Source organism: Pezoporus occidentalis, unplaced genomic scaffold (assembly GCF_034315485.1).
Source record: "Pezoporus occidentalis ecotype Australia unplaced genomic scaffold, CSIRO_AGI_Poc_V1 ctg35, whole genome shotgun sequence".
Classification (NCBI taxonomy): domain Eukaryota; kingdom Metazoa; phylum Chordata; class Aves; order Psittaciformes; family Psittacidae; genus Pezoporus; species Pezoporus occidentalis.
The window spans coordinates 5,224,396-5,295,443 of NW_026915483.1; the positions used below are offsets into that span (position 1 = coordinate 5,224,396).

General features: G+C 45.7%; 3 protein-coding genes and 1 long non-coding RNA gene across 4 annotated transcripts in view; 1 reads left to right on the plus strand and 3 right to left on the minus strand.

Moving 5' to 3' along the window:
• Positions 1–1,072, minus strand: part of LOC134169609 (uncharacterized) — a 13,557-nt gene extending 12,485 nt beyond the window's left edge. Inside the window, exon 1 of the long non-coding RNA XR_009966946.1 lies at positions 943–1,072. This is a non-coding gene — a long non-coding RNA (uncharacterized LOC134169609). The remainder of the gene's footprint in view (positions 1–942) is intronic.
• Positions 1,073–7,514: 6,442 nt separating this feature from the next.
• On the minus strand, positions 7,515–45,643 carry EIF4E3 (eukaryotic translation initiation factor 4E family member 3). Its single transcript, XM_062630192.1, has 7 exons — positions 45,588–45,643; positions 45,332–45,454; positions 31,118–31,373; positions 21,866–21,964; positions 19,867–19,926; positions 16,951–17,017; positions 7,515–8,971 (listed from the first exon to the last, which is right to left on the minus strand). Exons 1-7 carry the CDS (start codon positions 45,641–45,643, stop codon positions 8,916–8,918), a joined length of 717 nt encoding a protein of 238 aa, XP_062486176.1. The 3' UTR covers positions 7,515–8,915.
• On the plus strand, positions 45,449–47,776 carry GPR27 (G protein-coupled receptor 27). The gene has a single exon (XM_062630342.1). The coding sequence runs from the start codon at positions 45,759–45,761 to the stop codon at positions 46,899–46,901; it is 1,143 nt and encodes a 380-aa protein (XP_062486326.1). The 5' UTR covers positions 45,449–45,758; the 3' UTR covers positions 46,902–47,776.
• Positions 47,777–59,764: 11,988 nt separating this feature from the next.
• On the minus strand, positions 59,765–67,542 carry PROK2 (prokineticin 2). The gene is made up of 3 exons (XM_062630343.1): positions 67,289–67,542; positions 63,494–63,619; positions 59,765–60,702 (listed from the first exon to the last, which is right to left on the minus strand). The coding sequence occupies exons 1-3, from the start codon at positions 67,376–67,378 to the stop codon at positions 60,577–60,579; spliced, it is 342 nt and encodes a 113-aa protein (XP_062486327.1). The 5' UTR covers positions 67,379–67,542; the 3' UTR covers positions 59,765–60,576.
• Between the last annotated feature and the right edge of the window lie 3,506 nt (positions 67,543–71,048).

Sequence of the window (71,048 nt, forward strand, 5' to 3'; positions counted from 1 at the left end):
TTCATCACTTGAGTGATAGCATAACCTGACCACTAACATTGATTCGTATTGGCCATGCAAAAGCTAGCATCAGAAACTGGTTGAAGTGGCACTAAGATTTCTATTAGAGCCTACAGGAGCTGGAATCCACATCCTCCTGCACATCAGTGGGCACTGGACTCCTCAGTCTTGGGGGGTTTTGAAAGGTTTTAATCCTACACTTACTCCTTAAGGCAAAAAAAGGTTTTCCAGGTTATGAAAGTACCATGCTTCCAGCTGCTCTTATCTCATTATCATTAGATTTTAATTCCTAAAATACGTAACTTTATAGTTGTCATTCATTAGGTTATGCAGAATGCAAACCAGAGGACTGTACTTATAAAGATTCATCAATGGAACGTATTTACATTCTCTGGTTTATTTCCAGTAGAAGCTAAGTTTTTGGCAGCCATAACTAAATTCAAAACTCGAGTTCCTCCCTTGCACCAGAGGTTACAAACTTCAGCCACATCTCCCAGGAACCTCTAGGACCAGCAAACTGTTTCCATAAGAGGCACTAATAAGCAAAAGCTCCACCTGTGAATGTCAGGGAAGAAACAAATGTGGAAGGATAACAGAGCATCGGTATGGCCCTACTGAACAAAGCACACATTGAGCACACTCCATCCAGATACCTTCAGCAGCAACCCCACTTGCTTCACCATGCTGGAAGGACATTCACCACCACCACAGCGCTCCCACCCCACAGGGAAAGTCTTCTCCAGTAACATCACTGCCAGCACTTAGCCATTTTGGAAGCACCACCACAAAACCCACTGAGCTCCCCTGCCAACCCCTGCTGCCTCCCAGGGCACACCCATCACTCCTGGCTCTACCAAAACTGCCTCTCTCCCAGTTTTTCAGGGCAGCCCCTTCTCAGCAGCCAATAAGCCCCCCTGTGCAGAACCCAAGGAGAAGACCTACCTCCCCACAGTGGCACAAGAGCTTCCCTCTTGCCTTCTCTTCAGCCTAAGCAGCCTTCATGCATAACTGGCAGAAAGCTGAAACACACAAGACCCCTTTCTCAGGGGTTACATTCCCCTCTCCCTTTCCAAACCACCTCCTTGGAGTGGAGCGTAACTTCCACATGGGCTCTTAAAGCCTTGGGGAGCTGTGGGAACACAGCCTGTGCAGATGAAGCAGGTCAGGCCCATTCTCTCCTTATCTGCTCACAGGTGTAGGTGTTTTCCTTTCCTGAGCAGGAGCTGGAGGCTGCAGGAACACTGTGTGAACCATCTCCTTGCTCTGCTTCCTGGGGTGGGATGGCTGGCAGAAACACGGGGGCCTCAGCCCCAGGCTTTCTTGTCTGGAATGACACTTTCCATTTAAAGGAGTTGGACCCTTTAAGTTAAAGGGGTTTACATGAGACACACAGGGTGGAAAAAATAAGATTAAAGCAGGTCAAACACTGGGGTTTCAAAAAAATGTAGTAAAAATAACATTAGTTGCAAGTGCTTGGCAAGAATTAACATGAGCATCCTCACTGGAGCAAGATCTGCAAGCTGCAGCAGACAAATACGGGCATTTTTATCAGGCATCACTTTATATACACCCTGCAAAAGCAAATCATTGGGTGGGAAATGAAAATCAAGAAGGGAAAAATATATATGTTTCTGATTATTCTACCCTAATGTTGTGTTCTGTCATTATGGCAGATTGCTTAATTGTGCTGCTGATTACTTTTCCTGAATTCTTCCTCCAGCTGTAGTTTGTGCAGTGCCGTGGCAACACTAATTCGCAGGAGGAATGTTGCCTTCAATTTAGTTACAGCATATATATGTAAAAAATGGAAAACCTCTGCATTTACTTCCTTAGTCCCCCCTCTCTTGTTTATTTAACCCATCCCACTCCCCGTTCATCTGTCCCTCCTGTGCACCACGCCAGGGCAAAGGTGGAGAGGTCACAGGCAGACACGTCCCATTGCTGTCTAAAGGCAGCTGTAATCCCAGGCATCAGTTTACATCAGTCCTTTCCACCCCACAAAATTCACCTTGTAGAACAATCCAAACATGCATTCACTGCAGGGCAGGCTAGTCTTTGCATGCATTTGCCACTAGGAATTATCTGTATACTTTGCAATATGCAAAATAAGCTGCGGGTATAGGAACATCTGCACGATGCTGTAATCTCACCACACATTTAGACTCCACATTCTTAATGATCCATCACGGGGAATGATTTGATGTTGTTTAACTCTTGTCTGGCTAAGCTGTGGTGTGTGTTTGTCCTGCTTGTTCTGCACTGTATGACTGCAATGTATCCCCTCGCTAAGGAGAAATGCTTCTTATTTTGTGTAAATTAATGCTGTAACATTTCAAGCTTTTCCTCTTTCATCCTTAAGTACTAACTGCCGGTTCAGCCAGACTTCCTCTTCCTCCTTCTCTTCCTCCTCTCTCCACAAGATGTAACAGGAAGAATGCAGTTGCTCTTCACTCAGAAGCATGCATGAAGGAAGCCCTCACAGAAGTTCTTCAAAGGGGGATCAGAGGGGCTCCCAGTCTTACACTTCCATAAACCCACCAATATGGGACTGTTGGGATTACCCACAAAATCTGAGAGGAGGTAAGCAGCACATGGTTGCTGTTTTTAGGATTTACCTCTCTCTGAAGTGACCAATCCATTGACCCTATCTAGTATAGCACTTTTTCTGTTTCTCTTGCACATTAACCATGGTTTGAGCCAGCACCTCAGCTGTGACCTGGGCTGTGACCAGCCGTCTCTGCTTAACCAGCGTTTTAAGCCTCCAATACAGGTGGGTTTTGCTCTGGGTGCTTCAGGCAACAGCTATTCTGTCAGCCCAGTTTGGGTTTGACACCCCGGGAGCTCTTGCAGCCCACACACCCCAGAGCAGCCACCTCGCCTTCCAGGAAAGGAAACCTGGGTGGGATGAGAAACCTCCCCAGGCGCTCTCGCTGCTGCCTTGGGGCAGCCACTTATCACTGTGAAAGTCCTGTGCCCCAGCCGCGGTCCCCAGGCAGCCCTGCCTGAGCCTCGAGAGGCGAGCGAGTGATGGGTGTTTCGGTTCACCAGCAGCACTGAAGAGTCTAGGTGAAGCAAATCAAAAGCAGGTTGGGCTGAGCTGTTTAGCAGACCGAAACCCAAGGAGAGGAACACAGCTCGGCTCAGCTTAGCAACCGCAGCGGGTAAGAAGTGCCCAAAACTGACTGAAATGGACTTTAACCATCCGAAAGCTGGGAAGGGAGTCTGGGTACAGTCCAGGGCAGCTCATTAAATCCAATTTATAAGCAAGAAGGCATCCTTGGGGCTTAGAGCAAGGGCTCAAGGAGAAGACCCTATGCATGACACAGATTCTCTGAGGCAACACTTTATGTATGTGCACAAAATCTACTAGCTCCTTCCTGCATATGTTTTTCCACCAATATATTGCTCCTGAAACAGTACTAAAAGGACCTGAACACATAGTCCTACCCACCAGGATGAGAACTTCAGGATGCATCACTCTGATTGATGCTGGCTGTCCTGCTGGCACGGTGTGTAGGCAGAAACTGGCACCTCTTGGGCTTCCTGCATGCTCTTAAGAGGACCAGGCAGCATGTGCATGGCCAGCCCCATGATAATGGAGGCACTGGACTTGCTTTTGAGCCGGCAGTGGAAGAGCTCATGCATGCTTAGCGGGCGAGGTCAGTGTCTCTGGACATCTGGCAGCTCCCAACAGGCTGTCAGACATTGGGAAATCTGAGACAAACACACAAAAGCCTCCAAATCTGCCTGTACGTAACAGTCAGGTGGAGAATGCCTGAGGAATCCTGCATGTACGGTAACCCCTTGCTCCTCTGGAGAGAGCTCTCTTCTGGAGAGCATCCTTGAAGAATCTGCACAGCACATCCAGGATGAGCAGCACCTGAGACCTCCCTCTGCATCAGAGCTGTGGGAGATGAGGTGTCCCAAGGCTTAGGGTTTTGTGGAGTCAGTATTAGGACCTTTATCCCTGAACCTACTCCATGGTCAGGTTCACTAAGGTATTCAGGCACAAGAATCTCACTGAACAACTAAATCTCATTCATTTCACTGGACTTCTGTTCATAGGAAGCAGACCCTACCCAAAACAGCTTGCATTTGAGAAGCAGCAATGTCAGCTAGTACAGATTATTAAAATCCAACTGCACATATAGCAGATTGTTATAAAACAACAGCAGATACATGTCCTCTAGGAAAAAAGCCATTTTATCTGTGTGCTCCCAGTAAGTATGGAAAGATGTTCCATGGTCACTGTAAGTATTAGGATTGAATAATGTTTGGTTATATTAATCTGAAGTGCACAGCAGGGAATAAGGTAATTTTTCCATCCTTCTGATTATATGTAAGAATTTTATATGAGCTTTTTGTGGATTTGATTGCAGCAACTCGGGATGTTTCCCAATTTGCTCCTCTCCCAGGACAGTTTTTCTGGATCAGCTGCTAGCGAGCCCTGGTGGAATACATGGTATAAAATATTTGTTGCTTTAACATTTTAAACAACCTAGAGAGAGGAGGTCACACTCTCCTGGCATGTGGCCCATGTGCAGTGCCTTCGTTGTCTCAGAGGCCCTACTTTAATATCTGCTGCAGCCGAGCAGCAGGGAGTGAGCTGGTCCTACAGCACCGCGTTGGCTCACAGGGACGCACGTGCAAACACACATCTGTGCTTTCCTGCCCTGGCACTCTCCTGCTGATGACCTCTCAGTTGGGTTAAGGCAATGACATGTTGGCTGAGAACAGCCTCATCCACTCTAAACGGCAGCACATGTAAGTCTGTGTTTCTTTATTAGAGGAGATGCTGCAAAGTACTTGAAAATAATGTTGGCTGCTGTGAACTGTGATGCCCGATCAATGAGGGACATGACAGTCAGTTACCCTTCCACTTTCTGATTATCCCCAGCAATCAGCTCGGATCAATACCTTCAATCTCAATTGATAGCAGATTCAAATCCGAAATAATGTTTCATTGTTTTGGGAGTACTATCACATTGTGTACAGGCGGCCACCGCATTTATTTAACCATTCATTTCACTTCCATCTGGTCCAATCTGGCCGGGCGATGTGCTGTCCAAATGGCTCACAAGCATCCTTTCAGCATGAGCACGAACGTGCCGCCACCAGCTCATCCTGAGGGGTGGGGAGCAGAGAGACTGCAGCTCATCACCCCGGGGCATCTTTAGTGCAGAGAGAGCTACCTGAGAGATGTGGTGGTGGTGGAGGATAAGGAAAAGAAGATTATGCCACTGCAGCAGGGCCAAAGCATGGAAATCAGGAGGGAACTCAGTGAAGCAAGGATTGTGTTTCCTAAGGTGCTGCTTGGTGGGAGCGCTGTGAAAGCGGGGCAGGCAGGAGATGGGCTGCAGTGGGGCTGCTGCAGCCCTTGCTATTGTCCCAGGTAGGTGCCTTTGCCATCCCTTGCCACCCCTCGTGTCACCCAGTCACTGTTCAAGCAGTGACAGCCTGTCAGTGTGCACTGGCAGAGTGCTCTCTCTGCAGGAGGGAGGGCGGTGGAGGAGCAGGAGGTTGTGCCTGCCTTTGTTTCAGGAGACTTAGCAAAGCTTCCAAATATTTGAAGAAGCGCCGTGCCAGGAGCTCTTTCAGAGTTTCCCTTAAAGATGCCAGTTCGCACAGGCTTTTGTAATTGAGAAGGATCATTTACATTTGTAATGGTTTAAACAAAAAAGCATACACAGCGATATGGGTGTGATGAGCCAGGGCCCTGCTGCTGGGGTAGAGCCGGCAAGAGCAGGACTAACTGGGTTGGAAATAGCCTGGAGCAGTGGAGAGCTTCTCTGCACTCCTGCCTTGTGGGCTTTGATTTTTGTGTCCCTCCATTCATCTCTGCTACCATGGGCTGCATAGCATCTGCCATTGGCACCTACGGGTGTCTGAGTCCCCCACCATGACAGACATAGCCTTTTGGTAGCCCTTCAATATGTCCTTTGTATGGTGGCATAAGCACCTCCATGGGACGACCACAGCAGCCAGAAATGCCCATGCCAACTTCTGGAGCGCTGCTGCCAGGTACATGCAGGCAGCTCAGCTGTGAAGCCAAAGGTCCTTGCATCCAGCAATTGCTCCCTGCAAGTGGATCCCAACCCCGTCATTTGCCCCCATAGGGCTGCCAGCTCCTGCAGGCTTCACTGCAGGTAACTGGCTTCTTTAAAGGGCCATGTCCTTGGGGTCAGACAGCCAAGGCTCTTGGCTTCCATTTAAAAAGGTTTGGGGAGGGGTGGTGAAAAGAGTATGGGTATCTGCTGTATCCTTGGAGCCATGAAGAAAAGGTGGAAAACATGAACTCAGGAGCTCAGGATGTAGACAGAAGAAAACCCCACTCTGTTAAAAATTATATACTATTGGGGTTGGCTGTAACAGGTATGAGCTGTGGGTCCCATCACCCTCAGGTGACACCCTCAGCATCTCGCAGCATCAGGTATCGGCACCAGACATCTCAGGATGCACTGCACAAGCAAACACTGAGAACCCAGGCTGTGGCCATGGCTGTCTGCTTGCATGGAAAGGAAGGAAGAAATATTCAGTTAATCCATTCACCAGAGGGGCTGAGCACGGCACAGCTCCAGCATGTCCCAGGGAGGCCTGGGCTGGGTGATGCTGCTCACAGCGTGCAAGTAGGAGGTACTCCTGATGCACCTTTAGCTGTTCCCTCAGCCCTTGCAGCCCCAGCTCTTGTCCTTGCAGCATCCTGCCTTGCTCTTATCAGGACACTGGCCACAGGCTACAGAGGACAACCTGATGAAACAGATCCTGATGAGCTGGCCACGAGTCACTTCGTTTCAGTGTCCACATGCAAGAGAGAGCAGTCAAAAGATAATGGAGATAAAACATTAGCCCTACAATTGCAGCATGGCGAGGAGCCAAGGCGCTCCCTTTTTTAATACACAATACTTGTTATAAGATTGAATATCCATTTGGGGGCAGAATTCACCTACTTTCCTTTGAGCAATCCCCTCTGAAAGCATTGTAATGCTTTACTTATTGGCATTTTATTTTGATGAATAGGGTGCAATTGGTGCAAAAATATCCTGAATGGCATTAGGAGGCTCAGCCATGTGACTGTTGGCCCATTTGCACTAAGTACCATCAGTCAAAGTTCGTATTACTTACAGGATGCTTAAGCCAGCGTATTTTTCCTAACAGGCACAGTCCTCTGAGGGTAGCACTAAGCATGCTGGGGACTTCTTTGAAGTAGCATAAAGGGTAATTATTCCCCAAAGTCCCATTTAAAAAACACCCTTAAAAACGAAGTTTTGTGCCTTTGGAGAGAAAAAAAACCCAGACCAATGCTCCTGCCTATGTGGTAGCTGCCTGCTCATCAGAGCCGTGCTGGAGGGCCCAGCCCAGCGCTGGCTGCTGGGCTGGGCTCCCAAACGAGAAATGTCCTGTCTCTACTCCTTGTCTGGACTGAAATGCATGTTCTGGTGGGTAATAAATGGGAAGAAGAAAGGACCTCAGTGAAATGTGGGTCAAATACAAGAGGCTGCTTTTATTTGTTGCATTTTATGTAACGGGCAAGGATAATGCAGGTCACGGTGCCTGGGAAGAGCAGACCTCAATCAGCAGTTCCAGCAGGCAGGTGTCTGAACTCAGGTGGATTTCTGCAACCTGTTACTGCCATGAAACAGCTTCTGCACTGACAAGCTGGCCCCAGCACCAGGCTACTCCTTGTCAAAGCCCTTTTCCTACTGGGAGCCCAGGAAAACACTGGTCCCCAGGGTGGTCTGTGTGATACCCCTTGAGGGTGTTTCAAGGTGCGAGGTGGAGGGGTCTGCCCAGCACCAGCCAGGGGATGCTGAAGTTGTAACTGCATTAAGAAGTGTTCATGTAACACAGCTGGCTGACCCCCAGCCTGGCATCAGCAGGGGCACCCGTGCTGGGCAAGTACAGGTCATCAACACATGCATGGGCTTTGCTGGCTTCTTCCAGAATTGCTCCTGACCTTCCCAGGCCATAGGGAAGCCTGGAGACACAGCCCACTCTTACTTTTTGACAGCATTTGATGTGCTAGTGTTTACTTTCCAAGATTTAGACCCAGACAATAGCACCAGAAAAGCAGATTTCTAGGTGGGGAGAAGAGGGGGAAGGCAATATTCTGTTCAGCTCAACAGAGGGGAGAAGCTGCTCACAATATATACAGCCCCCCTCCTTGGTTTAGTATGTCTCATTACAAATTAACTAGAAATTGTAGCATGCAGCACCCCAAGCTTATTGCCTGTCTTTAAGGAAAACAGTTGGCAAAAGGATTTTCCAAGAGCGTTTCATTTACAGCAGCAGAGATGTCACCAACACAATGGTGTTACATGGCACACTGTGATGAGCACGGTGCTTTGCCTCACTGTGCACACAAAGTGCTTTTCCCACATCCTGTCAGGAGCAAAGAGCCAAGGAAGAGGTCCTGTCCCATCCCCAGGGAGCAACACCCAGGCGGCACAGCAGCTTTAAGCTTTGTGTATGCTCAACACACAAGTCAAGAAGTAAGTTACACCGTGGCTATTTTTAACGTGAGTTATGCTCAGAAACTTGCCAGAAATCAAAGACTCTGAATTTGCCAGCAACAGTTACAGAAAATCTCTTTCCTTACTGCTGTTCATAACTTAGCCATCCCCCTTATTTGCACTGTTTATACATGAATTCCTACAGCATTATGTGCTTTGTGTAAGAAGGAAAAGTCCAGTCCAGACACAGCTCCATGACAGCTCCCCCTGACTAATAGCAGAATTATCCTTACATAAGACCTTTCTCTTCCCTGGCATTTTTTTCCCCACCAGGAAGGGTTCTTCCCTGCACACCCGTCGGGAGGAGAGCAGCTCATCCAGGGGCGGGCTGGCTCCATGCTTTGTGTTGCAGTGCCATCTCATGGCAGCTCCAGTGCCAGCCCTGCACCGGAGGGCCGTTTCCTTTCAACTCTTTGCAGGTATTTTCTTGTCGAGCAGTTCAGGTTTTACATTTATAAACCCTCAAAAAAAAAAATCCAAAGATTAAATAAGTTTTTAATTACCAAAACCTCTATGCCCAAAACTTAAGAGCCTTCAAAGGAAGCAGCAGAGATAATTTATTTTCCTAGATGATGGTGGGCTTTCCTGTCCAGACTGCTGCTATATAGATGGTAACACTGGACAAACATGTGTTGTCCATATTACAGACCATCTCTAATGGCTCTTTTATTTCAGTAGGGAGAAAGAAAAGGAAGATAAAACCCTTACTTAAATCTGGAAGCCATTGCAGGCTTCGAACAGTAAAACTATTGCAAATGTTGAACTTCAACTCCCACCTCCTCACAGCTCCGACAAGTTTCCAGCAGTAAGAGCCCTGGGGGTGCCACATGCCAAAAGCAACCCCTGCTCCATCTGGCACCTTTGGGTGCACAGTGGGAGCAGCTCCATGCAGGCAGCCAGGGATGGCTCCTATGCAGAGCAGCAGAATGAGCACACGCTGAAGTCAGATGCTGCTCCCTGTCCTGTGGTGTGCTGACAAGCTGCTTAGGTGTGCTGGGAAAGCTACACTTTTGAAAGACCTTTTCTTCAAGGCTTCAGCTCATCCCGTGCTCACAGGAGGATCAGAGGGAGGCCTAATCCCCAAGATTAAGGTCTGGATGCAATTGGCAAAGAGAAGCTTTCTGCTCCTTGGAGCACACAGCACCGGCTTGGAAGAGATTCTGCTTTAGCTGGCAAAACTCAGGAAAATCAGGTGCTGCATCCAACCAACTCAGGACCCCATTTGCACAGGTCAGCACCAGGGTAGGAAATGGGCTGTCAGCAATGCAGAGGGGCTGCTGCCCCCAGTGCCAAAGCCAGGTCAAGAGGCTCCTCCTCAGGCTCTATCTCTGATAAAAACCATTAGGGAAACCCCTTCTAAATCCTAGTAATTCTGTGAAAATAACCTGCCCTGCCCTCACTGCTCCCCACCAGGTATTTTCCACACTGCAGAGGAAGGGCTGGGCCCCCAGGTACACATCCATCCCTCTGGTTTGGGTTTGACTCTTTCTTCCCTTTACATGAGGAAGACACTGCAGGAGGCAGGGGAGGAGCAGCGGTCCTCAGGCTGACTCCAGTAGTGAGCAAAGGAGGTAGAGTTGGGCAGAGGGATGCTCGGGGGGGACAAAGCAGCTAGAAGAGCTGAAAAAGGAGCGGGAAGGATGGAGGCGAGTGCAGTGAGGATGCTTACATCATTTTGTCATTGGCTTGACTCCAGAGGGAGGAACATCAGTCTGAAAACACATAGAAGGGGCTGCCGTGGGCTTCTTCAGTCAGGCATCCCACCGGAGCTCCAGGAGAGTCACCTGATAACCCCCTGCCATACAGCCAGAGCAAGGGAAGGGGGATCCAAGACACAAGGCCAGAAAAGCAGTGCAGCTACTGTTGCTGTAGGGTGTAGAGAGCAGCTAACCAGCTAGCTGGGAAATATTGAAAGCAAACAAAACAAAAGAATTCTCCCAAAAAATATCACAAATTAAACAAAAGCCAGTAAACTTCTGAGCAGACCATGACTGTACCGCATGTTGCAAGATCATTTCACAGTTTACCTGGCAGGCCACTATCTCCTTTTAGAGGCAATCTTATTCTTAAATGTTGCCAAGAGCCAGCAGCCTTTAGATGAGGGTTTTCCTACTCCAAACCCACTGTTTCATGACCAAAAGACACACAGAAAAAATCCCATCTACCTCATATGGTGCTTACAGTGTGATCCACCCCACGCCTCTGACCGCTGCAGTGGGAGAGGCAGAGCCATGGTGTGCCAGGCTGGATGCTTCCCCGGAATGATGGGAGGCTGTGCAATATGATTACAAGCCCAGGGAGAGCAGAGGTTTACACGCACCATCCATCACTTGCCGACCGCATTGTTTTCTGTTTGCACACTTGTATGGAAATGTAACTACAAAATGTTCCTACAAACTATTCCCTGATGTGCAAATATAGCTGTAAGTGACTCCTCTAGGAAAGAATCCTCACTATTTTATACAAATTGTCTTGTATGTTTATTACACAGAATCATGATCCAAAAAGAAGGGGGCTCATCCCATGCCTATTCATAACACTGCTCTCCCTTACACATCATGAGCTGGAACATACTCCAGGCCCCCTTGCATGATGAATGATACCTACTTCACTCTTTGCTTCCAGCCTGCTTCGATTTGCTTAATTATGGATTGTGACGGAAACTCTTCTCTCCCAGTTTCTCCATGAGACAGAGCATGCTGTGGGCACTGGGCTTGCAATGAGCAGTTTAGAAGGGGGCATAGCAACACCCAAAACTCTGCTCCTGGCCTTGCTGCTGTGCAGACACCCCAAGACAGCTCCAGAAGCGCTACACTTCCCACTGACACTCTTCCCAACACCTCATTTCCACACCACATTTAAAGCCCTGTGTCTCAGAGCAGAGCACCAGGGTCACGCTGGTGACCTGCCCACCCTCCTGCTCCAGGGATGCTGTGCGTGAAGGCGCAAGCGGGACGTCTCCTGCTGTATTCAGCTTGGCTGGCTTGGCCAGCCCATTCCACTGCCTGCACACAGCCTCAGGGAGAGTGAAAGGAAACAACATACCAGCCAGCCAAGCCAAGACCAGGAGGTCAAACACTGCAGGACAGCTTCTCGGAGATGACAGACGCACCTGAGGCAAGTCCACTTGTATCCTGGCATGGAAGCACCTTGCAGAGCCCTGCACCAACACCACAGCCATAAACACCAGCCCCCAGCCCTGGGCTCCAGCACGCACTGCCTCCCTCTCAGGGATGGCTGAGAAGAAGGTACTGATGTGGGTAGTCCTGTGCAGAGCAACATGGCATGTACGGCTTCAGAAACAATCCAGTCTTCATTAACTTGTCAAATTAGGAAATTGAGAGCTGTCAAAGTGTAGTGAAGATCGGAGGTGGCTTTTACAGCAAGCTGTGGGATCTCCCACTGTTTATCTAATGTAATTTCCTCTTTGTCGTTGTCCTAAGAGAATCATTGCAAGAGAGGAAAAAGTAAAAATGAAGACATGAGCAGTTTCCACTCAAAAGCACCTCCTTTCCTTGTGCAGGTGCAGACAGGAGGGTTTATATAAGCTGCTCAGGATCAGTAATTTTCTTGTCACAGACACATTTGTGTTTTAAGACAACTCCTAAGCTTCATCCCCTCTGGTCAATCCTGCCATCGGAAGAATATAAAAAGTGATTTCTTTTGTACTCCCATCAACTGGCAAAGGCGGGGCATTGACTGAGCCCCTTCTGACCTGCAGAGCTTTTGTGTTCCATGCTCTGAAGTATTAAGTTAGCTAATTATTACTGAGAGGAGTGTGCCAACCTGTCTTGAGCCTGCCACACTAAAATAAAAGCAGTCATAAGACCGAGCAAAGCCCACAGCATGAAATAGCTTTAAATTGAGGACACTTTGATGCGCTTCTCCACAGCAATCCAGCAGCACTGCTAAGGCACATCACACTATGTAAAAGCACCTTCTCCTCTACTCGCTCCTGCTCCACCTATGCTCTTTTTCAACACTGCTCTCCAAAACAAAACTCCACAAGCATCTCCACAGTGCAAACACACCATAGACAAAATAATTCACTCTGATATGCTCTCATTTCCATGACCACTTCACAAAGGCAGTTAAAAAAACCCTTGACAACAGCACAAAGTGAGAAAGCCCGGCAGAGAAAAGCCTTAATATGCAGCTGCAACTTACTTCAGTGCATGTGTATGGTGCAAGTGCCTGGTGAGGAAACCCCACGTGCTTTGTATGATCTCTCCAACACACGTAGCTCAGAGGGAGGGCGGTACTGCTGTGCATGGAGTAACCGTGATGGAAACCCTCCTCCATGCAGAGGAGGCACGACTGGGCTGTGCAAAGGCATGCACGGCTGAGCCAGCAGCCCCAGCACTGCTGCGGCAGCAGGAGGGCAGAGTGTTTATTCTCAAGGTAGCAAACACTCCCATGAACAACACAGCACTGGCTTTCAAGAAGGCAGCACCAGAGTTTTTTGAGAGAGCTGTATGTGAAATGGGACATCGCAAACCTCTGCAGCCCAGATGAAGCCCTAGAGGAACCAGCTGCTGCAACAGCAGAGAGAGAACGAACTGTCCAATGACAGCAACAAAAACAGTTAAATACCAATAGCATCAATACCTTCATTGCTGGAGAATGAAAGGTTAAAACCATACCAGCAACTGCTTGGGGATAGGCTTTTGAGGCAAAGCCGCCATTTGTTGCTTGCTAATTGTTATGTTTTCCAAAGATTCCATCAACTGAGTTGTGTTCAACAAACTGCTATTTAATTACCAGAGTAGAATCCTGTTAATTAGCCAGCCCCAGAAGACAGCCATTCATCCCTGCTAAGTGAAATTCCCAACTAATCCCTCCAGCAGTAGTTGTCTCACAGCCTGGGGAGACACAGGGAGCTTTCAGAGATGCTCATGCCGCCAGTGGCCATCTTCAGCCCTGCGAAGGTGCAAACCAGTACAAAAGGTGCTAGAAGTATAAAGCTGTTCATTCCTCTTGCCGTTTCTCAGCAGTCCCTCCTGGCTCCACCTACCCCACAGCTCAGCAGCATCTCTTCTCCCTGGGCATACTCCTGCTGCATCCTTATGCTTCCTTCTTACAGTCCATGCTTGTGCCCATGTGAGAGGTGAGCAGTTCTCCTTTAGCCAGCTCACCACCACCCAGCGTCAAAGCTTTCCTAGAAAGATGCTGAGAGCACCTCTGACAAGGTGCTAAGAACATTTCTAACACCAGTCAGAGTTCTCCCCCTCCCTCCCATCTCACCTGGCTTCCCAGGACAGAGACAATCCCCACATGATGGTAGCTCTGCACCAAGCAGACCCGGATGGCAGGACAAGTGCATCAAGGACATGAAGTTCCTACAAAATCCATAAAACCAGCCTGGGTAAAGCAAACAAGTGCTCCAGTCTCATGGAAAGCGTTAGTGTGACCTGCCCCAGCAGCAGACACCAGGTAAAGCCCACAGACCTTGTCCCAGTGTAGGCAGGTAACAACCAGACCTTGTTACCACCCCAAGAAGAAATCAGGTTTCTTCAGTTCCACTAATGCAGCAACCTGGAGTTTCTGTGCTGTCCCTCAATATGGAAGTTAAATGGTTGAATATTATATTGAAATGCCATCAGAAATTCATTTTCATGAATTTCAGGAAGTTGTAGACTCTTCTTTGCTATCCATTTAAACAATTTGATGTTTTTCAAGTAGTGGAGGGGTTAATTTAATGAATTTAAATAAAGCAGTTCTCCAAGTGGAAACAACAAATATTTTAAAGGCTGTTTAGTCTATGAACAAAAGAGATTTGAAGAGAGCTTCACTGAAAAATGCACTGGTTTAAAAAAGCAAGACTGGTAACATTTAATCTCAGACAGCAGTTGCAGAAGCAAGACATTTGGATTGTGGAAACCTTGTTTAATGCTCCTTCACTGCACAGGTTTAATTCATAAATAAAAATCAAGTTGTAAAAATAAATCTCAAATGTGCAATTCTAATTTTTAAACTTATTTTATTTTAACAGTTGCCTCTTAATATACTAAAGATGTGGAAATTGTGCAACTTGAACAGCTGCCGAACAAAAACCTCTCAACAATGAATTAATGGTCAGTAGAGTGTCCACTCATCTCTAACATGCAGCTTTTTCTGGTAAAAGGTATCACATCAGTCTTTGGTAGTGTATTAGAACAAACCAACACCTCAAGCAGTTACTATGGACAAACCTTTAAAGATCAACCCCGTTTATATTCATGCCACAACACAAAATCCATTTATTGTCTGTAGTTTTGTTTACGGTTGCTTAGGAAGCCTTGCTGGCTTGAAGCTACCTGGGGTGGGATCTCCTCCTTTGCACTGAAGTCAACAGCAGTTCTGATCCTCAGCTTTGTGGGTGCAGGCACAGGCCTACTATTCTCCTCAAAGCGTTAGGTGATTTCTAATGCAGTCCAATGCATTAGAAATGATTCATGACACTTTTTCATGAATGTACAGAAAAATATAATAAGCAAGCATACAATATGAAACCATTAAAACCCCTCATCTCTTAAATAAAACAGGTGTGGAGTTTGCTACTGCTGAAAGATTTCTCATTCTAGTCTGAATGAGGGCTCTTCTGAAATCAGTACAATTAAAACACAGTAACATCACCCCAGACAGGTTTAGTACCAATATAAACATGTTCTCTTTAGTCAATTGTTTAGTGAACACTTGACTATTCACATTTACAGTACATGTGCCGTTGTCAGTGCAAGAGCAGATTACGCTGAATATTAGAATAAATGCAGTGTAAGTGCTTTCCCTCTTGGGACAAAACCAGTGAGTAAATCCTAGCACAACAGGAATGTTTCAAAATGAAAACTGAAAACACATTTCACCAAGCCAGTATTCCTCTACATACAGCACATCTAGGAAAAGCAGCATGCCATCTTTGTGCACATCTGCATTTAACTCAGTACACGATAGAAGTACTGTACCTATCTAGTACTTCCTGTACTTTAAGATAGAAAGCCTGCTATCTTAATGAAACACAATCTGAATGGAAAAACAATTGGTCAAAATATCCTTTTAAAGAAATAATGAAGAATTAAAAAAACCAAGCAAACAAGAACCTCACGGATTGTTTCTTCTCTGCTGTATTGTACTTCCAGCAGACATCTGTAGGTTAAAGTCGCCCATGAAAACAAGGGCAAGTGTTTCCAAAACTTCTCCTAGTTGCTTGAAGAATGCTTCTTCATCTGTAGCTTCACCCTGGCTAGGTGGTCTATCACAGACTCCTACCAGGACACCTACTTGGTTGGCCTTCCCCCTGGTGCTCACCCACAAACATTCAGCCTTCTCACTCACAACACTGAGCTCAAGGCAGTCAGCTCCCTGACATACAGTGCAACCCCACCACCTCTTTTTCCTTGCCTATCCCTTCTGAAGAGCCTGAGCTATCCACTGCAGCACTTCAATCACATGGAGTGACTGGAAACATCACATGTTTCTGTGATGGTGATTGTCACGATTTTCCTGCTGCACAGCAGGCCTTAGTGCCATATAGACTAACCCATCTCCTCCTCAGATTCCCTTATGCTCCTCTAGCTGTTCCATCTCTTCCTGTAGCTCTGCCACCATGCAGAGAAAATCATCAACCTAGTGACACCTTACACAGCCACCATCCAACATTCCCAACAGGCTCTGGCACTCCCTACAGCCAGACACCTGGACAGTTACATGTTTATGAGGGACCTCTGTCTGGGTCACCATGTCCTTTCCAGCCAGCAGAGAAGACTTGGTTTTGTTTGTTTTCTGTTGAGAGGATGCCATCCTTGAGCACCTTCTTGATGACCCCTGGCTGAGCTCACCTCATAACATTGCCAGGCTTCTGAACCCTTCCTGCTCACAAAGTATTTAAAGAATATCTATGCAAATTCAATCACATTAAAGATTACCTTGACCTAAGCAGTGTTTTTAACTAATAATGAAAATATTGCCTACCTGGGGCTCAAGACAGCCAGGTTTGTGTTATAGCCCTACTGCAGCTTTTAATGTCACCACCGGCAAGCCAAGCAGCTTCCCTCTGCTTCTGGTCTGCAACGTTGCTTCCCTTGACAACTCCTAACCAGAAGGGACTATGGGGGCATGCACCCAATTTAGTTGCTTCCAACAGTGACAGTCCAAACAATCTGTAGGGAAGTGTCATCTGGGGCTCCAGAATCCTGTCACTGAGAATGAATATTCATCATTTCAATACTGGCTAACAGATAGATATTTAATAACTAGAAAACCTGCTGGCTTCTCAGGGATGCAGGCTTTTGAGCGCAAGTCTTGTGCTAAGGCAGCCAGAATACTTTGTCCTCTTCTTAATGATGAGAGGTGTGAATACGATTTCCAGCTCTATACCTCGTTTTCACATGTTTCTGTGTTCGGGTTTCCATGTTCTGTGTTCAAGCTCAATCTGTCGTGATTGCCTCAATCATTTTTAAATTACCTGCTGCACACCAGCCTGTGAACTGCTGTCCAGTAGTTGCTAACAGTAGCTCTTCCCAAACTGCAGCCTAAGAAAGGGAGAAGAAAAATAAGTTACATTTGCATTATTATTTTTTAATCTAAAAGTTAGGCTTGCTAGCTCAGTTTTGAGGTTGTCTAGACAAAAGAGTATTGTAAGTACGTGCTGTGTTATATAATTAATTTCTTCAATTCAATTGCAGCAAGAATTCAGACCCTGAAAATACATACTGGTATACAGAATTGTTCCAATAAATACTTAACAAGTTTACCTCCACTATATCTGAGTCCACAACTCATCCTGAATGCACCAGTTATGCGAAGCCTGAAAGTAGATTTCTCCTAAGAATTTCCCAAAACAAAAAACCATAAGGCTCCACTTGTGATCCTTTGTGTCTACACAGAGGCATCACTATCCCCCAAGTACCTGAAAACCCTACCAGTAAATTAAACTGATTTATAATTTAACCATGATCTCTGTTTTGCCTTGGCTATGAAAGAATTAAAACAGGGGGTAAAGCTACCTGCCACTTTACTCTGGCTTTTAGACCGATTATACTGTTACTTGCTTTTGAGACTTGTTACCACCGAAGCCAAAGCCCATACAAAACTTCAAACACATCTGGACCAGCGTAATGCTCCAAAGTGTGAGTTTAGAGGGACAGTATTCATTTATTTAAAAGAACACAAACACATGTATTTATTTCCATCACCATAATGACTTTTTCATATACTATTTTTAAGGAATGCCTTTTCTGATATATGAAGTTAGCTTGAGCTTTTAGCATTATTAAGAAATCCAGCAAACTAAATGCACCAGGTTAAACCAAAATGCAAGCAGCCTCAAAGATGTGAAACTAATAAGCTACTTTAATGGTGTTTCCTAAGCTATCTTTTAGAATACAAAGAATTTCTGTGATTCATAAACATCTAATCCAATGCATCATGTAAAGCTGTTCTATGGGCAGGACCATCTGATGTGATGGCTCCCGAGGCAGGCTGAAGACATAAGCTTGACAGCCTCTATCACAATGTCATTTGCCTGCCAGTGGAACAGCTCAAAGACAGTGATGGGGCTGAGCACACCCACTGTCGTTACCAGTGCTCACTATTTGTGAGTTGTCCTGATGGTCTCAAGGGTAGAAAGCACTTCATGCAGCAGCAAGCAGTTGCCATATCAAGTTTATGAGGATCTGAAGCATATTAGTCTTCATATTAAAAACTGGCATACAAGTAGCGTCACTGCACACACACCACAACATTTAAGTGACAGTATTTTGTCAGTTGTTTTTTCATACCCCTTGAAAGACTGGTATCTTTAGAAAAGGCTACATTTTTCCTCCCTCCACACCCTTGTCAAGGCTGCTATAGCATATCACCTTTTGAGTTAGGTCTGTACATTTTAGCCAAGACGATGCTGTGTGCACATGTGACGAAGAATGAAGCCAAAAAAAAGAGAAACAGGCATAAAAAATAATAACACAAATAAATCCTTTATGTTATTTCAAGAGACACTAAAAGCTGACTGAAGTTCACCTTCAGAAGTGACCTGGGACATGAGGTAGGTAGTTAGAGAGATCAAAAAGAACCTTCATCTCGAGAAGGGGATGTCATTCAGCCTCTGGAAAACTAGGCCTTTGAGGTTCCTAAATTCACCACCCAGTAATTCAGACTCCCCAAACCACTTGTCACCTCTGACTATCTTCACACCTTGGATTATAAGAGAAGAAAGAAAATTTCAGTCTTCCGGGATGAGTTGGGACTGCAGGGAGGGAAGCTGCAATTCACATACGGGGAAAGAGCCCACAGGCAAAAAACAATTAACTTTTGGCTGAAATTTCCAGTACTGCCTTTCAGCATTTAATGCCTTCTGCAAGGCTGTCACATTTTTCTGACACTCCACTTTTCATGTTTAAAAGCCTGATGCAGCATTCACACACACACACACACACACACATAAACACCACATGTGAAGAGGTCATATCTCCTCTCCTTAACAGGTCACATAGGTTACTTGCGCGTGTTTGATTAGGGGCACAAAGAGAAACCCCATTATTTCAGCAGTGCTAGAACAACAACACTCCTGAACAGATTTTATCTTTCACATTCTTAAATACAAAAAAAAGAGAGGCATGATTCCAGTTGTGTTTTCTTTACCCCCTATGCCCACCAACAAGCCCTCTCCTGGCCATATATTCAACTTAAAATAGTAAATAGGATACTTTTTGTGATATCAGAGTGCATTAAGCTGGCTCACAAAACAGTCTGATAAGTACCAGAGCCAGTGCAAAAGGAGTTAGGAAAGAATGAGTAATATCTTCCCCTTCCAGTGGGATCAAGCTATGAGATGGGATGAGCTATCAGTGGAAACACCATCTTGGTCCACGTTTGACTACAGAAAGTCACGGCGCTACTCACAGCCATACAGAGGGGCAAACAAGCCATGCCAAGCAGAAATAGTCTTACTGAGTTTGACAGAGTTTAGGAGCATTTCAGTGAAACTCCAGAAGTTGTGCTAGACTCTGTGTGCAGACTTTTGAAGAGCGTTACTGAGGTTCTGGCTATAACTTAGCATATAATATTAGCAGGAAAAGATGGTTCTACTTTTCTTTGCATGCCTGTAAGAAAGCAGTTATGAAAACTATAAAATTATAAAGTTTATGCCAGGTGATTATAAAAAAAACACTTGAGATGGAGTATAACACCACAGCTTTCATTTGCTTTATAACACACCAACATTCTGCTCGCTTGTCTTAACATAAAAGGTTATAGACCTTAAAACAGTGTTCAGTTGTTGGGTGATGTCAGAACTAAGAAGCTTTACAACAACTGTATCAGATGTGTTTAAAAGAAACCCCCTTACTAAACAAAGTCTAAGTAAAAAGTCAGTATAACATACTGTACTTTCTTTAGGGACCTTCATTGTCCATATACCTCCTTTGGCATTGCTTTCCTCTCCCTGGTTATGGGAAACAGATCAGTGAAAGTAAGCATTCAAATTCACATCTACATAACCCTACGTCTGGGATTTCATTTTCCCAGAAAAATCCCATCGGAAATGCAATTACTAACTCCAGGTAGCATGACTCAAGCTATTACTTCTGACATCAGAGGTAAGTCTTCCATTGTTCGTATGAAGTCTATCTCTCAACAGCTAATCCCTTTCCCAAATTGTGTGTGTTGGAAAATACTTACATTTTCCCTGACTACAGAACACCTTTGAAGTGGCTGCATATTGCATGGGAACGAGCCACAAAACTATTTCATGTTTTACTATGGTAACCTTTTATTTTGGAAAAACTCTGACATATTTTTACAACAGCAGCTTATTACTCTCAAGCTTACCCAATTTAACAAAGAACATGAGCACTCTTCAGTTGTGTGACAGCTAGAAATTAATTGCCCTTATTATAAGATAAAAAAGACTGAAGCTATCCAGGGTCAGGGCAGACATAACTATGAATCTGCCTTGTCATGACAAAGGCACAACATACAAACCTGTGAGCTTCTCAAGTTTATTCTGTCACAATTCTTTTTATAAGATTTTAAACCAGGGCTTCTTGTTTCCTGTTAAAAATGTGCAAAGTAAAGTTAAAGGAATTTCCTAAAATTTATCTTTGGAATACCTAAACCCAGCATGAAGCCTATAGAGACTGCTCAGGACCAATGGTCTCCTACCAATCCAGACAAACACTGGGGAAAGGGGGGGGGGGGTGTAACATCCTCAAAACTCTGCAGTCCTCAATTCTTTCTTCAGACTTTGTTTTCATTTAATGTAATTTAAAGAACAATGCTGCAATTAACCAGGATACTGTAAGTGTAATCTGAGAACAGCTTCCTGGCAGCAATCGCAGAAGAGTTACTGGGTTACAGATGAGATCAATCTCTTGTAATCTCTTTCCTAAAATACAAAATTACTTTGCCAGTTTCAAAACGGGTGTATCATTTTCAGAAGTAATCTTCACATTTCACACCTCTCATACTCACTCAACAAACGAAAACTAAAAATAGCAAAACCAACAAAACAAAACCCAGAAGTGCTCTCACCCCTCCTTACAAAGACGGGGAGACCTGCACAGAACGGTCCGCTTGATTTATACAGACACTAACACTTTTCCAAACCCAGTTTAGCTATCCTGACCAGTCACAGTTCTAGAAATTTATTCTTCAGTAGATCAGGACAGAAACCGTCCTGTATTAAGCCACCACGCAGTTAGACATAAAACGATCAAGAACTCTAATCTTGAGCAAAACTCTTCAGAAAGCGCTTAGCTCTCTCATTGAGATGGGACAGAACCGCACCAGGAAGAAGGTATGCAAAACTCAGCTTCTGGAAGGAAAACATTAATTATTTATACTTTATTCCATTACTACCCTACAATCAAGTGGGAATTTGCTGCAATGAATCACTTCATAATGCCTTAAATTAATTTTAATCCAAGGTATATGTGCATTTACATGCTTATGAAGCATAATTTTGCACAGGTGAAGAAGAGGTAAGGACCGTCAGTCATTTGCATCATTCTTACATCAGCTTCAGTGGAAAGAAAAAAAAAAGTGAGTTAAAAATAATTCAGATAGAAACAACATTCTGTGTATTCCTGAACTGAAATTCAGTCGTATTTTAGCTTAGCAGTTCTCTCATCATTTCACTTCTTTCTTACATATGTGTTCAGGGGTGGACAATTAAATTACAGCCTGTGTTTTTAATAAGGACTCTTCAGTACATGTCACTTCTAAGCTTAACGAGATCCCTAGGATACTTCTTTCATAGGTCTCTTAAGTTCAGGTGTTTGCAGGCAACAGAAACAAGATGCTCCTGTCCCACGCCTATCTCCTTCTACCACTTTAGGATTTCTCACTGCCCATGCCCAGAAGCGTCTCATGATAACACATACATACCAAAGGGTCTGTCCTTCACCTTGCATTAAATGGTAACTGCATATTGGAGGCAAATTTGTCACAGGAGGAAGGTTGTTGTAGACACTCCAGAAATCCTTAAAAAGAAAAAAAACTAGTTGCATTAATACAAGAGAGTAAGTTTCACGTGGATTTACTTCTTTGTTCATTTTCTCTAAAACTATTACATATCCTGCTCCTAGAGAACTGGCACCTTCTATGTTATAATAAAATGCTCTGAAAAGAACTTGCAATTTTACTTCTGCTTTTTTTTTGCTCTTTTAGATGACAATTCTGCATAAGGCAGAGGTACTAAGAAGGAAAGCAGCTGAACTGGGTTACTTTAGCATCAAAGTCCTTAGGAATAGAGAGAAAAAAGAATCAAAATCAGTTACATAGAGTATGTCAGAACAAACCAATACATAAAACTTTTAGTTTTATCTACTGTATACATATGCATATTTATATATATATACACTGTATATAAGTAGATATATCTAAAATATATACTTAAATACTCACCTTGCTTCACCTAAGACTAGTCTAAACTTCATTATGATTATCTTGAGTTACAAAAACACCACAGAATATTGCACCATAAAAATAACCCTGTGGAACTAAATGCCTAACCAGCAATCCAACTGCTTAGCCTAGATCACAGTGAAAAGTTTTAACCAGATGCAAAGAACCTGAGATGCACATATTAATACAGGAACAGAGGAGAAATTAGAAGATCCGAGTTACCAGGAACCATCGGATAACTTCCCAGCATTTCTGCTAGTGAGAGCAGAAGCTGTCATGCATGTTCAGGGTGGATAAAAGGTACCCAAAAGCAGTGGTGAGCAACAGGGAAGGATGACTGAAAATATCCCGCTCTCCTTTCTTCTTTATCCAACAGCTGGAAGTAAGAAGGGATTTGTAAAGATTTATGTTGCATCAATCAGCAGTGATGCAATATTAAGCATTAGCACAGCTCATTAACTATTATCTAATAATCTTTAGCACAACTCTAAAAACAAAGATTGCAACATTATGTGCCTACCAGCCATTACCATCATCCAGTCACGAGAAGAGAAGGATTAAGAATATAAAAGCATTGGTGTGAAACACCCGATCCATCTTTCATCTTACTCTCCCCTGGTGGTGTGCCCAAACCCTAAAGCTACTGACAGTAGAAGGAGCAGAGCTATGCTGGCAGATGGCTGTGGATATACTTGAGAGCACTTGTGTCCTAAACCAGGGCTGCAGTTTGAAGGCTTTTTGGTTGTTTTTCAGCCAAAATCGAACACAACCGGCCGGCACGCTGACCGCTCAAAGGCGCTCTTCGCTTTCAGAGCCAAGCCTTGCAGCGGCGCCAGTGCGCGGAACCGCGGCGCTCCCTTCAGCCACGCTGCTCCCCTCGTTGGCCGCTAGGTGGCAGAGGCGCGCCGCCGGCGATGGGAGGGGCGCCGGGCCTTTCCTTAGCGCCTCGGTCCGTGGGGTCAGGACCCGGCTCCGCCGGTGCCCGCGGTGGGACACGTGCGGTACTCGGGCCCGGTCCCGCCGGACACCGCTCGATGCTGCGGAGGACCTCCGAGGGCACAGGCAGCTCTTGCAGCCCCAGCACCCATTTCGCCAGGCCTTGCCCGCGGCCGGCTCTTCCCACAAAGCCGGGAGGTCCCTGCGGTGTCCCGCAAGTGGGATCGCTCACCTGGTGTGCCATACGGCGGTCTCACGCAGAGTCGAGTTACTGTTCATTTCATACCAGCGCAAAGCTGGCTGCTGGGTGGCAGTTCCACAAAGCTCGCACACTCACCTTACTCAGGTGTGGATGCTAGCCTCTGCTCAGAGTTTAGTAACATCCCCCTATCATCCAGTGAGCAATTTCATTTACCATAAGTTCCTCTGCAGCCAAGGATCTCTTATCTCAGTGGGTGTGATTTTTGTATTGTAACGAAACAATTTCCTTCAGGGACACAGTTATCTTCTGTTTTGCTAGGCTTTTCAAACTTACTTCCGTATTTCTCAACCTGTGTTCCTTTCTAATCTGTCTGAAGTTAGTTGTTACTCTTCTTCTGATGCAGATGGTTCATTTATCAGTCTTCCACCGCTCCTCAAGGTCTATGAGCTTAATAAGAAAACATTGTTTTGCCAGACTCAAGATTTTCCAGCTTTCACAAGCATAGCCCATTACAAAATCTTACCTTCTTCATTGCCTGATTATACTTGGGCTGGGTCCATTACCAGCCCTTAGGGTTACACTGACATATGCCAGGCACGGTTTAGCTTCTCTAACTCACCCGCACACTGATTACTCCCAGTTCCCCATCCAGAACTGGCTCCTTTGCGCACATACAGTACCAACTGCACCCCATCATCTTAAAGGTCTTTTCCAATGTAAATGATTCTATTTCTAACCATCATCACAACTTTTCAGTGCATGAGACATGGGATGGTGCATCCACATGCAGAGACCTCACTGGCTCCTGTCATCACACTAACAGCACATCGTAACACCTATTTCACAATTCCCAGTAATAGCACACCATAACACCCCTTTTTACAATTCCCAGCACGTGCCCCCACAGGCACAATTTGGGGGGAAATGAGGTAAAAATTGCTAAGGCAGTTTGTTAAAACTGGAAACATTCCCCGCCCCCCCCCCCAATCCCCTGAAGCCAAACTAGGATTTCTAAGGAAAGAGGAATATCAAAGGCAAAGCAACCTCCCATTGCACCTCAGAAGAGGAAACAAAAAGGTGTAAAGTGACTAAACCTGGAAACAGAGGCAACAGAGCAGAGGTGAGGAAACAGAAGAAAACACAGTTGTTGCTCAGGGACCCGCTGAAGAAACTGAGAGAAAACTAGATCTCAGTAACCCTCCTCATGGGAGGCTGTTTGCCCTGATACATCTGATCAGCATGAAGTGTGCCCAGCAAAAAACTAGAAGTTCCTCTCAGTTGCTAGAGATATAATTTGGGCTTTAGCACAAGAACGAGATATTCCTGTAAAGGAAGACATTTAATACGCAAAACTACTGAAACCAATCTTCAAAACCTCAATATCAGCTCCAAGGTTTTTTGGAGGCCCCTATCAAAACAAGTTACTTTAAAAAGACATACGAAACCAGCAGAGAAATCCCTCCCAAGTTTTTTAGTATAGAACAGACACAGACTTTACTACTTGCCTGTTTATCACTAGATATGAGTACATTGCAACAACGGAACTGATGAGAAAAGCATCACATGTCCAAACCTCAAAGATCACTTTAACTAGAGGTCATCAAAACAAGCAGAAACCCCTCAAGAAATCTGGGGCTCAAGTTCAAGTCCTGTGGCTCGTGAACTATGAAAACTCCTGTGGAAAAACTGGTAACTTGAAAACAGCCACCACAAGAACATTGATCAATGTGTTCAGGAGGAATTAACATAGTAAGGGTTGGGGTTGGGTCTTTTTTGGTGCTTTGCTTTGTTTGTTGTTGTTTGTTTTCTTTACGCTCCACACTCAGCATTAAAGAACAAACAGAAATTCACATTATTTAACAGAAAGCAGATGGCTTTTGAATGCACACACAAAAAAGTAGTAGTAAGTTAAAACAGATTTAAACCTTACCAGGTGATTTAACTGTGTTTGTCAGTCAGGAGTGGAGGATTTGCATCAAACTACCCTTGTTTTTTCCTTGTTGCTGACAGAAGTAGCACCTCTCCTACTGTTTCATGTATAATAGAACACAAGCAGGCAAAGCCTGAGATAACTTTGCCTCTTGTTGTCTCGCAGCGCTGTCCAAGAAATTACTTCTCTTAGGTACTACTGCCAGTTTGCTAACGTAGAAGTGACCAATGCACACAGGCTTAACATTATTGTACAACATGCAGTACTGCTGCTCTCTATACTCGCACTGATACTGCCACTGAGATGCTTCAATAGTAAATTCTAGTCAAAACAAGATTAAAATCTATTCTTTAAGGAGAGCCTTCAAAGGTTATCTAGACAATCATGATAGCCATCCAGAAAATTCAGTGCCATTTGAAAGAGCACCTAAGACAGTCAGAATCATAGAATAGTTTGGGTTGGAAAGGACCTTAAGATCATCCAGTTCCAACCCCTCTGCCGTGGGCAGGGACACCTCACCCTAAACCATCTCACCCAAGGCTCTGTCCAACCTGGCCTTGAACAACGCCAGGGACGGAGCATTCACAACTTCCCTGGGCAACCCATTTCAGTGCCTCACCACCATTACTTTCCTGTAATTTCTTTCCTGAAGAAATTCTTTCCTGAATTTCTTCCTTATATCCAATGTAAACTTCCCCTGTTTAAGTTTTAACCCATTACCCCTTGTCCTATCACTACAGTCCCTAATGAAGAGTCCCTCCCCAGCATCCTTATAGGCCCCGTTCAGATACTGGAAGGCTGCTATGAGGTCTCCACGCAGCCTTCTCTTCTCCAGGCTGAACAGCCCCAACTTCCTCAGCCTATCTTCATACAGGAGGTGCTCCAGTCCCCTGATCATCCTCGTGGCCCTCCTCTGGACTTGTTCCAACAGTTCCATGTCCTTTTTTATGTTGAGGACACCAGAACTGTACACAATACTCCAGGTGAGGTCTCACGAGAGCAGAGAATATTCCACTCTGAGGTCATAAAATGGTTAATTTTGATAGTTGCAAATAACGTTTTCCAGAGAAACGGATCAGAGAAATGTGATCGGCTGGCAGAAAACACCATCCAAACAGCAAGTTATCTTTTTAAAAGTTAAGGTGAGTGACCATTAATTTCTAGTCACTTGCCTGGCAAGTGCTCCATGCGCACAAGATTACACGGCATTATTTCAGCCTTTCATCCAGCTCTGGAAAGCATCAATAATTTACGGGTATGAGCATGAACCCCAAAACCTTTTTATTAAACCAGCTAAACTAAAAACCCTATTGAAAGGACTGTGAATGAAAAAACTATTATATGCAGCAACTGAAAAGTTCAGGATCATTTGCTGCAGAACTTACACCTGAAAAAAATTGGTTTAATGCATGATTATAAAGCAAAGGCAGTATTCTCATCACAGACAGAAGGGAAAAGCTGACAAATCTAAACCACAGTGGTTTTGCAATAGCCACCCATAAACTCAGATCTGCACAGATGACAACCATTTCATGCCTTGAAACCCATGAAATTGTGATTTTACTTTTTACTGAGTACACAGAGTAAGTTTAAATTAAGTCAGTGGAAATGTCAGATGACTTCCAAGTGAAGGAATCTGTAGAAATTCCTACTTCTGTAACTCTTCTAGCAAACACACTATAAGGTAGGAGTAGATGGTTGTGTACTTTACAACACATTCTACTCCAAAACAAGAACCCTGCAAAAACTGACACTTGAAACTGTCCCCCTGGGCTGCCTGCTCTGTGCCCTGGGATGCCACTTTCCTGCATCTTCTGAATCCTTACGGGAAAAATTTTACTGCAACGTCAGGAACAATCAAGTTGCCTAATCATGCCAGGCCCACTACACAGCATCTCATGGTAAACTGCATGGGTATCATTAAAAGTGGAACATGGAAGCAGGAATAACCTAGGCAAACTGAATCCTAATGCAAGCTTGCTTCACTATTCCATTATTCCAGCACCAATAAAGAACAAAGGATACAGAGATAAATTCCATTGTTTTACCCATGAATAAACCTCCAGGTGGTTATGCTTATGTTAATGTCTGATGCTGAGTTGCAGCTCTCCTATCCTTAATTCTTCCCAGGGAAACAGAAGTTTTTTCATGTGTGCTCACACTGGCCTGTGTTTCCCAGTGGGAATCTCATCATAGCTTTAGCGGGAGCTTTAAAACCTGCCAAGAACTTCTGAGAACACCCCTGTAAGTACTTAGCAGCAACTGCTTTTGGTATAAATAAGCAAAATATTTACTTACAAAGCATAAACTCAAAACCATGCAGTGGCAACTAAATAAATCTGGTAATCCATTCTGAGTACAAAGACTGATTTCATGCCATCAGAGCTTGTCAAAATGCACTTAACGGGTTGAACGTTCTTATAATATTAACCATCATTTTTCATTGTAAGCCACCTACTCGTAAGCTTTAATAGATGAAATAGATGATCCTAGATAAATAAGATTTTGCTATACAGAAGAAGGGAAATTAAGCTTAGTTTCAAATATCTGATGTGTTCTGTTATGAAGATTCACAATTATTATGAAAATGTTTCAGTCATCAGAATGTATCTATTAAACTTTATTTATATGGAACTCCAGTACAACACACAGAGGGGAAAAAAAAAAGCACATAAGGATAAAACATTTATGTAAGGATCATTTCACTTTCCTGGAGTAGACTAATAACATTATTACTACCATATTTGACTATAAGCATATTCTTACCCTCACAGAATACAGAAGAGTGAAACTATTCTTGCAATAGAAACAAATGACACCTACAAAGCACTGTTCAAAAGCAGACAAGAAGGCAGGCCACAATCCTGTAAGGCAATCTGCCCTGTGTGACGAAGTTTAGCTAGAAACGAGACTTCCATACTAGGCTGTTGTGTGATGTGTGCTCAATTTCTGACAGCACTGATCTGTATACAAGGGTGCTGGTATTTTCCTTGCTGTTGACTGAAAACAGTCTGTCAGCAACACTGTCAGCTCAAATGCAGTTAGATCTTCAAGGGATGGCTTTTTGCAAGGGTATGCAACATCTTCATCACTGCATGTGCGTGCACACACATTGAATTGAAAGCTGTTACTACTGGCAAAACCTCCAGCTTCTTGTCATGAGGCTGAAAAATCAAGCAGCTACTAGTGCTAGTATGCTTCCTCTGATATTTTGGTAGGGAAAGGCTTACTTGGTGTAGCAGTAAACATAAACTGGCATACAATACCCATGCTAAATTACATCAAAAAGCATAATCAGCTTCACAGCTTTGTATTTACACAAAGATTGCACCCAGATCCACAACCCTAAATCCCATTACGGGATGGTTTCAAGTGCTTAACATGGCTTGTTATTCAGGACATCCCAGCCTTTGATGGCCATTTCACTTGACTTCTGTGCAATCCCTGTGTTGAATGTGCTACACCACGTGGATATAAGCGACCAGCTCTGTAACCCTTCCTTGTTTCTAATTTGTTTATATTCAGGGATGCACGTTGTCACTGTTGTAATAAAATTAAAAGACTATGAAGTGTAGCAAGAACTGGAAAGCCAATCTTTACTTTCAAAGCTAGAGGCTGCTGTAAACAGGACCCAGCACCAATCCAGAGCCTCACCAAGATAAACACAAGCATGAAGCGCCACCAACATGAATCAGCTTCCCAAGGTGGCACCAGAGGCATCTACAAGACTTACTGAAATTCCCCATGCCCCATAGCATCACAGCATGCAGAAGTACTACAGATGAGACATGTAGGTATGAACTTGAAAACGTGGACAAACGAAACAGCAGATCTAAACTCCTGGTTTCACAGCTTTTAGCATATGACCTTATAACATTTTAACAGTTTAAAGGGAAATCTTGTTTCTCCTAAGAGAAAAACACCTGACAGCTTCTCTTCTATGAAGCTGCTGACCCATAAGCATTCGAAGATCATAGATGGGATCTTATTTGTCAAACTGGTGAATAAGATTCCCCCAAACACTTTCATCATGCTCACTTTCCTAAAGCATATATATATGGGGCAAGATACAAAAGAGTGGTATCAGATGGCTGCTATTTCAGACACATACCGAGAAAGGCTCAGCACTTACGGGAAGTGCACACACTCCATGACATGTGAAATAATGGCAATGAACCTGAACCTGGTCCCAGGATCCCAGCCTCCTCTGAGTGCCCAGGCACTCACAGAAACAAGTGCTGCTGCAGATAAACCAAAGGCATTTACTTCTAAAGCAGGACATGTATTGAGTGACTCCATGATAAAAGCAAGGTCATGAACCCCAAGGGAATAATTGGTGGCATATCCCTAGTTGTTATAGAAAGTACCATTCAGCTGATGGGTATTTATTTTAACAGTGTGACTTCATGAAAAGATACATTTTGGAGATATTAAAATGTATGTCATGGATCTCTCACAGTAATTTAATAGAAGCAGATTATGTATCCATCTCAGTGTCTGTTTATCCTTAAGCATCATTTCTCCCTGCTTTTCAGTCCAAGTAAAGGGTAAAATGTAGTAGCAGTCAAAAAATCAATACCAGCTCATTAGGAAACATCACTGCTCCACACTAGGAGTGGCTAAAGTAAGTTTAAAAAGTGGCTACACTTGCGTTCTGTGGCAAGTCCAGCCTATCCAAGTCTAAGCAACGATCCCACCATCGAACCTCAGTGGGCACACCGATAAATGTCACAGCCACTTCTGTGGGACTCTGTAGAGTCATGAACCTGCATGTCTCCACACACTGTGTGTGTGACGTTGAAAAGTTACAAAACAAACAAACAAACCAACTCAAAACTCCAAAACAAAGGAGAATTTTACCAGTAGTACCAGACAATATGTTCAGCCACAGAAAGGCTGAAAAGGAGAAAACTCCTTCTGGAGTGGGAGGAGAAGAGAAATACAACTGAAAATTGAGAAAAAGGAGTTGTAGAAGGTGAAAACCAAGAAGTCAAAAAACACACCCCAGAAAAACAATATCAGATTCAGGGTTTAAAACTTCTATTTCAGTTCTGACTTCGGTGCTTTCACCCTGTACCTAGTTGCAGGCACCTCGGGATGAGTTCCCTCTGCACCACCTTCCCGTGACCATTAGAGAGTGGAACTTCAAGCATGTGAAACGCAGTGTGAACACTGCCGTTCATTAACAAATCCTAGTTAATCCTTAAAACCAGATCACATCAGATTTAAAGATCTCATCGTCTACAGGAGCCAAACCTTGCTGTTAAAGCATTACAGGGGGACCTCGATCCGTCTGGGGAACGCACCAGAGCGTCCAGCCTCCTGTCCGCAGGGCTCGAAGCATCACCTCTAAATTCAGCGTTTAAACGGGCACTGAAGTTCCCTAATCAGCGCTCACCCGTTCAACTACAAACCCGAAAGCGTTTCCCAAACACGCTTCATTCACTACCCCCCGGAAAACGCTGAGGCTCCCCCCCGATGGGAAGGAAGGAACACCGCCTGGCTCCGTTTCACGGCCGCTTTTCCCACTCGCAGCGCAACATCATCTGCCGGTGTCCCACAGGAGAGCCCGTCAAAGCTTCCCACAGACGGGTTTTGGGGGTTCCCCTCCGTAAGACCCCCCCCCTGCCCGCGCCCGCCCCCCCCCCCGACCCCACTCACTCCTCCAGCCAGAAGGTCCATGGCGAGTGGAGCGGCAGCCTCGGCCGCCCGCCGCCTCCCGCTGGGGGGGGCTGAGCGCCGGCTCCCCGGCCGGGCGGGGGGCGAGAGGCGGGCCGGGACGCGGGGAGGGGACAAAGGACGCGGCGGGGGAGGTTGGGGATGAGGAGCCGGGCGAGGGGCGGGACGATGGAGGGGGGTGAGCAGGGCTCGGGGACTCGGGGTAGGGCAGGGACACAGCCGGAGGGACCAGAGGCCACTGGAGAGGCGCAAGGACAGAAGGATGGGTGGTGTGGACGGAGCCACGCTGATGGTGACAGCAGTGGACATGGCCAAGGCCCATCCGAGGGCATGGGTGGCTCCAGAAAGGGGCACTTACCCAGGCCCATGTGCTCACCCCCAGCCACATCGGGGCACAGAGGAGTGGAAGTGTTGATCCGCTTTGTTAGACTCTTCCGAGAACCCAGGGCCATAAGGTGTCTGGCTGGGCAGGGTGCCCAGTGCCAGCATCCTGCACACCATGCACTGCTAGCAGCCCCTGCACTGCACATACACAGATCACACCAGAGACCAAACCAACCTCTGGGGCTGCCTTTCTGAAGACAGTGTCCTTCGTGCACAGTTTGGCTTGGCAATGCTGACCAGCAAACTATATCTCTCTAAAAATCCAAGTTTTGGGACACAAAATCCTTGCACATTCACAAAGTGAAGGAATGAATACCATACACACTGAGCATGGATGGGAACAATAACGTAACCATGAACCTTTCCAGACTTGGGGAGATAATTTATCTATCTTCTTCTTTGCAGCCGATTTAATTTACATGCTTGGTTTTATAGGGAGATGCCCCTCATAACCCAGCATGGACATGCGCGAAAAACCTCACGTTATTTTTATGATAGTATTTTTTAAATTAAGATTCTCCCCAGTGGGACTATAAACAGTAGTAAAGTTAAACACCCACATAAGTGATAGCAGGATCAAAGGCCGTGAATCACATGGGTTTCCTTGCAAGCACATTTAGCAGGATTAATAGTTTTGTACATACTTCATCCTAAAAGAAAAAAATCAATAAAGACACACTGCTTTAAAGAGAGAAAGCTGTAACAGTAGGAAAGGCCAGAGATCAGCCATAAAAAGCAGCCTGTACAGTGACAATGAAGAAACAAAAAAAGTTAATCATTATGTTGTGCAGATGGAAAATGCTAACTGCTAAACCAAATTAAATAAGATCTGGAAAACCAGTTGTGCCATCTCTTGCAATTTAATTTACTCCTCTTTAAATAGAAGGCAAGATAATTTGGGAGAGCTTGGAATCTAAAAACTCATTGGTATGCCCACTCCAAGACTTTTCTCTCTATTTTGATGGTGAGGCCACCAAAAATACTAATCCTGGAAAAAAAAAGAAATCACAATCGGTTGCGGTATGTAGGCACAGATTTTCTCAGAAGGGCTGGAGAAGAGAGGAGGAGAGTGCTAATTTCTTATAACCCTAAAGGGCCACATCTTGCCTCTGTGATGGACAGCCTCCATACCTAATATATAAGGCCAAACACACCAGACTGTAGTAAAAAAACTAACTTTGAATCCAGCACCTGCCTCTGATGGGAACCACACACTTGAGTGAAAACCTCCAGATTCCATTATTAGAGAGCTGCTCAGCATTTAAATCATTATAGCTGAGGTTGAAAACAGATTATTCTGTTATAAACAGCCCGAGCTGCAAAGAGCAAAATAGAAGTACAACCCCCTCACCTCTGAGACACAGTACCAGGCAGCAGAGCCTATATCGTTATTCCATAAGAGACATGTAAAGCTTCCATTTATTTCTTATTTACATCAGTAAACACCAGGCTTCACAGTGGCATAAGGTACATTGTGGGAATCTCAGCTAACAGTAAATTAATCTGGTTGTGGAGGAAGGGCAATCATAGGATGCATCAAATTAGCGCATCCTTTGCCTACAGAGATTTCTAGGGAGTCGTGACACAGAGGCAAGAATGAGCCTCCTGAGATGGATCTCATAAGAAAAAATGATCGTGAGAACAGCATCCCGACTCTGCTCAGCCAGCTCACGCTGCCAGCACACCCTGAACTAAATCAAATGAAAGTCCCAGGAAATTATCAGCATTTTCAGAGAGATATTTATAGGACTTTAATTATTAAATATATATTTATATTTGCATATATCTTGAAGGTTGCTTTTAGCAGAAACCCTGGTGATGCTGTCTCCTGTGCTTCTGTACCCTCTCAAGCAGATTTACCATAAACAGTGTTATGGCACAGTCCCATGCTACAGGATGCTGCAAAGGTGTGATCAGTCGCTTAAAGCTCACCACCATAGAAGCAGCTTCTGGCTCCATTCCTTATGCCTTCTCCCAGCCTTTCACTTGCAGAGCTCTCCAGGTGAACAAGTAATTTGCTGCTAAGGCCTTATAAAGTAGGGCTGTGTGGGTGAGAGCAGGAGTCAGCAGTCGTTAGCTCAGCTGATTTCAGATGGGTAACAGCTGAAATTTTCCCAGGTAACAACTGGGGAGAAAAAAGCCCCAACAGACTGAAGTGGGGAATGCCATTCTGCCCCATTCTGGGTGTTCTAGCACTGCTTGCCTGCACCCAGTTTCAGGTACCAATCTGGCACAGCAGTCACTCCATGCTGGGGCTAATTAGAGCTGAAGAAGGCACACTGTAACCAGAAGAAACAATAAATACTTCATAACTCTTTCCATGGTTTTACTTGAGATCTTAATCCCTGCTGTTATAATCCCTGCTGATCCCAAAATCTTGACAGCAAGGGGTACATTACATATGCCTGAAAGGTTATTTGCCTCTTCCAGTAGGTTTTCCCACAGCCCCTGCGCCCAGCTAGAGAAGGAAATCCCTGTGATATAAGGAAGGGTGTTTCGAAAGGGCAGATTGACTCTTGAAACCATCAGGACCATCCTTTCTGCCACTGACAGCTGTGTACCATCACTGTGGCAACTGCAATGCCTGCGCACATGAGAAATACTAGGAAAGCATTAGGCTTATTTTAGCTGTATTCTAATGCAATGTGGCACCTGGGAGGGAGGAGGGGAACAAGCACCATATGAGCAGTCATATTGCATTTCCACCCTGGAAGCATTTCACAGCTATTTTTGAGGCAACAGGTACCTCGCCCTAGAACAGATCTAATAGATAACCTGGGTTTGTTAGTTCAGTGCTCCCGATGCAAAATGAACTGTGTGAAATGTTGGGCTTCACCTTTCCCCAGCTGAAGCTCCTCTTTCTCACTCTGAGGCAGAGGTAGATGGAGCATAAACCTTTCTGGACTTGAGGGATGGCTGGAGCAGAAGCCTTGGCTGCTGTGCCCAGCTGCTGCGCTGCTGTGCCCAGCTGCTGCTCTGCTGCCTTGCAGGCTGAGCCAACAGCCATGAAATGGAATTTCTCTACTAAACGCTGGTGTCACGATCACTTGCTCTTGAAACACTGCCTGGGACTTCAGAAGCATATTAAGTAACACAAGAGCTGCTTCTGAAAGGTTCCCAGGAAGATAAAGTGATCAACCGAGAGCTGGAGCAGAGGTGAGGATGGAGGTATTTTAGTCGATATTTGCTTCCAGAGGCTTAAATAAATGTTTTTTTAAAAACCTAAAACATGATATTAAAGTGTTGCATCCCAATGCTTTTGGCAAAAGCTCCCTCATCTAGGAATGATTTCATATCAGCCAAGCTGTTAAGTGGAGGTTGTCATGGAAACCAGTTATATTCAAATGATACGGCCAGAGATATACTGTATTTAGTGAGTTCTTCATTTGCTGCATGTTGGGAACATGTCAGAACTAAATGATATTGCATAACTTTGTTTTGTTGAAAACAAACTGGCTCGCTACCCGTTTTCCTCTCAGGCTTGCGTCCAGTCCTGCCTGGGACAGAAGGTTTCCAGCACAGAACCAAGCATTGCTCCATAGGAGAGGCTCCTCACACAGCTGGTTCCTGCCACCTCCCGTTCAGAGAAGTCTTCCTTCAAATACATGAGCCTGCCAAAGTCGAACAAGCAGAGGAACCTTGCCTTAGCTTGTACAATTGACATAACCAATCACTACTACAAAAAGAAGTCCAGTTCAAATGGATCTTCTCTTTCGTTACTATAAAAGTTCCTACATACGCATTGTGAAAGTCTAAAAAACCCCAACCGTATACAATTACATAAAAGTAAAGCCAGATCATGCATTCAAGGGCACCCCATAAGTGTCCATGACCTCCTTGCAAAAACAGGATTCCTATTAACTGTCTGTGAGTGATGCTAGAACAAACCTCAGAGAGGACCATGTGCATATTGAATTTGTATGTCTGCTTTTTCAGCTGTGGAACTGCTAAAAAGTGCAGGAACTTAATTCCACATGCTAGTAGCAAATGCATATTTTTTATATTAAAAAATTAATAGAATAGTTCTTGCTCAAGTTATAATCCAAAAACAAATCATCTTTGGCCAGGACACTGTGTGGAAACTTCATCCTGAAAAGAGAAAATAAAAATGAGAGACAAAATCGGCTCCAAAATCACTATCATGGGAACTGCTGTGCAGCTTTTACAGAGCAGTGTCCAAGTGTTTTAAGCAATATCCCAAGGGGTAACATTCCTGATTGCCCAAGAGAAGCTGAGCATTAAGTGAAAGTCAAACAAAAGTAAAACCTTGCCCTTAAAGTTACTCTGTAACTGATGAACATACAGTAAAATGCTTCACAGGAAGGTGATGGCATCTCATAACCTCTTGGTCTGGGGGCCTGTGAAAATGGAATGGGAGCTTGCTAACTTTTGGGGCAGGTAATCCTAGATTTCTCCAAGCTTTTTCTCTATTACAGTTTATAAGGGAAAAACCATGGCCAAATAGCTCCTTGCTATATGAAAAAGCAAATCACAGGATGGACTTCTGCCGGATGTGAATATGAAGGTGGCAGTACCAGTCCTCTACCTGCCTCAGATTGGTGTTCTAGCTGGAAAGGCATCAGTCTCTCCAGGATCCCTGATGCACTGCAGAATCACACTTTCTTGTTACCATCACTTGTGAAGGAAGACTGAGCCTCATCCAAAGCCCTTTACAGTTAAGTAAAGGCATGTATTGACTTCAATATGCTTTAGATTAGACCTTTATGCTTTACCTAGCCACCTTGGGGGAGCTGAACTGTCTTACCTCAGCATTCAATCCATGCATTAGGTATTAGGAGTCTTGAATCCCTTACTTAGTTTTGGATACTAGGCTTTTTCTTTCATCCTTATACCTTCCCATTCCCCATGCTTGTAAGGCACTGGAGCTATCTTTGGTGTTAAAGAAAGAGATTCCCAGCAAAGATGAGGTCATGGGTATTAAATGCAAGAAACCTCAAAGCTAAGTTGTATATTGGAAACAAACTCCAAACAGCTTGCTTCTCCTTATTCCCCAGTAAAATATCTGCAGAGGGTTTCACTTAGATATCACTTCCCCAAACATGGGGATCCCAAAATAGCACCATCCACAAGGCTATTCTGTGTTACATAAAAAAAAGAATGGTATTGGCACCACATCTGGCATTGGCTTTGATGTGGAACATGAGCTTAAATACTGATCTTTTTTTTCTACAGGCATCCCACTATACAGCTGAAGGAAACAATGTGCAACAGTCACATCCTACACACCAAGCAAACCACTTTAGCCTGTACTGCAAAGCAAGCCTGGGATGGAAAGCCTCATCTACTACTGATACTGTAAATAAGAAATAAACTATAAAATATTAAACCCACCAAAAATATTTTATAGGTTTTATGCTCATCTCTTGAAAATGATGAGCTCGGTGCTGCTCTACGGTTCAGCTCATAGGGGTCATCCACCTTTCTGCATCACATTATGAAACCTGGTACCTGTCCAAGCCAGAAGAGCCAAGGGCCCCTGTGGAAGTAAACCACTAGAGGGAGACGGATTGCAGCGATGCATCACCCACAGGGACAAAATCCTGCACGCTGCTGTCAAACATCAAGGTTCGGATCAAACGTGCTCCCTGCAGCTCAGGTCAAAATTACTCTTTGTGTTTCTTCCTCAGAAATAAAAGTGGCTGAAACTAATAGGTCAAGTTGGTCTTCGTTACTGTAAATTGAGGGAGCGTTGTGTAAACAGGATCAGTCACGTATTCTCCTCCTGTTTGTAAGAGAGGTTAGGCTGACTCTGTTAAAAAAAACACACCAAAAAAACACCCCAGCCACTGAAAATACTAATAGCTGTATCCTAGCAACATCACGGATTCCATGTGGACTTTGTTCTGGAGTCTACAGTCTTATTCCATCAAAATTATTGACTTTCTCAAAGTCTCTGAACGACCATCAAAAAACAGTTAGTGCTTAAAAAACACAAACATTTAATTAGTCACATTAATAAGAAAAAAAGAAAAGCAGCATTGCATGCTAGCGCTCCCTTTTCATGGAGCTCAGCTTAGCTCCCTTTGAAATCAGTCTCAGAATTGCCACTTTATTGGTAGCAGAGTCCCTCCTTCAAGAAGAAAAGCTGGAAACAGCCTTTCAGAACTGGCAGGTGAGGTCTGTTTCCCAGCCTGGGCTCATGCATTGCAGGGATGAGCTCTCCACAATCCTCCAAGTCATCATGTCCTTATTGTAAAGATAATCTAATTGGCAGCCAAATGATACACAGAGGCTTTCTACAAGGCTTTTGTACTATGCATATAACCAATGTCTTTTCTTTGTTTCCTAAGCTTTGTTTTTGTCTAACCACAACAATTCAAGATCACAAAAAATGTGAAATCCTGTTGGATCTTCCCAAAATCCCACACCCTGCTCTTCCCAGGTAGGAAGACTTCAGGTTTAACACAGCTCCAGGAGGTTTTCTCTCATCAGCATTGCATTGCTGAAGTGAACATTATTACAGAACATACAAGAGCAAAAGGCCAAATATATAAAAATAAATTAAACCACCCAATCCTCGCAAAGAAACACCCTTCACACAAAAGGCACAACTAAGAAAAAGCCAACCTGACCCCAAACAAATAAGCTGTTTGTTATCCTTAACAGCTTGCGTGATGAACAAGGGAATCTTGGGGCGTTTTTGCCACTTAACCCATGGTTTGGGCAGGCTCAGATTTTGGCCACAATTTTCACTGGGCTCCAAACTACATCACAGTTTTTCTGACAGTTTTTAATCTGTTATTTTGAGCTCTGCTTCAGTAAGCTAGCTAGACCTTTTACCAGAGAGAAAGTGCTATTAAAATAATAGATTGCTTTTCATCAGCCTGCCTTAAAAGCTCAGTTGATAAGGTACGATGGTAAAAAAAAGGTTCTTACACTTTACTTAACCTCCTACAAAGTTGGTTGAGACCCAAGAGCACTCCTGAACTGCAAACCCTTTTTATGTGCCATTTCTATGGTTGAAAATTAAATGGCTTTGTTGAAAAAGTAATTTAAATACAGAAAGGTTCGTTAGTGACTTTCAGCCCGTGGACATGAATCCAGTGACAGCTTAATTTGGATTCCAGGCGTGGCACTGAGCTGTCTGCACCACTTCAGCAGCAGAGCCTTGAGCCAGCCTCTGAACCAGCCTCCGGTCATGAGAATATGCTGCTGGATCATCATCCCACTCCAGCACCCTGACAAGGGCTGTATCTAAACAGACAGCATCCACTTAACCGAGAATGTAGCATTCAAGCAGTGCTCATGGGCTCTCTGATATTGTTGAATCTCACTGCTTTAGCCACATTGAAGGTTTTTACATTGCTCAACCTTCTGTTTCAATCAGCTATGGAGAAGGAAAGGGCCATAGGCAAGGGGGGGATCTCCATTTGTACTGAGTCCCAAAATAAGAGAATAGTTCTGGCTTCACTATAAGCTGTGCATAAGTATAAACCAACAAGAAAGGTAATATATAAGGATGACAGAGCAGCAAAGAAATAAGCTTTCAGATTTCTATTTACTCGAGTGAAAAGATGGTATCAGAAGGTGCTTGAGCATCTCAAATAACTCTCCCTGAAGATTACATTAATACCAAAACTGCTCCAAGGAGAGCAACTAACAAAAACATGACAGTTGCATAGCAAATTATGTTCCCAGTTATACCCTGAAAAGAGGGCTGTTGGGCTAATTTATACCTGGGTAATATATGAAAGAGGGGAAAAAAGTACAATACCCAATAAAGATGAAGATGCTTTGAGTAGCAAAGCAGATTTTCTTTGAAGTCTCTCTAGCATTTAGCAACTACAGCCTGTGGACCAGTTGCAGCAGGATTTCTTTTGATGGCAGACGTTGTAGACAGCAAGTGGAGAACAGCAAAGGCTGAATTCATGCTAAAGAAGTAAAAACCTGCTCTCACAATGACTCTGGAAATGAACTTTTAGTTGTGCATTACCTTTTTTTTCCTTTTTTACCCAATGAATTTTCTAGACAGGAATTCACAGTAAGTCTATCCGAAGGCACAGCAATGGAAATAAGTTGTTTCATAATCAAAACAGCCACCTTTTGTTCTGAAGCTGCCCACACTGTCCATGGTGAATATGCTGTTGGGTGCCAAAGGCCATTTCACCATAATGAGGGTGGAGGATTCATCCTGTACTGATGAGATGGTGCAGCCCCTGTGCAAGGAAGGAAGTTTGCAAGGGTTGAAGTCAGTTGTGTGGGACAGTGCATAGAGCCTGTTGTTACCTGTTTGTCCTGCTGCCAGGTTTTACCTCAGCCCATGGAGATGGCTGCAGCACACACATGTGCAGGTAATTATGAATACACTTATTTATTGCAACACATTATAACTCTTCCTGCTAAGGAAGAACCTGGGGAGTGAGAAGCACCACACTAACAGAGCCAAGGGCTGGCAGTGCTCCTAAAGGCAATAAGCTGCTTATCCCTAGCCTAAGGAGTTTATAGCACCCATGTATCTCTAAAAGCTCATTAGTTTCTCAGTAAGCAGCTGAGACATTAGATGCACAAGCAGAACAGCAGTGGCTTGAGGTTGCTACAGCACAGATAAAACTTCTGGGGTTGGCTAGCCTGCAGCAGGCTGGTTCAATAGCCTGAAGCAACTTACGTATAAAATGATCCCACTTATGTATAAAATGAAAAAGCCTGATCTTGTGAAATGCTCCTTAGTATCGAGCCTTCCTAGTAGTAGAGCGTACAGCTAAAACGCAGCCCTCAGGGGCTGCACCAGCCTCGCTGGTACCCACCAAGAGCCAAAACTGGCAGGGCCTGGTGTCTCTCAGCATCAGCTGCCATGGCAGCAGAGGAAGCCATGTACCCTGACATGACCTTACACTGCATCTGCTTCCCCCTCGCACTGCGCTCCTCTGGTCGCTCACTGCCTCCACGGCAGAGGGGTGGGAACACAACCCAAGCAGCTGGTCTCATCCAATGAGGGTGAACTGAGAGAGGAAGAGAAGGAGCTGGAAAATCTGTTCCCCTGGAGATCTGAGAGCAATGGCTTTTCCTAACTTTCCTGACTTGCCTGTGGGACCGGATTGCAGCTACAAGCTCCTGTAGAAAGGCACTGTGTCAGGGATACTTCCTGTCTCACTGCGGCTATCCCGTGTCACAGGGGAGCTCTTCCACAAAGAGCTGCTTTTGAAGAGCAGCATGTTGCCAACAATTCAGCAGGTTAAGTTTAGCACAGCCAGTGACAGAAGTGAGCAGGAAGGAGTTATTCTTCTCCTCTGCTTTTCTTCCTTCTCCATTAAGCAGTCTTTAAAGACCAGCTCCCTTTGCAGAAGGCTAGAGAACTTTTAGCAAGTGGCATGCATGGAGGCATTCACAGCCATGATACCTGTGTCTGGTTATTTCCAGTCAAAATAATCTCCTACTCTATTATGGAGAAGAATAGAGAAGCTCAGCCTGACTCACAATCACATGGGGGAAAAATGAGAGGAGTAGTTCAAGTTCAAAACGTTCAGCTCGCTGTGGAGGAGGATTAGTACCACTGTGGAAGGAGGCTTTCTCTCCCTCTGCAACAGTACAGCACTAAAGGACGGAAAAGACCCGAGTCCACTTCCCTACTGTGCCAAATATACTCCTCCGCTCTTCACTCCTCCCTCCCCAAGAGAGCGTATGAAGTATTAAACAGCTAGGAATAAGCCCTTGAAAAATGTGATAGCTGGCTGTCAGATACCTCTCTGCTGGATAGATGCAGCTATTTGCCTGTTTGTCTGCAGATCCTCTGCTGCCACCCAGGAAATGGGGATTCAACAGTGACATTAATACTCTCATCGGTGTCATCTGTACATTTTGCACAACTGTGCTAATATTTCCTTGAGCAAAGCCACATCCAAAATGCACCACTGCTTTGCTGAACATAGATCTGGCCTCTGCCAGCCCATACCCATCTCTACCTCACATCTGGACCCTCTGCAAGCAAGATGTAGGGTGGGGGCTTCCAGTATTGCTTTAAATCTGTTTTCAGTTCACAGGCATGTACCATGGCTGTGCCCTGGTTACAGAGGTAAGTGTGACTCCTGTGCAAAGCAGTTATTTTGGGTAGTACTGTAAATTTTGCAGATTTAAAACTTCTCACACTGTTTTCACATTAGCTGGTGCCCAAACACTGCCTTAATGTGTCATTTTCTGTTCCGTCATTGTCACAGAGTATTATGATCCTTGTAAACACCCACAAACCTACCTCATTATCTCCTTGCACTCTCTCCTCCCTTTGCAGGGATGAGTGATAGCCACGGTTACGCCAATGCCATTCCCTATGATGCAGCTTCACTGTTCACTCATTTCCCCCTTTCTCTAGAGTTCATATCTCTCCCCCATCTCACAGTTGGGTATTAAGCTCCCTTGGCAAAGGTACAGCTTTTTGTTTTGCTTATGTAGCACCCTGGTCCCTGACTCACTCTGTTAGGAGCAAAGATAACACAAATAATGAAGTAATCCGGAGAGCTGTCTGGGAATTACAGGAAGCTGGGAAGGAGGATCCAAATTTTTCTTGTGCCAGCATCCGACTCAAGCCTCTCTTATCCCTTTCTGCTCCAGACTGACCTTTCCAACTCCTTGATTACTAAGCCTGAAGACTTTTCCTTGCCTGAATTATCTGTGACAGCAAAATTGCTTTGCCTGGCTGCTCCCCACCTGTCCTGCTTCCCCGTGGTGTCTCAGGCCACAGACGGGCTCTTTGTCCTTCAGGCATGTCCAGACATTTCCTACTTCTTCCCTGTGTCACACCACAGATAACGCTGATTTCTACTACAGTAGTACCATGGGTACAGGACACTTTTCTTTCCAGAAACATTATACAGAGCTCCCAGACAGAAGAACACCAATAACATCATCAATAATAAATAGCTAAGCCTTTAGGAAGAATACCTGTGACTGGTGGAAAGAAGGCAATATGCCACAGTATTTGCTGTAAGACTCTGTATTTCAACTGTCTCTCCCATTTAAGGCAGCGAGCAGAGAACATGAAGAGGCAGCCAATTCAAGTAAAGCACACTGAAAGGTCAGGGGAATCCATGTAGTTTGTGCAGCACCATTTTGTAAGCAAAGAACAGCTCTTCGTTAAACACATTTTATGAAAGTGATTGAGGTGAGAAAGGAAAATAACTTAACATGCTCATTACAATCTCTGGAAATTACCTGTTCCCCATGACTGCTGCGATGGACCTGCCTTTTGTCCGGCTGTGCGCCATGGAGCAGCACCACAGATGAAGGGGATGTCAGGGCAGCCAGGGCAGTCCCTGCTGCTCCTCTTAACAGTGGACACCGCCCCAGGCACTGCAGTCCCTGTGGGCTGGAAGAGCTCCTCAAGCAGCTCTGCAACAGCAGAGCGGTTACAAAATACTCTGTATCTCATTTTGTAGTCAAATACTGTAAATGTGGCACTGTGCTAATGTCCAAACTGAGACTAAGCCTGGGTGATAAACTTGTTTAAACCCAACGGGTCTGATGCAAAGATGCCAGTGAAGCACGCCAAGATGCAGACATGCCTGCATGGGGGCATCTGGCAAGCGAAGAGCCTGCTCCTGTGAAGGCTGTTAACCCCCTTATTTTCCCCATTCCTTTTGGCCGTTCCTTTAGTGTCACATCTCTCAGCCAGCTCCACTAGGAAGCTGCCCTCAAATTCCTCACACCTGCTATAGTGCTATATAGCAGCCCCAGCAGGGGAGCAGGCCTGGGAAGATGGATGAAACACCATCCTCTCCCCTCGCTACAGGTGGGAGAAAGATGAGCTAGCAATTTGCTGCTGGCCTGGCAAGATAGCAGTGAATTACAGTAGCTTCTGAGCCAGCTCAGCTGCGCTGGCGAGCGTTCAGGGAGAAGAGAAACCCTACCCGCAGGCATGGAGGAGGGAAGCAGGTGTGTTATTCTCTTTTGCTCACTTGATGGCAGAGATCACAGAGCTTACACAGGCCATGAGGTCTCCTCTGCTCCTCTGAAAAGCCACATTCCCCTAAGGACAACCAATCCTTGTACTCATGCTTGGCAAAGTACTTCGGCTGCGGGCACCCAGGCATGGGAGAGCCCGTTAACACAGTACTGTGTTACACTGGCAGCAAGCAAGGTATGTGGTGTCTCTGGCTCCTCCAGAAAGCCACTGCTCCTGATGCTGGTGCCGTGGCTGCCCAGGGGACACAGTGCACTCAGCTCTTAAGTCATGGCATGAATGTAACAAATGCCTTGAAAATTGCACAAAGCACTGAACAACCCGTGGGCAATTCTCTGTCACAGGAAAACTTCAGTGCAAATGAGAAACCTAACAACTGAAAACAGCTCAGATGTACTGGTAGGATGCAAAAAGCAGACTCAATTATCTGCCACTTTCCCCCTCCTCCCCTTAGGATTTCTTTACTCTCCTAACATTAGCAATAAACAAGAGATACAAAAGATCCACGGACAAATGAAATCCTGTATGTAATACAGATTGCCCTCAACACATATTTGGGGCAAAGTCTGGGTTTGGTTCCATGACTGTTGACATGCCAGGAGCTCAGCAGAGCTGCTCTGGATGTCTGGTGGCACAACTGAGGTCGGTGCCTGGCCCCTGCCACAAGATTTCTGAAACCAGCCAGCAAGATCTGCTAAAAAGCTGCTCCATGAGCATCCGCTTCTGGGACTGATGCAGACACTTTAATTGCCATCATTTCTGGAATAATACTGAATTTACTGATGGCTTTTAATAGAATGCTCGAAAAGGATTTCAGACGTGTCCTTCACAAGAAGCCATGAAGGAAAATCAGTAACAGTGAGATAATTGCATTAACATTCCAGAGAGCGCAGGGCTGTGCGGTGATGCCTGCTTTACAAGGCACACAGAGAGGCCTTGCCCTACATACCAAGGATGGCAAAGAGAGAGAGAGGACAAGGATCTGCATCTCACTGGCCTACATTAATTAAACTGCCCATTATAAACCTGAACCAACAGTACAGGTGAAGCTCTATGCTGTCAGGCCAATGGTCTTAAGAACTCCATTTCCCAAAAACTTGCCAGGCTCCATGTAACTAAGCCTGGGAGGGTAAACCTCTGCAACACACAAAAACACAGGAAGCATCCATGTGGGTTAGAGACGTTTAGCCACTTCCCCTCCCATTCTGCCTTCTCAGGAACCTAAACAGACACAAATCTTCAGGCTCCTGACTTGCAGGAGCAGCTCTTCCTTGCTGTAGCATTGAAACATTTGCCACACACACTGGCTGTAAACCTCCTTCCCCTGCAAACCTCCCTGCTCAGCAAGGGACAGCGTGCCCAGATGCTCGGCTGCAACAGGCGCTACTGGACTTGTGTCCCCTGCATGCAGAGAAAGAAAGTTAAATGGTTGTTTAGCCCAGGCAAACCTAGCAAAATCACACTGGTGAATGTGATACAGGCGTATCACTAACGAATGGGTGTACGGGGTCCATACACACACGCAGTAGGTACCAACCCGCGCATATTTGGGCATATACATCCCTGTGTCACGCTCACATCATCTCCATAAGCTCCCCACCGGCTTTGCCTCCCCGAGCGCACGCGGCAGCCGGACACCCCGCGCTGCCCCCGCTGCCTCCCAGCCCCATCTCCGCGCCCAGCCCCACCCCGGGGGATAAGGGCGGGGACCACGGCTGCGGGCGGCTCCGCTCCCAGCCCCGCTGCGGCACCGGGACCTCCGCGCCGCCCCGCGCCGCTGCGCGCCTGACTCAGCCCCGCGCTCCGCAGGGGCCGGGCTGCGCGGGGGGCGGAGGCAGGGCGGAGGGAAGGAGGAGAAGGAAGGATAGAGAAGAAGGAGGGAGGGAGAGAGGGGGATTTACCCCATTGTCCTCGGCGGGAGCTGGGCAGAGCCGCCGCCGCTGTGCGCAGGCTCGGCAGGCCCGTCGCGCGGCGCGGAGGAGCAGCTCGCCGGCGGTAAGGGGGTGGGTGGCTCCGCGCCGCGCCTTGTGTGTGACCCCCCCACAGCCCACCCCGCGCATCCCCCATCCCCATGGGGCGGCGGTGGCGGCGGGCGCGGCCCTAGCGCAGGGGATCCGCATGGCCCGCGAGGAGCGCGGCGGGAGCGCCCCGCGTCGCCGGGGCGGCGGCGGCGGCGGCGTTGGCGGCGGGGGGAGGCCGGTGGTGGCGGGCATGGGGGCGCCGGGCGGCGCGGCCCTCGGCCCCGGCGCGCTGCCGCGGCGCTGAGACCCCGGCCCTGCCTGCGCGGCGCCGCCGAGGAGGAGGAAGAGGAGGAGGAGGAAGGACCCGATGGCGAACAGCAGCGAGCTGGGGAGCAGCAGCAGCCCGCACCTGCCCAGCGCCGGCGGCCTGCTGAGCGCCTCCGGGCTGAAGCTGGCCACCCTGGGCTTGATCCTCTGTGTGAGCCTGGCGGGCAACGTGCTCTTCGCCTGGCTCATCCTCAAGGACCGGCACCTGCACCGCGCTCCCTACTACCTGCTGCTGGACCTCTGCCTGGCTGACGGGCTCCGCTCCCTGGCCTGCTTCCCTTTCGTCATGCTGTCGGTGCGCAGCGGGGCCGCCTGGCCCCACGGGCCCCTCAGCTGCAAGGTGCTGGCCTTCCTGGCTGTGCTTTTCTGCTTCCACGCCGCCTTCCTGCTCTTCTGCGTGGGGGTCACACGCTACATGGCCATTGCCCACCACCGCTTCTACGCTAAGCGCATGACGGGCTGGACCTGCCTGGCTGTGGTGTGCATGGTGTGGACCCTCTCCATGGCCATGGCCTTCCCCCCTGTCTTTGACGTGGGGACCTACAAGTTCATCCGGGAGGAGGAGCAGTGCATCTTCGAGCACCGCTACGTCAAGGCCAACGACACGCTGGGCTTCATGCTCATGCTGGCAGCTGTCATTGCTGCCACCCACCTGGTCTACATCAAGCTGCTCTTCTTCATCCATGGCCACCGCAAGATGAAGCCAGCGCAGCTGGTACCAGCCATCAGCCAGAACTGGACCTTCCATGGGCCGGGAGCTACCGGCCAAGCAGCTGCGAACTGGACGGCTGGCTTTGGCAGGGGGCCCACGCCACCCACCCTCGTGGGTATAAGGCAGGCCACCCACAGCCAGATCAAGAGGCTGCTGGTGCTGGAGGAGTTTAAGATGGAGAAAAGGCTCTGCAAGATGTTCTACATGATCACTTTGCTCTTCCTGCTCCTCTGGTCCCCCTACATTGTGGCCTGCTACCTGCGGGTTTTCATTAAGGCCAGCTCCATCCCCCAGGTCTACCTGACCACCTCTGTCTGGATGACGTTTGCTCAGGCAGGGGTCAACCCCATCCTCTGCTTCATCTTCAACAAGGAGCTCAGGGTCTGTCTCCGAGCCCACTTCCCATGCTGCCAAAGCATCCAGAGCACCCAGGGCACCATCCTTTGTGATCTCAAGAGCTTTGGGATGTAGGGGGGATTTTCTCTTTCTAAAAAAAAAAAGAAAGATGGATATAATTTTCCATGTTTCTGCATATGATTTCAAGAGAGTGTGACCTGTGGGGGACAGACTAAACCACCACCCAGCACCCAAACCTTAGGCTGTAAGAAGCTGTTTTATTTATTTTTCTATATTTTGCTTATGCTCTCTTCAGAACATAAAAGGTTGCTGTCTGTGGGACAGGTACTTGAGCAGAACACCCCCAAACCTTAGGCAGTAAGAAGCTGGTTTTCTTTGTGATTGTGTGGTTTTTAAAAACAAAAACAGGGCTCCAAGTTTCTGGTCTTGCTTCTAACCTTTCTAGACATAATTCCAACAGATACGGATTAAGGCCATGACATGTTTTTTTGTTCCCTATTCCTGTCTGTTTTGATAAAGGCTTAACAATTTTACTCATGTAATATTTGATAAGGGCCAAGACAATTTTCTACTAAAGTTATTTTTGATGACCTCAAGAGGTGTTGTTCTCTTATTATTTGATCTTAAGTGAAGAACAAGAAAAGGACATTCCTAATGTGGTCAGAAGTTAGTTTTTGGTGGGAGCTGTTGGGTTCATTCATTCTCCGATGGTTTGAATATTTGAAGCAGTTACTTATAACTTTTGCTTGACATGCAAACAGTGTAGAACTAATTTCAATTTTCTTGTTGCACTATTCATTTGGTAAGATTTCAGAACTGTTTGTGAAATGTGATTTTAAAATACCAACTTTAAAAATAAGCAACTATAGCAGTTTTTAAAACCTAGATTGAAATTCATATTTTACTGCCTTTATAGGAAGTTATCTACAAACCTGGGTAATACTTGTACATTTTGACTGTTTTCTTTAATAAAATATTGAAAACCTTTACTGTATGTAATTGTTTCAGAATGGCAGCATTCTGCTTTGCTGGCAAATAACTTGTGTTTTGTGGAAGGTTGTATGTCTTGTGTCTGAGTAGATTTTGCAGCTGAGGTTATTATGGACAAGCACAATCCTTATTTGCTGTTAGATCTCAATTTAGGTGTTTATACCAATAAAAGTGACTAAAGCTATTTTTAAGAAGACTTAAGTTCATGATGGGCAACAGGTTTAAATAGCACAATTCTTTGTCTCCTGAAACCAAATTTCTGGTTTAGCTAATCACTCCTCTGTTAATGATAGAGTGTGTAATTATGGGTTGCTAATTTTAGTTGGCAAAGCAGTTTTTTGACATGGTGGCTTGGTTAATACTGTACTCATTTGTAAACTATATTCTTAATGGGTAATTTACATTTAGTAAGCATGGCATTTTAACCTGCTGTATTGTTCTGCAACTTCTTTGACAGTATTTCAGCTGTTGGCCTGATGGCGGGATCCTGACACAACTTTATAGCTATCTCAGAGAAAGCTGTCCTTTCATTCTGATACGACATTTAACAAACACTGATCATCGCAGTGCTGGAGCAGATTGCACACAAATGACAGAGAGAAGCTCAATTTCCACACAGCATTCTGTGCTAAAACTGTATCTGTAGGGACTAGTCTGAAGTTCTTAGGCACGACCTGAGGAATAGTTGTCCTGACTGTGAAACGAGCACAGAAGAGGTGTGTGTAACAGATCAGAAAAGGGCTATGGTGGCTTTAGATTTAGGCAAGGAATTGAGTGAAGTGGGGCTTCTAGTTTGGTTTTATGTCTTGCTTTCCACCCCTAACTCAGATTTAAACACCAGAGAGGCAATATTTCTTAAAGTGCTTAAGAAGTTTGCAATTTGAACTTTCAGTATAGCTGCATAGAAGGTAGGCAGGAGGAAGATGGGGCTGTACTGATACTGCCAGATCTGGGCTAAGAAATGGATGGAGTATCTTGAAAACAAAGTGAGACTTAATGATCAGTTCCAAAGCTGTTGGAAAATGCATCTGGGTACAGAAGGAAAGCTGTCAAGAGCTTCAGATCACAGCAGAAGTTGGTTATTAGTACTAATTATATTTTCATCCTGGAATATCAGATGATAGCTTGGTGAATTTTAAAGAGTACTGGGGTAGAATGGTGTTACAAAGACTTGGGGGCAAAGCCACGGTGCTATTGCTGGGAATTGTGTTCCAGTTATACCTTACATGCCTCTTTTACTGTTAGGTCTTTATGGCAGGGTTCCAATTTTTGCAGTATCTTATTAAAGCTTAAGAAGCTTCTTAGGTAGGGGCCTAAGGCTGTGATCTCTAACACAGATCTTGCCTTCTCCTAATCCTACTGGTACCCAACCCAGTGTTTTCTTTCTCATACTCTGTTAAAAATGCCTGATATTTTAGCATCTTCTCTCTCTTCCAGGCTATAAGTAGTACGGTTGTGATTCTATTTAAACCACAGAGATGGAAGAATAGTTATTTTTAAAACCTCCTTAAAAGCTGCAAGGACCAGATTTTTCACTTCTAGAAGAATTAAGCACAAGTTGTATAGTCAATCTGTATGTGGGGGAATAAAAAAAAAAAAAATCACCTTTGAGTGACCTGATGGTTTTATTTAGATTCAGTTTATCAAGCTGTGCTGCCATATTAAATGCTAATCTCTGTGCATAGGCATCCCCCATCTCAGTGATGCCTTTGTGAGATGGGCAAGTCCAGTTCTTAGCCCCTGAAGATAACAGATGCTTTGCTATAACCCATCAGTGGCAACCAGACTCAGCCTTACTATAACAAAAGGACACAGAAAAGTTCCAGAAGAGTACCTTTATGCAATGCCTTTTGCTTGCATGTAGCTTCCAGGGCTGTGTCAGGACTTCTGATACACTGAGAGCAAAATCAGCTCTGTTTGAAGCTAATTTTATATTTTAGGTACTTGTAATATCAGGCAGATTATGATCCTGGCCATGCTAGTATAAAAAGAGAAGAAACTCCAGTAGCTTTAATTCAGGGTTTAGATGGGTGTTGAACAATAGGGCTTCATTCCAGAAAATGTGAAACTGAATATTAAGGGACAGACGCATGGCAGAAAATGAAACAGTTCTTGGTGCCAGCACACCAACAAACACCAGTTTGCAAGTCTGTCCTGCTGGCTGAGAGTACACCAAGAAAGTAAGGAAAACCAGAAGGGGCTGGAGAGGCACCAGAGGATAAATATTCCTCTGAAATCTGAACAAAGATAAGGAAAAAAAAAATAGCATTTCCAAAGCACAGCATTAACATGTTCTAAAAGCTTACTTTAGTCTGCATGTGGGGAAAGTGGGTCACAGAGATTAAATGTTTTGGCCAAGATCAGGGAAGAGTACTGGAGAGGATGAAAACCTGCTCTGGATAACAGATAGAGAAATAACATTAGTGAGAATGGGCTGAGCACAAGGAGCTGTTGCTGATGCTGTTGGGACATAGAGAAATAATATTAGTGAGAATGGGCTGAGCTCAAGGAGCTGTTGCTAATGCTGTTGGGACCTGCAAGGTATGGCTCTAAGTCTCTATACCCCCAGCTACCCATCGAAACCAGAGTGCTGTTGGTCTCAGAAGTGCTAATGGCTGAGACTCAGTGGGAGCTGGGTCTTAACCTCCCACTTCCATGTGGGAAGCTATTGCAGCTTATGCAAGGGCTGATCTCACTTGCAAAAAAGCTCCCATGGTCTGAATCCCTCTCCTCATCCCCACTGATAAAAACTCAAAGTACTTGCAGAGTTTGGTGAGCTGCATGGCAACAGGGCTCTCCCAGCTCTTCCATCTACCTGTGCTTGACCAGAATATAGATTGAGTGTTCTCTATACCCCTCCAGGCAGATGTGTGATAGTTTTCCATATTCTGGGCAACACAAGTGCCGAGTATCACAGGAAATACCAAGATATCTCCCCCAGAGATTCTCTGTGGTCTGGCTCAGAGGTCACAGTGTGCTTGCTTTTGCATATCTGTGGTGAAGAATTGCAGTTGCACTGAGAGCTGCTCTGGAAGAATCTTGGTTGCTGCTGGCATCTTCCCTCACTCACCAGGTATTTAACACATTCCTTGCAAACATTCCCAGTCAAAATCTTTAAGTCGGTGGAGCTTTTTAGCCTGAACTTAAATGTCCGGTCAACTTGAAAAATCACACTGGGTAGTGCCTGTGGCAATCCGATACACAACACTCAATGCTTCAAATACTGTGGGGTGCTTCAAGCTATACTGTTAGATTCGGAAAGAGTTTGTTAGGAAAGGGCTGAAAAAAATGGCCCCAGCCAAATTATCTTACCTGGTAAAAGTCTCATTCAGTGGTCGTGCTAGAGGTAGAAGATGAGCAGGGGGATGCATAGCCCACAGCCTGTTAACATTTGCTTTTCCATTACCAGATACGCACCACGGAGGCAAAGCTGCCTCCCAGAATGGTGTTGCCCTGTAGCCTTGAGGAAAAGGGCAGGAGTTCGGTTTAGTCTGATAGCAACAGTTCTTTCCTTGGGCTTTACCTGGTTGTGATACAGCTACACCTCCAGAAGGCTGCTCTGCCATATGCTGCGGTTCTGCCTTGGGCCATGTTGTGCTGAGCTCAGAGGAGAGCAAAGCTGGCGTTTTCCCTCCCTCCCCAACAAAGGATGTGTGGAGTTTGGCTGGACCTCTGCCACTCACCCCACAGGGTTAAGCAGTCACTTTGCTCCTTTCTAGCATCTGCACTTGCTCAGGGTTGCCACAAATCACCCCGAGAGAAGAAGAGGCTCTGGAGAGAGTAAGACACGTTGGTAGAATGCGATGCTAAGTATCTCAAGGCACTTCATCAACTTAGGCTTCACATTAGATGATTCTGTGCAGTATCAGAATACCCCAGCAAGCTGATTAGATAGTTATGCTGCAAATCAAAAGATTATTAGAAACATGGCAGGGGGGCTGTTTTCCAATAGAAGTCCCTTAAAATCCTCTATTTAGCACAGCTTTCTTTATGGCTGCTCAAAACACCGCACAGGCTACAATTAACTCTGTGATGATACGGACCAGGAATCATCTCCCATGCTATCATGTTCTTAAGCTTCAGAATATTGTGGCATCTCCAAGAGATGGAGAGAAAATTTGTCAGTGAAATTGTCTCTTAAAAACTGGTGCAGAGTTCTGCTGTGCTGGGGCTGTGCCAATGGGAACCTTACCCCAAACCTGTTTTTATGCTGGTGACCTCTGATGCTGTGTCATTCACCTTGTGGGGGGTAAATCCTCACTCATTGTCGTGGTTTAAACCCAGTCAGGTAATTCGTTCACTCACTTCCCCCCCTTTCTTGCCCTCCCCCTGCTCTCGGAGGGACGGAGAGGAGAATCGAAAAGAATGCAACTCCAACGGGTTGAGATAAGAACAGTTTAGTAACTAAGGTATAACACAAATCACTGCTGCTACCACCAATGATAATAATGATAAAGGAAATAACAAGGGAAGAGAATACAACCAGCTGACCGATAACTCCCCCCCCTCAGCCCGACCAAGCACTGACCGATACCTCCTCCAACCCTGCAGTCTCCCAGCCCTTCCGGCTCACTCCCAGTTACATCCTGGGCATGACGTGCTGTGGTATGGAATACCTCTTTGGTCAGTTTGGGTCAGGTGTCCTGTCTCCGCTTCCTCCTGGCTTCTCCTCCTCCCTGGCAGAGCATGAGGCTCACAAAGTCCTTGGCCAAACCAAAACATCATTATCAGCTCTGTTCCCGAGCTGAAAGTGAAAACACAGCACTGCCCCAGCTACCAAGAAGGAGAAACATGACTGCTACTACTGAACCCAGGACACTCATCCATTGGCTGTAGGAGCAGTGACCAAGAGCTGATTTTCCAACAGACCTGACGTCTGTGGTGCTCTGATTTTCCCTAGAGCTGATGATGCTGGGCATCTTTAAGCCTATTTTCTCTTAGTACAACTCATTAACTGCCCCACACCTCAGTGCTTTATCTGAAAAATGATTAATTATTCTTACTCACCTTTGTAAAGCACAGAACTACTGATGGCAAGAGCAGAGCATTATCTCGGGTGAACAATCGCTGACTACGTAAGCTTTCATCACTTAACTTTAAAGTCAAGCTAAGCCTTTAATGCAAGCTGTTGCATTTCTGTATTTCTATTCATGTTTAATGACCTCGGTGCTTGCACTCTGTCTTTGATCTCGAGTCATGCATGGTTGTACTGTGGATGTATTTATTGGAAAGCCACTTTCTTCAGTGCCACATTTTTCACATCGACCGTGACCAGGTTGATAGCGCAAAGCACTTTGTGTAGGAGGCTTTCAAGTTCAAAGCTAGTCTTGCAAGGGCACAGGGAAGCTGTGAAGTCCCAATTTTAGGCAGTCATCACAGTGCTGATAGAGGAGGCAGAAGTCAAGAGATCACCTGGTGAAGAGAAAGCACATCCTAAAGGTTCTGAGTGTCATTTACTGGTGTGTCATTAAAACCAAAATAATCCTGTGTTTGTGTGAGGATGATTAACCATTGGAACAAATCACCCAGGGAAAAAAAATGGATCCCCCATCTGTGAGACATGCAGTGTGAGCCTGCGCGCCTGCCCACGGCGCACCTCCCCGGAGCCAGCTGCCTGCCCAGTGCCATCCCTGCACCGGGTCTGGGGCTCAGCCCGAGCACACCAGAGAAGAATAAACCAGAAACACCAGTGAGCAGCACCGGAGCCCTCTCTGTCGCACGGTGATTCACTCCTTCCTTTTGCTAACTGTTTTACAACACACGTTTTATCATACCTTGTAAATACCAGTGCTTGCTTCTGCCAGGAATTGCACCAGAGGTAGAGCTAAAATGGCTTTGTCATTAAAAACATCCACAGAGGGAAACACAGGAAGATTCAGAAGGAAGGCATGAAGTCTGGGTGCTTTCTGACAGTGAGAGAAAGAGGAATGATTTAGTGGAATATTACCTCACTCCATCGAACCACTCAATCTGCAGGAGGGTGATGGAAAGGAAACAGTTGAGTAGCTTGATAGTTGAGTAAATCAAGTGGGCTTATTCCTTTTCCTCCCTCATTAGGCCTTGCATGCTCACACCACGCAGCAGGCTCCCCAGTGTGCTGTGCCAAGGGCAAGGGGAGGAGAGGGAAAGGAGATGCTCCCGTGGGTGCCATGGGGCTGCAGTGACCCCAGGCAGAGGAATCAGATCTGTTTGCCTGCGGGGCTGAGCTGCCCTGGGGAGTGAGCTTTAGGGGAGCCTCAGGAGACATCTGGGTGTGGAGGAAGGCGGATGAACGTGCAATATGTTCAGCCAAGCTGCAGTGTGACTAAAAGGGGGAGAACATGGGCAGCTGAGCCAAGGAGCCAGCAGAATCACAGGCAGAGGTAAAGCTTGGAGCCATGGTGTGAAGGCAAAGAAGGACACGTTTAGGCTGAACATCGCCAAATTGCTTTCCAGCAAGGTGATGAAGGATGCTGCAGAAGCCAGGCTCTGTAGGACCTGCCCACAGTGCTGCTGCTGGGGATGGAGCTCCCAGTGCTAGTTTTCCTAACCCGAAAGATCCTAAAGTCTCAGCCAGACTGATTTATTCTTACTCTCCATTTGTGCAATATCTGAGCATAAGTGCTGATGTAAACCAAATCCAAACAGTTGAAGGCTCTTGCAATGTGCAGGAGGTTTGTTAGTGACTTGGGGGAGTTTAATGAAACCAGGGTGGGGAGGGAGTTTAAATTATGACCCCATCATGGTCAGGAAATTTTGCCATTGAAATTGAAGGGGTGGGGAACCTTCTTGTCAAAGTTTCACCCATGTGAGAGAAGAAATTGGGGAGGGGAAAGAAAACCTACTGATTTGACAGGATGTAGTGAAATCTTTAGGAAGGGTGAGCGTGTTTGCAGCTGTCTCACCAGTGCCTCTCCCTGTCTGTCCTTGCCAGCAGGTCCCATAAAAGCATTAGAAATGTGCTCTGCTGCCTGTGCTCCAGTGTAGCCTAGAGAACTAAGTAAAGAGTGGGCCCAGCTTTGCACCCCCTGAAAGTAACAGCAGCTTTGCTGGTTTGTCAACTCTTCACAGCAAGAGGTGCAGCTGCCTATTTGTGCTGGAAGAGCCCGCAAATATCTGCACGGAATGATATAAGTGCACTCACATGTACAAGAGCAAAAGCAAATAAAGAAGGCTCAGCACTGCTCACTTGGCTGGAACCAGGCCATATTTTCAGTCTGCTTCTGAACCGTGTTACAGCCTTGGGATTTACAAAGCTGCATTACATTTAAACCCAGATTTAATCCCTTCCACGTGTTGCGCTGCTGTGTTGGAGGCATGGTGCCGGGGTTTGGGAGGCCTGGATGGGATTCCCAGCATGTGAAGGGATACACTGAGCGCTCATGAACCCACTTCACCAGGCAAACTGGGGTTTGCAGAGAAGACTGTCAGTTTTACATTGTCCATGCATTAAAGCTCCCCCCCATACTAAGCTGTTTACACTCAGACCTTTGGGAAACCCCTGCCAGGGGCATGTTTATACTGCTCATTCCCCCTTTCCTGCACACTTTGCTGTTACCTTGCACTGTAATCCCTGCCATGAAACATGCTGCCATCCACTCTCCCTGCAGTGCACCAGGCTTACTCAGCTTCAGCCCTCCATAGTCAGCCTTTCCCAGCCCTGATGGCCAGGCAGTGACCCAAAGGTTACAACCATCCTCTAAGGCAGCTGGACCATACAGGGGAATATGCCCTGCTAAATCACTGAGATGCATTCTGCTGCACTGGGCTAGATGTGCCCGCACTCAAGACTCCTTGAAGAATGATAAGTGATTTACTCTGTTTGGTGTGTGTTAAACTTGTTTCCATTCCTGTGCTCAAAATTATTGATTAGTCTAACAGCTGTACCCCCGCTGGTTTGGCATTTCATATCTATGGAGTAGAAAAAGGCACATTGATTTTGCTGTTATCAAAATCCTCTTGTATTTGCAGAGTCTTTTTCTTTCCTGCAATTTTCTAATTCCTTCTGGAAAACATGTTACACATTGTCAAGATCAAATTCCTGAGACATCTTGTTTAAATCAAGGGATTCTTAGCACCTTCTGTTTCTTTTGAACATCCATCTGTGCAGTAATAACAAATCAGAGAGCTACTAGGGCAGGGAAACATTAGCAAGGACCTCAGTCTGTGGTCATACTTGCTGTTCTCATACATCATTATGGTGCATTATACTGAGGAAGCAACTTAGCAAAGCTCCTTTGACCAGCTGCACTGTAAGAGCGTCCAACACACCAGAGCTTCAGGGTAACAAAACTAACATTTTCAGCCCATCCACAAGAAAATAAACCAATGCTAACTTGTTTCTTACCTTAAGAGTGCTCCATACCAATAAGCGTTGTCCATACTGTCTTCTCAACCACCCAGATAGATAATTTCAGCCTTGTATTACCTAGCTTCACTTCAACTACTATAAAACCAAGGTTGTGCTTGGGGTGACCAGTCTCCTGGGTAAGCACCCATACAGATCAGAGCTTCACTTGCACACAGCCAGGAGAATTTATTTTGTGCCACCCCCTGATTCAAAGGCTTTATAACATATTTTCTTCCTAGTGACAACACTTCCTTGAGGGAGAACTGTGGGCAGGGGAATGCAGATGAAGCTGAGCTTCATCTGGATTTTTATCCTGCTCAGCAACAGAGCTTTCCTCCCAGGCTTACAAGTGCATTCTTGCTCAAGCAGCTGTGCTCCCACAAACCTGAAACACCTTGCTTCACCTTTCCTAATGAGCATGTGTCCTGGGTTCAGCAGTAGCAGTCATTTTTCCCCTTCTTGGTAGCTGGTGCAGTGCAATGTTTTGACTTTCAGCTTGGGAACAGAGCTGATAACAAGCGATGTTTTGGTTTGGCCAAGGACTTTGTGAGCCTCATGCTCTGCCAGGGAGGAGGGGAAGCCGGGAGGAAGCAGAGACAGGACACCTGACCCAAACTGACCAAAGAGGTATTCCATACCACAGCACGTCATGCCCAGGATGTGACTGGGAGTTAGCCGGAAGGGCTGGGAGTCTGCAGGGTTGGAGGAGGTATCGGTCAGAGCTTGGTCGGGCTGGGGGGCGAGTTATCGGTCGGCTGGTGGTGAGATGATGTATTCTCTTCCCTTGTTATTTCCTTTATCATTATTATCACTGGTGGTAGCAGTAGTGATTTGTGTTATACCTTAGTTACTAAACTGTTCTTATCTCAACCCGTGGGAGTTGCATTCTTTTGATTCTCCTCTCCGTCCCTCCGGGAGCAGGGGGAGGGCAAGAAAGGGGGGGAAGTGAGCGAACGAATTACCTGACTGAGTTTAAACCACAACAGCATGTAATCAAATTAAGGCAGCAGCTCATTATATGTGGTGGTGTCCTTTCCTGAAATGGCTGTCTGCTAACCCAAAATCTGGTAACAAACATGGGAACTCCTACAGCGTGGTGGGATATCGTCATTATTCTATAGCGTATCTGTAATATCAATATTCATATAATATTAAAAATTAATGCGCATGTTTCTATTAATAATTAATTACTCCAATATTAATAAAATTAAAGCAAATGTTGGCACAGATCTCCTAAGTGGAGTGAACAGAGGAAAGCATTTAAACCAGACACTCTCTTAACAAGCTATATGTACTGGAGAATGAGGCTTTTCCCTTTCACAAAGATGTTTCTAGGGCTGCACAGGTTTTCCTCTCTTTTCTTATCTGATTTCTCCTCCAAGGGCCTGTCCCCTTCCCTTCCTCCCAGGCAGGTGAGGAAGCTGTTCCTGGCCTGGGGTTATTGCCAGGGTGGTACTGAGGAAAACTGAGCAGCACAAGGTGCTGCAAAAAGCCTTGCGTGGCAGAGCAGGTTTGAAGCTGGCCACCTTTTCCATCAGTCACAATGCATTGAGTTTCCTGTGCCCCCCAAATCAAAAGCTGCCTCACGGGAAAAGCAGAGGGGCCATCTACATTTCGAAATACTTCTGGCAGTCACTGGTTTACCTGTTATTGCTGTAAAGCAAAGGTAAAGGGTTTCAACCCTACCCCTTCCACTGCAGAAAGAAGTCAAAGGGACTTTGCAGGTGTGCTTGGGTTAGGAAATCTCCCTCAGGATGGGAGAAAAGGTAACTGATTAGGACAGAGTTTAGGGAAGAATTGGGGTGCAGAAGCTTCATCTTCCTTCCAGAATGATCTCTCAAATCAGCTAACCTTCATTGTGTCAGATAATGAGAATTAAATTACTAAAAGGGGAATCATAATAATTATTGCCAAGTGAATATAGTGTGAATGTAGGACAGGGAGGTTTTGCCTTTAGCTCTTTTACATCATCAGCCACGATCCAGCAGCAGCAGGGAAGGTGTGGAAAAGCCCCTCGAGGACAAGTACAGGATAACATCTCCCTCAGAGAAGCACCTTCCTAATGCCCTGTCCAGGAGTGTCTGCAGGACAGGAGTATTTCAATCTCCTACAGATGGTGTGAACCTTGGACTCATGTAATTGAGGCTGTTCTCATTACCCAGATAAATGCCTAATCCCACAAGTCAATTGGCACAAATTACAACTGCAGTTGCTCTGTTCTTGTCTGATAAACTCTCCTAGGAGTTCAGTTTGGCAGGTCTAAGGCAGTCATCAGATATAATTGTCCACTCATTTACACTGATACAAACCAGGGTTATTACCTTCAGTGGAGTCCCTGGTGATTGATGCTGGTAGGAGATGTGAAGCAGGACTGGTGTTTCCTGCTATAGTTCATTGTTTTGAGCATCATGACAATGTGCCTTGATAATGAATGGAGTAAGAGCTGGGACACATACAGATTTGGGCTGTTTCTATTTTCCTTCCTGAATTTCCCTTTGAGTTTAAATCAAAGTCTATGGTATTAAGCTAATTTTATACTGCTAGACATGGACAGAAAAGCAGCTCCAAGCTCCTACTGCATTCCTGCTCTGCAGATTCAGACTGCATGGGTGCACAGGGTGTTTGGGGAGCCCCACTACTGAGTGACAGTGGTAGGATAAGGTTTTGAGTTTGCTTTTCAATCCAGGTTATGGGAATTTCTCCAGTGCTTACATGTCACTGCATTAACAAGCTGGTCTTTCACCAGCACAATCCAGCCCATTGGGTTTGCGATGAGCCTCCCTAACACTTCAGACCTAATGCAGGCACTTTGTACCTGATCACCTTAATGAAAAGCACATATAAAGTTACCATTTGGTGGCACCTCACACTCTCTTTTTTTGTTTGGCTGGTTGGGTTTTTTTCCCTACAGGACCTGAGTCTGCTGCCACTTGCACAGCTGCTGTACTGCCACTGCAGAGGGTGACACAAAATATATAGGCTTTGGAGTAGGAGCCCTGGGGTTGGGCTGTCTTGAGCTAGAAAGATGCAGGGCTGTCTCTCAAGACTTTGATTTTTCTACCATGTGCAGAATCCACACAGATCTGGCAAAATAACAAGCCCAGTTGCTTCTTTCTGTCTCCTCAGGGAGTCTGTGGAGCCAAGTGGAACATACCTGCTAAACTCACTTCTCATCTTCAAGTAACGCAGGTGTATGCCTTAATACAAGCATGCTAACTTCTCTCAACCCCCTCTATCATCATCAGCAGCAAAACACTGATTGTTGAAAGATGAATGACTTCACTTGTCTGGTTCCAGCATATGTTTGCATGTCTGAGAGTAAGAAACGTGTGAAACTCACACAAACTATTGGAATTCCAGCTCCAGGGACTGACAAGTAAATATGAAGTTGCACAGTATGTCATAGAAACCCCACAAATTTTATGTTTGCTGGGCTAAAGTTGATTCTTTGAGGCATGTGCCAAGAAAAACCTCTCATATTAGCTACACCAAGATTCCTCCATCGTCTGAGACTGCAACTTGATTGAGGATGTCATTCCTGGTCAACTGCTGAGTTGCCCTAAAAGCAGCCAGTGGCGTATAATCCTTTGCTAAACTATCCATAAGGAGCTCTGCTAGCTTGGGTGAGATTACACTGAATAAAAATGGAAAACCACAATGACAAAATAATGCTGTAATATTAAAATAAATCAAATCATATACTGCCATTATTCTGATACAGAATTTTTACACAGCAAATTTGATACATATACAAGAAGTCAGGCAGCCCATTACAATAAACTTCAGGGTTCCTTTTTTAATATAAACTACATCTTAATACATAGTTTGAGATGATCAGGTAGTTTTACACCAACTCAAGTAACGACAACTTCTCATATTAGAATACTAAAATAACAAAATCTAATGCTTTGAGTATTGAAATGCTTTGGTTCCACTGTCCACTTTTTGCAAGTGTAAAAACTACATCTATTGATCTTTTACCCTAGAGATGTGCCTAACTTAAAATACAGTTATTTTAATAAAATACGAAATGTAACATAAATACAGGGTTTTGGCAGTTGTCATATGCTTCACGCTATGCAATTATTCAACTCTCAGTTCGATTCAGACATTCCAAAGTGTAAAAACATGGCCAGAGTTTTCCAAAACTGACAATAATCTTGGATGTTTTCATTCTGGGGATAAGCTGGAACTGTGAAGAGCACAAGATGGTTCAGATATCATAAAGTTCCTGCCCTCAGAAAGCAGCATTGCTTTAGCAGGTGTCATTTTGCTCACCCCAAAATGAAAGCATCCACCATTGTGAGTCCCTCCTGAAAACCTTGGCCAGCACAGCATCTCATCTTCAGTTTTAATGTTGGTGAGGCAGGAAAGTATGGTAAAGGGTTTCCCCTGGCAAGTACCTTGTTCGTCACAACAACGAGAAAACAAATACATTGAGAGGCTCTTTCTAGCGCAGAAAAGCTCCTGCTAAAAAAACACATCTTCTTTTCTGAAGTCTGGTAAACATTTGAATTTGGTGGGAGAAGTCCGTACACAGGCCAGGCTGGGCAGGCATGGGCAGGTATGGTGCATCCGCCGCCCGGAGAAGGGAACCTGGGGATAAAGAGAAGAGACATCAGGGACAGGGAGCACAGGGGCGGTGATGCTGAGGGAGATGGATTTAGATGAATAGTGGGGATACTGGGAATGTCATTCCTCTCCCCACAGCAGGAGATCCCCACAAGCTGCAGCACGGGGGGTGGAGGGCAGATAGCAAAGCCAACCCCACTGCATTCCCTAGTCAAACCACAGTTAAGAGCAAACTGTAGCGGTCTGTGTTGCCATGTAAATCTGTATCTGTGACACATGTTCTGCATTTACTCCCATTTCATAAAGGATTCTGTTGTGTAACTACACTGGCCCTTAGCATCACGTTTTTGCAGCGTGTACAGTGCCTGCTTGCCCTGATTCCTGCATTGTCATATGGCACAGAGCAGCCTGTCAGTTGCATAGCAGGACCTGGGAACCTCAGGATCCCATGGTAATTCAGGCTGGAAGGGACCTCTGGAAGTCATCTTGACTCTCATTGAGCAGGATCCTTTTCGCCCCAGGGCGGAGGTTTCTCATTTCATCCCACCCTCCTCCAGCTACACTGTATTGCAGGGAGCACACATATGGACTGCATTAAACAAATTCAGTTGCGCCACAAAATGCACATGCACTGACACTCTTTAACAACTTGATCACAAGCTCTGTCTTTTACAGGAGCTGTGCTTTTGCCAGCACATGAGCTGAGCCAAGCAGGACAGCCTGGTGGGACAGCACAGCCAGGAGCCACAGTGCTGCCGGCCAGCAGCGTGCACTGAGCATCCGGCTGGATGCAGCAAGGGAAGCACAGAGGTACAAAGCCACTGCTGGGCAAGCAGCCCTAATTCCCTCATTTCCAGATTTCTGGGTGTTTTGGGCCTGTAATTGTAATATTCCAAGTTTGTTTTGTATCAGTGTGCCAGTTTTCTCTGTAAGAAAGTTGAAGGAAAGAAGTCCCACACGTTCCCCTGTTCATCATGCCAAGGACCTGCTGGACTCCAGTGACACCCCACTGGGTGCAGGGGGTGAGTGGGGGTCTCACATTGCCTGCAGTGCCCTAGGCCAGCCACAGCCCCCTGCCTAGCGTCATCTGAAAAGCAGCTCCAGGCTGCTGTGGGCTTCCCCATGCCATCCACCGTGATCCCCTCTGCCCCAGAGTGAGCAGAGAGACCACCAGCCGTGGGTGATGGGGACTCCCTGTCGGGAATCACACCTCTCGGGTGCCCACGCACAGCACTGCAGAAAAACCTGAGCTCCTGGGGCTGGTAAGTCTGACTCAGAGGTACTGCTCAGCCCTCTGACAGCTCAACTGATTTATTCCCAACATTACAGTTGCTGCAAGGAAACGTTCCTTTCAGCGGGGCTCCCACGCCAAAGATGTGACTTTAACAACACACCCGGCTGGGGACAGGCAGCAGGTGACAGCTCTGCAGGACAAAGCTTTGCCAAGGCGTGCAGCTTCTGCCTGCTCAGGCAGAGCCCATGTGCCCGGAGATGTTGCTGGTGATGCTGGGTGAGCCAGTGTGTGTGACCACGCTGTGTGCCCAGTACTGGTTTTAATGACTACGGGGCATTGGGAGTTTGTGGGTGAAAAGGAAACATGGGACCTCCTGGGAGAGATGTGGTGGTTATGTGCAAGGTGCATAGCGGCAGCAAAGCTGCCTTCGTGCTGCCAGCTCTGTGTGTTGACCTGCCAAACCTCCCCTGCCTGCAGACCCTGCCTCTGCAATGCCAGCTGAGATTGTTAACGGCATCAAGCCAACGCCATCTAGTTGCTGAGAAGGAAACTAGAAGGTAGAAACCCAACTGCCAACCATCTTCTCCAGGGTATCTCCATGCTCCTCCGGAGGTCCCCAAGGTGGTGGCATGGCCATGGTGGTGCCTGCTTTGTACCTGAACTGCAGGCAAGTGAAAGGTTTTGGTGCTCAGGGCAGCTAGCCTCCCAGCTGCCCGCTACCCAGTTGTTTAGGGGAGAGAAACTGCTGAGTAAACTCTCCATCCTTAAAAATAACTAATTTCACATACTACTGTAAACCAATTTGCTTCATGTTTTTCATGAAGGGCAATGGGGTGAGTAATCTAAAATTAACCTCATAAAGCTTATAAACATCAGTGACTGTAAGTCCGGGGTGGACAGATCTTCTCTGATTGTAATTATGCAGGCAATTAGCTTAAGATAGATCAGACAGTATAATTTGCCCAGTAGCAATTTCTCTTATCCTGAGACTTCTGCTAACATAAAGAGCCCTCACAAGAAAGAACCTGGTACTTTACATAGTAAAAATGATAATTTGGTCCCCAATATCACAGCAGAAGATTTAAGAATTTAACTGTAATTGAGCAGAGCTTTGAACTTCTCAGCCTCTGGAGCACAAGGGGACATTGCTGTTTGACGGCAGGGACCATGGTGCAATGATGCACTGGGCTTCCGAACACTGACTGGTGATGTTTTTGTCTGTGATGGGATCTTGGTAGGGGTTGGTGGCATTTGCTTATATTCTTGCTCACACCCACAGCATTGGGCTTGGGAACTGCTAAAGCTGGTTTGGATCATATAATGACGCAAAACAGCAACAACAAAGTAATCAGTAAACAGTCTGGAGCTGTGTAGTACTTTCATCCTCAGATTCTTTTCAGCATAATTCTGACAGTAGTGTACTTCCTTACGTGGGTACCTTCAGCGCTACTTCCATACAGATGCAAATGGCTGGGTATTCTAACCCATGGGATGTTTCCCTATTATACTACAGTGTGAGGTACAGTGCACTATATTCCTGTTCCTTTCTGCCCTGCCATAGCCCCCTGGTGACATACTCACTCGGTGACTCAAAGGGTGGCACTCATCTCCCAAATTTCCCATCGGCGTGCACATTCGCAGGCTGCGGATCCAGAGGCTAACCGCACAGCACATCCCTCCTCCGCACTGATGGTCCCGGTCACAGGCCTGGAATTCAATACAGCATTAGGCAAATGAAATTAGGAATAAATATATTCCAGAAATAGGACAGGTCAGGTGCTCAGGAGCTGCCTCTGACACCCCACAAGTTATCATGGCTCATTAAGGCTGAATAATCAGATTTAAGGCTGATATGAAATACTTATGGCTGCCATGGATCTGAACGTACAGGCTCCTGGCATGTTTCAGAGTTGAGCTCAGAATGTTTAAAGCCATGACCCCATAGAGAGCTCAGGGCCAAATCCAGGACTGTCAGAGACTTGCAGCCCCAGCTTCTGAGCACTGATGGACCATGGCGTGTGCCACTCTGCTTTCTCAGATTGGAGCCTGAGTGCACTCAGGCAGGTGGAAGGACCAAGTGCACCAAGCAGTCAGGAATCCTGTCTTATGGAGAAGCTAAGATGGGATATTATCCATTAATTTAAAGTCTTTTAGGTAACTATTCCTTCTATTTTCTTATAATACTACCTCATGGTTGAGTGCCTTTGCATTGCAGTACTCATGATAATTTCGTTAAAGTCCAAGTAGAAGTAGCTAAAATAGAAGTTTAAATATGGGTTCTGTGGTTGTTACCTAGAATTACATGTAACTAAAAGTGGTCTTAAATATGTAATAAGAAAAACCTTACTTAAGTGTCCAAATCCAAGAAAATGCTGCTGTGGTAGCTTTCCCCCCACAAGGCAGGAGGGAAATATTTCAGGCACTTACCCAATACAGCTTAGATAAGCACAAACCAGAATGCAAACTATTGGGTATGTTTTAAAATACAGAAATGATGAAGAGCAACTGACATGTTAGAGTTTGGAAACAAGTTACTCACTGCACGTCTTCTGCCTATTTTTTAACCAAAATTTCATATAATAAAAAGTCTGATAAGCTTAATGCAAAAAACAGTCCCCTTTCTCTGATGAGAAATGCCATTAGTTAAAGGTTCCGATTACACCCCAAAGGAAAGCTGAATTAACTCCCCACTTTCTTAATGTCTGACAGGAGGATTGATGGACCAAAGGCACTCATAAACAGGCAACCTGTGAAAATGTTCAGAGAATGTGATAACGGCTCTGGGGAAAACTGTGTATGAACAAACGTTCGCTTACAGATCTTACCTTGGGATTCAAATGATAAATGCCATTAGACTGTACTCCACTGGGTAAATATTACACAAATTCAACCAGCAGAAGCCCGATCAAACGATGTGTTTACAGATCAGACAGTAATTTAAGAAGAAGCTGTTGCATTAGGGTCAAGCCATTAAATAGTGTGTGCTACCCAAACAGCTCACACTCCTCCTAAACACACATTTAATGAAGCAGAGAGCTCTATGCTACAGGTGAGCCCAACATGCAGAGTATTTACTTATAAGACTAATATGGCCATAAAACTACTGCCTGCCAGGTAGATAATGTTTGCTTTCTAACCTCTCTCAAAATAAAAGTACTCTAATGGTCTAATTTTGTCCTAGTCACAAAAAAACCTTCAGGTCTGGTGATTTTTGCTGCTCCCAACATGGTGGTTGTCCAGCTGGTGTCCACTGCTCAGCTGGAGTCACAGGCAATGCTATTCCTCACCAGACAGCTCCTGAACTCCCTTTTTTCCTCAGCTGTGTATTTCAAACCCCATCCATTTCCATGGGACTGGTCCTGGAGGGGAGTACCACTAGCCAAGCAAGGGTATCTGTGCTTTCTTTTACAACTCACACACACATATATACATCTGGCAGAACTTTTAAGGGTCCCTTTCCAAAAATGTATGACAAGTTCTGAAAAATATTCAACCCAAATGCTCCTGCATATACCTTATCTGCAATGTGTAATTCATGCCACTACTCTAAATCTTCACAGGACATGACATAAAGGACATTCCTCCTCAGCACCCCACTTAAACCCACTTTTGTGTAAAATACAGCTTAAGGAGAAAGTCCCAGGTGAAATGCCAGCTCCAAAGGCAACTTAAGTCAGCACATAAACCACCACTGAAGTAAGAATGGTTCCAATCAAGTCCCTAAATTGAAAAGGAAAAGGAAAAGAAAAGGGAAAAGGAAAGGAAAATAAAGGAAAAGGAAAAGAAAAAAAAAAAGGAAAAGAAAAAGGAAAACTTTTCAGGCTCAGGGGATGCGGGCAGGAAAACCTATGTCAGTTCTCATCTGAGATTTGTGCATTCATCAAAACCCAAAAATGCATCCAAGTGGTTTAACTGGAAATGCACTGCAATGGTTAATAAAGTATCACTTTCTAGTTCTAATCCATTTTTACGTTTTGAATTTTCTTTGTCCTTGATCAGTTTTTCAGTGCTTAAAATTACTTTATTGAATGGATTCATTATGCTTTCAAGGTGTAGCCACAACTCTGACAACAGACGTACAAACTGGTCCTCCAGTGCTGGGAATGATTCTACTTAAAAAGAACTTGAAATTCTCAAGTTTAAAAAAATCCCTTCACACTCTGCTCTGAAAATTAATCAGTCCTGGAACTGATCTAACTTCCAGAGAAATGCTTATGGGGCCTTCCACAGACTTCAGTGAGGTCTGGAGGGGGAGCCTGGACAGCCACGGAGGAACTGGCTACTGGGAGCACAACTTCTGATGGTTACAGAAGACATGTAACCTCTCGAAGGAATGCAAGCACTGGCTTATTAATCCAAAGCAAACACTAAAAAAAAAAAAAAAAAACAAATACAAAAAAAACGTTTTCCTTCAGTGTGATGCAATGCTCTGAGTTAAATAATGTCTCCGGAAAAAAAAAAAATATTTTCACAACCAAAGTAAATTTCAAGTCTAAAAACAACAACAACAACAGAGGACTCATGTGCAGGGGTGAGTGTTGAGGGAAGAAAGCAGCACAGTCATACTCAGGAAAAAAAAAAACAGAAGGAGCGTTTTGCGGTGGTTGCAATACCAGGTCCTGCCCTGCGAGCAGAGGGGATAGAGGAGAGGGCATCCGGGGTGCACAACCCGGCAGCGCCGTGCCCGAGCCGGGCCCTCTCGGGACATGTCTGCTGGCAGCGGGGCTGCTGGAAGGAAAGCGGGAGGCAGCCTCCAGCGCTAGAGAGGCAGCTGAGTGCCTGCACACTCACGGACCAGCCTAGAGACAATCCTCCGAGTGCAGGTATCCCTCACGCCAAAAGGACAGAGCCCTCACCATGGCATCCCTCACCCCAGAGACCCTCAGGTCCTGGTATCACCTACTGCAGAGATGCCTCATATCCTGGCATCCCTCCTTCTAGAAAGACCCTCATGTTCCGGTATCACTTGGTCCAGAGATAACCCCCAGCTCCAGCATCGCTTAGTGCAGAGAGAGCCCCCGCGCCCTGTACCACCTCTCCCAGACCGATCCCCGAGCCTGTCGCCTCTCTTTCCCTGGCACAGCTCCTCTTCCCAGCCCGGCTATCACTTATCCCAAAGAGACCCTCCTCTCTCATCACCCCTCACGGAAGAGCGATCTCCCGTACACCCGGCACCGCTTCTCCCGGGCGGCCCCCACCTCCCGCTGTTCCTCACCGCACACAGACCCCCAGGTCCCGTCCTCGCTCTTCCGGCAGAGCCCCCGCAGCCCCGAGCCGAACCCCGCCCGGCTGCAGCCCGCCTGTGGCTGCCGGTGCCGGGTCCCGTCTGTGCCGTCGGTCCCTGCCGACCGCGCGGTGCCGTACGGCGGCGCTCACCCCGGTGATGACGGCGCCGTGTCCCGCGGCGAGCAGCACCGCCAGCAGCAGCAGCACAGGAGCCGGCGGAGCGCCGCGCAAGCTCCGCATGGTGCCGTCCCGCGGCCCCTGCGCTCCCCGCGGCGCGGCGCAACCGAGCCGGTGGCAGCGGCCGCCCCAGCCGTTATAAAGCCGGGGGCCGCCGGCGGCAGCAGCGTGAGTCACCCCCGCCCTGGCAGCGCCGTGGACCGCCGCGCGCACACACCGAGCCCAGGTGCGCGGCTGCAGGAGCGGGGCGGTGAGGGAGCATCCTGCTGCACCCCAGGGAACGTCCAAAGGCTGCTCGGGGAGTGTCCGGCAGCAGGGCTGGGGAGGACGTGCCACAACGTGTTGGAGACATGCCACAGCATGGTGGGGACGTGCCATAACAGGTCTAGGGGACATCCCATAGAACGTCCTAGGGCATGCTGGGGGCGTTCCACAACAGGTCTAGGGGTGACATCCTGCAGCAGGTCTGGGGGACCATCCCAGGGCTGGCTAGGGGACATCCCACAGCATGGTGGGCTTGTCCTGCAGCATGCTGGGGACATTCCACAGCACGTCTGAATGTGATATCCGTCAGTACGTTGGGGACATGCTGGAGCAAGTCTGGGGAGTCATCAGGCAGCAGGTAAGGGCAGCACACAGAAGGTCCAGAGGGGATTCTGCAGCAGGTAAGGGGATCCCGTGGCAGGTTAGAGCCCACCCCACAGCAGGGCACTAGTAGCCCGCAGCCACTGGACCCAGTCTGGAGGCCTGTCTCTACTCCAGTGCCCATGACCTCTCTGTGTTTCTCAAACTCCCTGCCCTGCACCAGAGCCAGCAGCTCTCCTGCAAGCCCCAGCCCTGATGTTCCTCCTTCTCCCCTCCATGGAGCATCCTGTGAGCTCCAGCAGTGCTGTAGACATAGCTGGTCCATAGCTGGGTAGGGGGGAAGAATGACACACAGGATGCATCTCGCCTTTTCTGGGGCAGGGGATCATCAAAGCAAATTTATTCCTGTAACAATTGAATCAACCCCAACTCCTGTTTAGTGCACTTGACCCAAGAAGTGTCAATGCCAAGTAAAAAAGTAATGCGCATGTGTACTTTTTTCACCCCACTCCTCTGTAGACCTTTCATGGTCAGACATGCTCAGACAGGGCAGGGAGACGGGACCTCCATTTCAGAGGCAGTGCGCCACTAGCTCCTTCCAGTGCTAATGCCAGGCCATGCTCAATTGTATCGGTGACCTCCATTTCCCAGACGCACACCACTTAAATTCAACACAAGCCAAAGTTTACCAACTAATGGTTCTACCTTTGGGCACCTCTCTCCCCTGTGGAGGGAGGCCATCAGAGCCCACTGACTGTCAGTAAAGCACATGCAGAGTTTCCTTCCTTGCTTCTCTCTCTGTTTTTCTTTTTTTTCTTTACTTTACTTTTCCAGCTCTATATATTCAATTCTCTTTCCCTTTCCCCTCCCTTCGAACTCCATTTTTGCCCCTTTTCTTGCCTCTGTGTCCCCACTTCCATCTCTCAGGTCCCTCCATGCACCCTCCTCCTCCTCTGGTGTGTCCTTGTCTCACACGTAAGTCCCTGTTTTGTCAGACTTTTCAAATTCTCTTTTTCCAAACAGCAAGGCTGAGCTTCTGCAGAGCCCACGTTCCCCTGAGACCTCAAACAGTCTCATTCTTTGGCTGAGGTAAGTTTAAGTGCAGCTGAAAGGGAGCATATAACTCCCTGAGTGTCTCGGTATGCTCCCGCTTGGTTCAGTCCCGGTCAGGAGCTGTCGAATCCGTTTGTTAGCAGCATCCCCTCGGGGGGGTTAGTCTGTCTGGCGGTGTTTTCATTACAAACCTGACCTTTTTGGGTGCTTATGACTATTTTGTAAAAGTACACTCAAATATGGGCTGAGTAAATAGAGCCTCACTCCAAGGATGCTTTAAAAGCAAATTGGGATAAACCAATCTTTATGTGAAAGTATTAAAAATAGCTGGGATGGATCTTCAGCTGTTGTAAACTCACATGGCTGGCCTGAACAAGGTAAAGGGATTAGCTTGTTTTAAGTGTTATTTGTATCTTAGAAACTAAAACTGAATGGAAACCGGGAATGAGTATTTTTACATTCCCAGATGCCCACTTTAAAGAAAAATGATCATTTTCAGCTCTAAACCTCCTGCTCCTTCAGAAACATTACAAAATTGAGGGGAAATAAGAAGGGGGAAGGGAAGAATTTTGTGCAGTCTTATGTAAACTCAATCATTTCTTGTAAAAGCCTTTTTACATAAAAGGTATCGTTTATGAAAGGTTGCCAGTCATCAGCCTGGAATGGCAGTATTATGCATTTAGTTGGGTATGCTATAGACTTACTAGCATCCACCCTTATGTCAGTATTCTTACTTTTAACTTGTACTAAAAACGGGTTTGCTATTAGAAGAGATCTTAAACATCCATATGGCCTTTATGTGATTACAAAATTGTAATGAGACATTAATTAGGTCCAATTAAGTTATTTCTGTTCTTAAAAGAAGTGAAGTTAAAGGAGGTAAATCTCTGAATTTCAGCGTTGTTGCCTCCTAGATAATTGTTCAACTACAACAGTAGTAAAAATCTACAGTGTCATATATGTGAATCTTCATATTGCTCATCTCACAAATGCACCAGAATTTCAGAAGTTCTTCTTTCTTTTGATTCACTTTAAATGAAAGCCTCATATTTGTTGGTTTAAAAGGTTTTTTTTGCATAGTTGGGATTTTACTGAACCAATTCATTCTGAAACATGCAACATTTCCTTTAGTATTTCTTTCTGTCTTCGCTGGTACAATACCTAAACCACCCTGAAGTGCACGTGAGGACAGGAGGGACAGCACAGCATATAACCCAGCCTAGTGCAGGAGCAGCTTTCCAGCTTCTCTTACATGACCACAATTAACACAGATACCTTCCCCATTCCTCCAGCAGATACTTGTCCAACTGACATCTGCCATACTATCCCAGTGTCAATGAATCTACCCCAGAAGAAATTTTTTCCTCCCATGGGAAAACACACAGCAGAAGGATCCAGTGTCATCACCTGTAGGCAAGGCTTCAGCTTTGGCTATGCTGGGTAGGCTTAGGCTTCTTCTCAAGAGGGAACCCAAGAAGTGTTGTTTTGAGATCACCTTCACACCAAACACCTTCTACCATAAAAACTCTCATATCAGAATTAGGAAATATCACTCCAAATTAATCATTCTAACATTAGATTTGACACAGTATGTTAACAATCATCAAAAAGTCCTCAGTTGCTTTAAGAACCCAGAACGAAATACCTATTTTTAGCTTTCAGTGCGGTTGGTAGCTCTTTCTGGTTCTTCTCAAAGCCTCAATTTTACTGAAAGCTAGCTGTCTATGAGTAGGCATTCAAATAATTATTTGGCCTATTCAAGTGATAATGCACTACAGAGTTTACAGATTTTTGAAGACTAAGAATGTGAATACATCAGCTATCTAAAAAGATAATTTTCTCATGAAAGAAATGAGAAAAAGCATGTAATGTGAGACAGGAGAATTATCTTTTTGTCCTAAAAACTCTCTTAATAACGACAGTATCTAATTTGTTTAATCTTTCACACTATGTATCCAACAATGATCTAAATTCAGCAAAGTGGTGCAAGTTTGCTGACTCTCATATAAGAAAAATACACTTATCTATATCAGATGCCTATACAGATTTATAGTTTATAGGTGTGGAAGTCACCCAAGGTATGGAAGACCTCAAA

Excerpts from the sequence above, each read along its gene's own strand:
- EIF4E3 (XM_062630192.1), bottom strand. The coding sequence starts at position 45,643 with ATGCCCGCCACCACCGGCCTCCCCCCGCCGCCAACGCCGCCGCCGCCG. Across the intron at positions 45,455-45,587 it reads CCGCCGCCGCCGCCGCCCCG|GCGCGGCGCGGAGCCACCCA; the intron begins GCGACGCGGGGC and ends GTCACACACAAG. Across the intron at positions 17,018-19,866 it reads AGGTCCCTAAAGAAAGTACA|GCTGCAGTTTGGGAAGAGCT; the intron begins GTATGTTATACT and ends TCCCTTTCTTAG.
- GPR27 (XM_062630342.1), top strand. The coding sequence starts at position 45,759 with ATGGCGAACAGCAGCGAGCTGGGGAGCAGCAGCAGCCCGCACCTGCCC.
- PROK2 (XM_062630343.1), bottom strand. The coding sequence starts at position 67,378 with ATGCGGAGCTTGCGCGGCGCTCCGCCGGCTCCTGTGCTGCTGCTGCTG. Across the intron at positions 63,620-67,288 it reads ACGGCGCCGTCATCACCGGG|GCCTGTGACCGGGACCATCA; the intron begins GTGAGCGCCGCC and ends ATTGAATTCCAG. Across the intron at positions 60,703-63,493 it reads GCCACCCTTTGAGTCACCGA|GTTCCCTTCTCCGGGCGGCG; the intron begins GTGAGTATGTCA and ends CTTTATCCCCAG.